At 44.9% G+C, this 72,089-nt stretch overlaps 1 protein-coding gene across 1 annotated transcript; it reads right to left on the bottom strand.

Moving 5' to 3' along the window:
- Nucleotides 1-18,304: 18,304 nt before the first annotated feature.
- On the bottom strand, nucleotides 18,305-61,345 carry SLC6A15 (solute carrier family 6 member 15). Its single transcript, XM_074984003.1, has 11 exons — nucleotides 61,057-61,345; nucleotides 53,283-53,440; nucleotides 52,527-52,653; nucleotides 49,387-49,568; nucleotides 45,861-45,971; nucleotides 35,763-36,004; nucleotides 35,472-35,664; nucleotides 34,168-34,360; nucleotides 31,722-31,881; nucleotides 19,888-20,050; nucleotides 18,305-19,125 (listed from the first exon to the last, which is right to left on the bottom strand). The coding sequence occupies exons 1-11, from the start codon at nucleotides 61,343-61,345 to the stop codon at nucleotides 18,754-18,756; spliced, it is 2,190 nt and encodes a 729-aa protein (XP_074840104.1). The 3' UTR covers nucleotides 18,305-18,753.
- Nucleotides 61,346-72,089: the final 10,744 nt, after the last annotated feature.

Genomic DNA, 72,089 nt, shown 5'->3' with positions numbered 1-72,089 from the left:
ACAGCATGAGGCCTGCAGAGCTGCTACCAGCCCCAGAGACACAGTGCCCACAGGACAGAATATGGACCAGTAGCAGCTGGAAACACTGCTGGCTGTCTCCAGCAGAGTGGGTGCCCTGCTGGTTACACCAGTGGTAGCTGCCCTGCAGCTCCCATTGGGGAAGGCCTCCCCTGAGGCAGGGGAGGATGCCCCAGACCTTTGGCTCCTTCAGCACTCCCCCGGGGTGCTTCGCTGCCTCTGGAGCTACACCACCAGCACCAAGTGGTGGGAGCACCTAGTCATGGGGGACTGGGATGATGACCAGTGGCTCCAGAATTTCCAGATGTAGCGTCAGACTTTTCTGGAGCTCTGCCACTAGCTGTCCCCCATGCTAAGACATCAGGACACCCAGATGCAGCACACCCTCCCCATGGAGAAGAGAAGTGCTATACCTGTATGGAAGATGGCCACTCCAGACAGCTACCACTCCATGGGACACCAATTTGGTGTGGGCAAGGCCACAGTCAGGGCTCTTGTGCTGGAGGTAAGGAGGCCCAGGCCATGCACCCACAGGGAGGGAGAGGCCCAGGACAGAGGGCCCAGGGTGGGGCTGGGGTGGGGCTGGGACAGGGTGTCCAGGACAGAAGGTCTGGCATGCCTTGCACACCCTCGTGGGTGTGCATGTCTCCCTCTCTACAGCTGGTGCATGCCCTCAACACAATGCTCCTCCAGAGTGTGATTCGCACCAGAGACCTGGCCCTGGCCATTGGGAATTTGCTACACTTGGGTTCCTGAATTGCTTCGGGGCCCTTGATGGGACCCATATACCCATCTGCACCCCAGAGCACAGCGAAGAACAATATATAAACCGAAAAGGCTACCACTCTGTGGTTCTGCAGGCCACGGTGGATAGCCAGGGCCAGTTTGAGGACATCTGTGTGGGCTGGCCCAGCTGCACCCACGACTCATGGGCATTCCACAATTCGGGACTGTGCCGCTGGCTGGAGACTGGGACCTACATCCTCCAGAGGGAGATCCCACTGGGGAACACAACAGTGCCCCTGTGCCTGGTGGCCGATGTGGCATATACCCTCCAGCCCTGGCTCACGTGCCCCTATTTGGGTCACCCCACCCCTAGCCAGGAGCCCTTCAACATCCAGTTCAACTATTCCTGCAATGTGATTGAGCTCACATTCGGGCACTTAAAGCTCCGGTGGCACTGTCTCCTGGCACTCCTGGAGGTGTGCATCCTCAGTGTCCCCCAGGTCATGGATGCCTGCTGCATGCTCCATAATATTGTGGAGAACAAGGGGAAGGCCTTTATACAGAAGTGGGCAGCTGAGTCCAGCACAGGCTACTCCCAGCTGGCTGCCGCCCCTAGCTGCCAGGCACACCATGAGTGGAGCAGTGTCCAGGAATCCCTGTTTGACGCTTTTCCTGGTGCCCCAGTGAGTGTCTCCATGGCCATACCCAGGGCGTTCACCACACACCATCCTCCTCTCTGTGCACCCTGACACCACCCCCTCACACTACCCCTCATCTCCTGCACACACCCACTCCACTTCATGCACACCGGCCCCTGAAGGTGCAAACAACATGCAGAGTTGTGGGAAAAATAAATGGTTGTATTCGGCACTAACAAAACGTGTGCTTAATGCCGTGTATGATTATCATAACCAAATTCACTATTTACAACAGGAGGGAGGCAAACTATTTACAGGGGGAGCGGGATCCAGGGGGCTGGCGGGTGAGGGGGCAGCGGAGGAGTTGCTGGGGAGGCAGTGGGGGAGCAGCAGGAGAGACAGCAGGAGGGGTAGTGGGGGGCAACAGAGGGGAGGTGAGAGGGGGCATCTGGGCCAGCAGCTCATGGAATGTGGACACCACATCCTGGAACGTCCCCGTAAATTCCCCCCTGGCTGCCCAGCACCAGGTGGCCTCCCCTCCTCAAGGCAGAGGCACCTGTCCACCAGCTCCACTTGCCGCCAGATAGAGGCAGTGATGTGGAGGTCCTCTGCTGCCCACCATTGGCCCCTCCAGAAGCGGGGTGCCGGGGGTGGTTCTGAATAGGCGCTGACCCTCACATCCAGGGAGCTGTCTGGGACAACGGATGGTGCGAGGGTTTCTGGGCCCTCAGATGGCACAGCTGTGGAAACAGGAGAGAAGAGAGGGACAGGCCATAAGTACTGACCCCTGCCCTGTGACCCACGCCCCCCATCCTCCCATGGGCAGTGGGCCCCCATTACCTGTCCGACAGCAGGTGACCCTGGAGGCCCAGGGTGGTGATGGAGGTACCCACCCCCCTGTGGGAAGCCTCCTTGCATGGTCCAGTCCTCCCAGTCCCTCCCCCAGAGCAGGGCACAGCATTGTCTCTAAGAGTGGGCCCTGGCAGATGTGTCACCATCTCAAGGGCTGCAGACCAGCTGGGCTGTGGCCAGCTGGGGTCTGCTGGGGGTGTGGGGGCCCTCAAGCAGATATGAAGCCCCCTGTCCTGTGATCCAGGGTGTGTGCCCTGTTGGACACATACCCAAGGTACCATGGTCAGGGTCAGTTGATGCCTGACTGGCGGAGGCCTGGCTGGAGGTGCAGGAGGGGTGGTCAATCACAAGGTCACCATCCTCACTCAACCACTCTCCGGCTGCTGCTGGCTCTGGCTCTGGCTCTGGTGTCGTGGGGTTGGCCGACAGACCCAGCTCCTCACCATCCCCAGGCTGGGGCTCCTCGGCAGATGTATCAAGGATGGCAGCAGGGGAAGAGGTGTTCCAGGGGCCAAGGAGGCTCCAGAGCTCCCAGTAGTATGGGCACGAAGAGGGGTCAGCCCCCGACCGGCTTGCTGAGTGCCAAGCCCAGACATAACCGTGCCACAACTCCTTGTCCTTGCTGCTCAGTTGGTCAGGAGTGTGGGCAGGGTGACCCTGGGTACTCAGGCCCTTGGCCAGCCAAGCAAAAGTGGCCACATTCCTCCACTTCATGTCCATGACCCAGAGGACCTCCTCCTCCTGCCAGAGGCTCAGCAGGTTCTGGAGCTCCTCTTCCATCCAGGAAGGGGCATGCTTTCCCCCCACTGGGTGGACCCCTGTAAACCCCGGCCATGCATGGAGCAGGAGTGCTGTGGCTTCTTGCTTGCCAGCTGGTCTGGGTCACGTTGAGGCTTGCAGGGGCAGCACATGTAAGCAGACACTGCCTGCACACTCTCAGTTTCCTGCAACAGTGTTTCAGGGTCTGTGAGGCTTTAAGGGCTGCAGCACGCACAGACCATAGAGCCCCACAGGCACTGGGCAGCACGTCTCTGCCTAACAGCTGACTGACGCCATAGCAGACCCTGCTTTTTGGAAAGAGTGGGGCATGGAGCATCTACACATGTCCTCTTTTGAAAAAGGCTTTTGAAAGGGAGGCCTCTTCCTACTTCTTGTTTGGAAGAGTGCTTTCGATTCCGGTGGTGTGTCCAATCCATTTTGTTTTCGAAAGAGCTCACAGTGTGCGTAGATGCGCCACACAACTCTTTTGAAATAGAGCCTGGGTTTTTGAAATAATTGCCTAGTGTAGACGCAGCTCAAATGTAGATGTACATGAGCTGCACTATTTCTCAAGGTATATGCCGCCTTCCCTGGCATCACACCTCATTGAGGCTATGTCTACACTACGGAGATCTTTCAAAAGTAGCTTTTCTGGAAGATCTCTTCTGAAATAACTTCTGTCAAAAGAGTGCATCCACACCTCGAAAGCGTGATCCGCTCTTTCAAAAGAGATCATCCACACAGCCCCCGCTCTTTAGAAACAGCAGGCTAGGGTTCAAAAATGAAGACTGTTCTTTCGAAAGAAGGACCCTGTGGAGTGTCTACACACGTTTTCTTTTGAAAGAACCTTTCGAAAGTGGGTACTCGTCCTGGAATGAAAAAGGAAGAGCGATTTCAAAGGGAGCGCCAGATTCTTTCTATTTACATTTGAAAGAATGCTTTTTGCGTGTAGAACGTGCCAGTGTAGACACAGCTTGCATGTTTCAGATTCTATGAAGGGAAGCGTTGAAAAGCAATATTGACGTTTTTCACAGAATTTAAAAGGTTGTTTCGCCTTTGCTGTTTAGCTTTCTGACTTCTGTCCTGTTGCTTTCAGATCTGACTTCTTGTCATCATGGTAACTTCAAAAAAATCAGAATATCAGGGTAAGAAGCTTGTTATCTACCTGGGTCTTACTGCACTTCAAATCTGAAGGAAGACCATTCGGGCACAGGAAAAATAATATTGCTTGTCCTTGTATTTATAAGCATTACGGGTTTGTTATCTATTTCTTTCTGAGACATAAAATACAAATACTAAAGAAAGCAGTTGAGAACACAGAATGAAAGTTTTAGTTGTTGTTTATTCCAGGTCTTGTTTTATAGAAAGCTTTTTTCATCCTTCAGTGCTTGCTGTTGCTGTCTGCTTAATAGGGAATGTGACTATAACAGTTTTTCCCAGGCAACAAGCTCACAGAACTTGCATCTCATCAAAACACTTCTGGAATGTCAGCACCCTCCAGTGGCACTAGGACTGACTCACACCTTATATGTTTGATTATTTTATATTTCCTTTCACACACCATGAAATCTAGTCTGGTGTTTTTGGAGTTACGTTTAATTTGGTGCATGTTTGTTAACTGGAATAGCTGAATATTTATTAGTCTTTCAAAGAGGGTATTAAGCATGGAGTAAACTTAAGTTTATACAGCTATACTGCATCTCAGATGATAATCATACAGTTATCTCAACATTTTTACTGGTAATTTATTCCATACACAACAAGGCTTTTTAGTGCAGGGCTGTGAAATAATTTTGCAAATACTTTCTTTCCTGGCACTGTCACAAACGTAACTCTTTTGTGTCTTCTGTGACTATATCACTACACACACAATCTGCCTGAGAATTCTATGCCCTTATCAACTTAAACCAAAACGCACCCTGAACCTCCTGAGCATAAGCTACCTGCTCTGTGGGCATATTAGACTAAAATGCCTCCTCTCCTGTTTACCCTGCACATCCCTGGGGTATCCACGGAAAAAAGTTTAGGGGGTCAGAGAAAGGATAGGAAGAGGGGCACAGATATAGTACCCTTTTTGGACTGTGACACATTGATCTCTGTGCCTGTTGCTCACTACCCAAGAATGTGGAAGAAAACTTGTGGCTCATGATTACATTATATTTAGACTTTTGATTTTAGATTTTATTAGCCAATGCCAGAAACTGTCAATTTCATCATACATACAGAAACCTATGAAAAAACATTTTCATTGATGATCATTCCAATTTACAAAGGCAATGTAAGAAAAATTCTTCATGAGTATTTATTAGTTTGATTTACGTATATTAGCTTTGTGTACTTTGATGTGACGTTGACAATCTGTGTTTCCCTAAAGCTTTATTTTTTGTCTGTGTGTCTAGTAAGTAGTTGTCTGACATTGCCAATGCCTGATCCATCCATAATTTCCTGTCACTATTTAAAATTAAAATGTATTAACATTAAATAGCTTAAAAATAAAAATTGGTATCATCCATCAAAATTATAAACAAATATTGAATTCTGCCAAGACTAATTATATTGACACAGGTCTTTGATAGCTTTCATTTGTGCAATCAAACCACGGAAAGCATATCCATTAAAAATACCTTGGAGTTTTACAACAAATTACGATGACAATATATGTTCAGGTTCCATATGGATGATTTGTCCTTGAGCCCCTTCTATTTGTAGTTAGCCATCTGAAGCCTTTCCTTTCTGTGTTGTTGCACTTTCTTTCTGCACTATGTTCCTCTTCCCTTTTACGCTTTTTTACCACTTCCGTCAGAGCAAACAGTGACTGAAAATACTGCAATCTAAAATGGAGGGATGTGAGAGCTGAACCAAGGCCACAGTACATCTAAAGTAATACTCACCCAGGGCTGTTTCTATACAGGCCACTTCCTTTAGAAGTGGCATGCTAATACATGGAGCCAAAGATGCTAATGAGGCATGGATGCAAATTCCCCACACTTCATTAGCCTAAAGTTATGTGATTTGGAGTCTGGAAGACTGTTCTTCCAGACTCCAAAATGCCATGTAGATGTGCAGCCCCGGGGGGTCTTCCGGAAGGAAGTCCTCCTTCCGGAGGCCCCTTCTTCCCAAAAATTTTTGGGAAGAAGGGGCCTCCGGAAGAAGGACTTCCTTCCGGAAGCCACCCCCAACCGGGGCTGCGCTTCTACACACCTCATTGGCATCTTTCACTCCGTGTATTAGCATGCCACTTCTGAAGGAAATGGCCTGTGTAGAAACGGCCCCACTGTGTTGTCATTTCTGGGTGGGTGGGTTTGAATAATAAAATGGTGCGTGCAAAATATTCAGAGGCTACATATCCAGAAAACCCAGTAATAATGATGTATTTCAACTATCCTCATACTGACAGTATATGGAACCTCAGGACAGTATTCAGAGATAGCGTTTCTACCTACACTTCATGACTGCTTCTTGGAGCAGTTAGTCCTGGAAACCACAAGGGGACAGGCAAATCTTGACTTGTGTCTAGGTGGCATACAGAATCAGGTTCAAGGAGTGAATATAGGTGAACTGCTTGATAATAATGATCATAGTTGAATTAAATTTAACTTCTTTGTAGAGGGAAAAATACCAGTGAAACCCACAATGGTACCATTTAATTTCAGAAAGTGGTACTACAGAGATACAAGGAAGTTACTTAAATGGCAATTAAGGGGAAGAGTTACAAGACTGAAATGCCTGCAAGCTGCATGGAAAATATTTAAAAAACACATGAAAAATCTCTCAATTCTTTCATCTGAGGAAGTAGATTTTACTCACGAAAGCTCATGACCTAATAAATTTGTTAGTCTATAACATGCCACAGGACTGCTTATTATTTGTGAAACCACAGACTAGCATGGCTACCCCTCTGAGACTATTATACATAATCGATGTTCAAAGTAAATGTATTCCCCAAATCAAAAAAAAAAAGCAAAACAACAACAAGAAACAAAACAAACTTGTGGCGTGATAATAAATGGCACCATGGCTAAACAGCAGAGTAAAAAGAAAGAATGGATAAAGGCAAAAAGGCACCCTTTCAGAAATGGAAGTCCCAGCCTAGTTCGGAATATAGAAAAGAGCATATATACTGATAAGTCAGGTGATGAAAGTATAATTAAGCAGGCCAGAAAGAATTTGAAGAGCAACTAGCAAAAGACATTAAAATGAACAGCAATATTTTTTTAAGTACATTGGAAACAGGAAGCCTGGCAATCATCAGTGGGGCTACGTCTAGACTAGAGGGTTTTGTCAACAAAATGACCATTTTGTCGACAAAACCCAGGGAGCGTCCAGGTACCAAGCATGTCCAGAATGAAGTGCTTTTGTCAACAGCCATACCCTGCTCTCCATGAGGAGGAACACCTCTGTCAACAAAGATCCATCAACAAAAAGCTGGTCTGGACCTTCCAAGGGGCTTTCTGTTGACAGAAAAGGCCTCCAGGGCGCCGCATGGGTGCCCTGGGGGACATCCTGTCCACAGCAATCAGCGCTCTATGGTCCCTGCCTCTGGCTCCTCTTAAAGCTGCAGAAAGCCTGGGAAACCCTGTGGCAGGACGCTGAGAGGTGAGACCAGCAGAGAAACACACGGCTGTATCCCATACCCTTGCAGCCATTCCTAAGCAGACAGTATGCCCTATGGCTGAGCAGCAGGCAGCCCGCAACCAACCAGAGCCCTCGAGCGACCAGCCTGAGGGGTCCCAGGAGCCACCCCATGACAGCAAGAGGAGACCCCAATCCTGGACTAGGGCAGAGGTCCAGACCCTGTTGAACCTGTGGGGGAAGGAGGAGACTCTCCAAGACCCCAAGGTGTAGCACTGCACCACCCTCATATGCACCTGGATAGCCACCGCCCTGGACAAATGGGGCCACTGTTACTGTACTTTGGAATAGGTGGCTGTGTCTACACGTGCCCCAAACTTCGAAATGGCCATGCAAATGGCCATTTCGAAGTTTACTAATGAAGCGCTGAATATGCATTTCAGCGCTTCATTAGTAAACTTCGAAATGGCCATTTGCATGGCCATTTCGAAGTTTGGGGCACGTGTAGACACAGCTGGTGTGTGCCAAGGTGAAGGAGCTCAGCCAGGGCTATGCGCAGGCCTGGGACACAGCCCAATGCCACCTGCCCCTATTACTAGGGGCTTTACATCATCCTATCAGTCCAGCCCTGGCAGCACTGCAAAGCCCCTGTGTGGGACGGCCCGTTACGCAGACCACATATGGCTTTGCAACTGGGACATTCCCATCCACTAGCCCAGAGGATGTTGGTCGCTGCTCCTGGCGTGGGGCAGTGCCCTAGGGGCAGAGTTGCATGAATAACTCACTGTCTCTCCTCCTTGTCTTCCTTACAGCTGCACTTACATTGCCTGAGGGCAGGGCCAGCCCCCCCACAGCCGGAGATGCTGTCGGCATGTCCAGGAGCACCTTCATGGGGCCCACAATGCTGCCCTGTGGAGGATATCTGATCTCATGGAGCACTCGGTGCAGGCTGAAACAAAATGGTAATCGCAGGCCTGGGACCAACTCATGTCCTGCTTTGGTGCTGCTACCAGTGTCTAGCAGGACATGATGCGCCAGCTGCCCATGGCTACCACCCTCGCCCCTCCAGGCCCCGCTGCCTGCCCCCACCAGCCATCCCCTGCAGGGAGTCTTGGACCTGTTCCAGTGGCTGAGGGCCATGCTTGCCCACTTCCCACACCACCCCAGACCACCCCTGAGCCCTGGCCCCCTGGCACCAACACAGCCCTGACCAGGGCCCCGCACCCATAGCAGAAAGGGATCGCAAGGCCAATGCCACTCAGGGTCCTGCTCTCCCTCAGTTTTGCAGCCCACACCCCCTCCTTGTATTGTGGACCCCCCCAACCCATATCCCAAGTCCCCCATCCAAGTTCTGCTGCCCTGCACCCCGTCTCATGTCCCCCTCTCACTGTATATAGTTCAAAGATTTGTACTGAAAATACTTTGTTATTACACGGTTTCTGTTTGACACATTTTTCTTTGGTTAAGTAAAATAATTATTTGGTCAGCACACCCGTGTCCCTCTTTATTGGAAAAAAGTGTGGGAGGAGAGAGGGGCAAAGGGAGGAATCGTGGTGGCGACAGTGTAAGGCTGGGGGCCTAAGGCCCCCAATGGGAGTGCCCTGGGGAAGGTTACTGGGGGCCATGGGAGAAGCTCTGCCTCAGGGCCTCGCAGATCTGCACCCCATCCTGACGGGCTTGGCAGATGGGAGCTGCACCTGGCTCCTCATATGCATGGCCCTCAAGACCAGCGTCCACACCCCACCCAAGGAAGATGGCCACCCCCTTCTCCTCCACAATGTTATGCAGGGCACAACATGCCGCACAACTTGGGTGACATTGTGCTCTCCCACATCAAGGTGGGTAGTAGTAGGCATCCTTCAGTCTGTATAGACTATGGGTCGCGCCCTTTATAGTTTCAATTGAGGGCTTCATTTACAGTGTCTACTGTGACCATGAAGACCCACATGAGAGTGACAGTCCTTGCTGCATCTCTTGCAGATGTGGTGGGTGTCTGGCAAGTCCTTATTGTGCTTTCTGTGCACTCGCTTCTCCTCTGCTAGCTGTCTGATCCTCATCTTGCCCTTCTGAAGGCCCTTGCGTAACCCCTGCCTCCATCTGCCACGGTCGTCTGCTAGTTCTTCCCAGTTGTCTAGCTTGATGTCTACCTCTTTGAGGTCTCGCTTGCAGACATCTTTGTAGCGCAACTGGGGGCGTCCGGGAGGTCTTTTGCCAGAGGCTAACTCACCATACAGGATGTCTTTTGGAATCCTTCCATCATTCATCCTGTGGACGTGGCCAAGCCAGCGGAGCCGACACTGCCTGAGGAGGGTGTGCATGGCTGGGATTCCAGCTTGCTCGAGGACGGTGGTGTTGGTCACTCTGTCCTTCCATGCTATTCCAAGGATGCGCTTTCCTGGTGGGCATACAGGGTCCACGTCTTGCTGCCATAAAGGAGGGTGGTAAGCAGGCACCTAAACCGTGTCTTGAGGCAGCTGAAGGTGTATTCTGCCTGCATCTTGGCCCAGTTGAGGTGGACGTTAAACAGTTCCTGCCTGGGGTCCTGCTGGTCAGTATAAGGTTTCATGGGCCCGGGCATGAAAGGGTAGGCCATGTATCCCTTGAGGAAGAGTGGCATGTGCACGTCCCTGACCAACAGCTCACAGTGGGGGACGAATGTACCCACCTCCATCCTCCAGCACAGGCTGAAGTTGCAGAACACAGGACTGTCATGTGCCTGGCCTGACCACCTGACATAAATGTCCATGAACTGTCCAGGGTGGTCTACCAGGACCTGCAGCACCATTGAAAAGTAGCCCTTGCAGCTGATATACCTGGTCACACTCTCTCTGGGGCACGGTTTAGGATATAGGTCCCATCGATGGCCCCAACACAGTTTGGGAAGCCCAGGACAACAAATCTGGTCCCAACTGCATCCACGTCTCCCATACAGATTACCCTCTGCAGCAGGATGGTGTCGATGGGCATCACAAACTGCAAAAGGAGGGAACTGAACATACACTTCACAAACTGAGGGAGTCTCTGGCCCTGGTGGGGGGGCCCGTCCACCCACCTGAGCTCGTCAGGACCCTCCCTGTGAGGCTGCCCCACTGGCAGCAGGGCTGTGTGAACATGGGATGCCATGGTCCCCCGTGGACAGAGCTATCCCCTACCCCACTCCTTGCACCACCAAACCCACCTCCTGAGGGTCCTCCTTGGGTAGGACACAACCCCCACCCTCCCATGCAGAGACTGCCATGAAGAGGGCCCTGAGCTCTGATGATGGACTTCCCCCAGCTGAACTGGTTGCCCACCGAGTGGTAACTGTTGGGGATGGAGGGCTTCCAGAGGGCGACTATGACCAGCTTCTCCCGGGAGTGGCAGGCCACAGCCAAGTGTTCAGTCTCTGGAAGACAGGGTCACGCCAGGCACAGAACTCCAGGAATGTAGCCTTCCACATTTGGAAGTTCTGGAGACACTGCTTGTCATCCCACTGCCCCGTAACTAGCCAGTCCTACCAGTCGGAACCGGTGCTGTGCCTCCTGATCTGCCTGTGCACCCCGGGGGATGGACACAGGTGTGACCATCCTGCAGTCATGGCGAGGTCCTCAAAGGCAGTCAGGAGAATCATCATCAGGAGGTGTAGCAGGTGCTGAAGTACCTCTGTGTGGGGCAGTGCAAGCCTGGGGGCTGCTCTGGCACTGTGGCTCACAGGAAAGAGCCATGTCTCCCATAAAGAGTTGAAGCCCTGCTCTGGTTGTGCTTTCCCTCTGACTGTGCTGTCCCTGTGGTTCCAGATGGCTGTTTTGCTGCTAGAGAGGCCGGGTAGTCTAGCCACCCTCTGTTGACAGTGCGGATTGCTCTTTCGATCCTCTTTGATGTCTGGACACGATCATTTGACAGAAGTTTTGTCGCGAAGTATCTTCTGACAAAAATGTCTATTGACAAATCACTCTAATCTAGACATAGCCTCGGTCCACTGGATAATCAAGGTGGACAAATATTATGGTAAAACTAAATGAATTCTTTGCATCAGTTTTCACTGTGGAGGATGTGCTGAAGATTCCCACATCTGAGCTATTCTTTTTTAGATGGCTAATCTGAGGACCTTTCACATACTGTGTTGTCATCAAGAGGCTTCGGAAAACGTTAAACTGAGTAATCATGCAGTGTAATTTAACAGCAACATCAATGGATTTTCACCAGGGAACAAATAAAGCAGTATGTACTTACGTTTGGCTCATCTCCTTGGAGAGGGGTGTTGCAGAGAATCATTTGCCTCTTTTATTTTAAAGTGACTTTTTGAACACCTTCACTCCTACTCAGACTTTTTGAACAGCACTTCTGTTTCTTGAAGGCCACAGATTCAACAGTGGAGGATATTTCGCAGTGGTAGGCATCAAGCATTTGAGTGGCAGTAAACAGGGTATATATTAGGGCACAGGGAATCCTGGAGCCCATGGCATTCCATTCATCCAGGATGGCAGGATAATCAAAGTATGATAGCTGATGTGCAACTAATCAATTGAACTGTTCTCATTCCCCTCCTGTAGTACACAATCATCCATTTTGCCAAGTGGAGGGAAGGAAAACTAGTGCATCAACAAATATTGCCAAATGCACAGAAATCTTTCCTCTATAACTGAACTGTTTTTTAAAACTGTAGCTATAACTGAATTATGTAAGATTTTATAAAAATCATCAAGTGTATGTCTTCTCAACTGGCCCTCCACCGACTCTGATTCTTTCCTTGATTACATCTGATTCCAGAAAATAATAGACAATAAAAAGCATGAAAAAAGAGTAGATAGTAAAGATTTGGAAAAAAGAGAGTTGCTGAGGGGAGGTTATTTGGTTTCCCATTTCACTATACAGCTGCTGTGCACAGTCTGTGTTCTCAGCTGGCCCTCCACTGACTGTCCCCCTTCCCTTGATTGCATCTGATCCCTGAATATAATATAGGGGCAATGAGAAGCATGAAAAAAGAGTTGATAGTAAGGATTTTGAAAAAAGACATTTGTCGAGGGGAGGATATTTGGCGTCCTAGTCCATTATACATCTTCTGTGAACAGTCTGTATTCTCAACTGGCCCTCCACCCACTCTTCCCTGTGTGAAGGGGTCCAAAGTTAGAAGAAAGAGGATAGAAAAGTCTAGGAAAAAGATTTTTGTCTTCCTTCTCCATTACACAGATGTTGCCAGCATGAGGGATGGAGCTCACCAAATTTCATTCCCATTGTGGGGCAGTTTGGTGTTTGGGAGGTTGAATGGCCAGTTGACATGGTCCCTGAAAATCTTTTTGGGCTGTGGGATGCGTGGTCCATGGCTCAAGGGACACTCAAACTGTTCGCTCCCCCCACCCCCGGTGTCAGACAAGCCCCAAAAATCTTAGACCCCCTAGTCCTTGTTGGAGCGGGTGATGTGGGGGTGTTTCAGTGGGGGACCAGTTGAAGTAGTCCTCCCAGGCAGTTGTAAGCCCCTGAAAATCTTAGCCGCTGGAGGAGACTTCCCCTGGTGGCAGAAAGGCCCAGAAAATATTTTTGGTGTGTAGCCAGTTGAAGCAGTCCCCCCGGACAAAATCTTTCTCGCCCTTGGAACCCTAACCGAACACAAGTCAGGCCATGGTGCTTCTGGCAGCAGGTCAGCACCCAACAGCAGGTACGTCCTTTTATTGGGTCTGGGGATAGCCACATGATGTGGTTGAGCACAGGAAAGACCCTGACTGTGTGGCGCCTGTGTGGCAGGAGGGGGGCGCGAACAAATGTAAACCACTGAGAAGAAGTTCCTCGGCTTCTTATATAAGCATGACCCCCACAATGGCCTTGCTGCAATGTGGTGTGGTGGGGCAGTGGCTGGTGCCAGGAAGCGCAGAAAAAAATACCAACTGTAGAGACAGAACCATGAACTCCCTTCTGGGACTACTGGTAAGGGGTGGATGCGCTCACAGCACTAATAGCAAAGGAAGAAAGACATTCCTCAGCCTCTCATAAAAACATGGCCTGACAGCCACAGACTTCCTGGTCCCAATTTGATATTCATGATCTTTCTGTTATCTAATTCCTGAGCACCTGAAGAGCAGCAGACAGAGCGGAGCACTGTGGGGCATTGTGGGTTACATACGGGACACATCTGGAGGATAACAAATTAGATTGAAAGACGTGGTGTTTCCACACTGGCCTTTATTTGAACTTTTAAATTCGAACTTGATGCTACACACAGCAGGTACCAATGATGTTAATATTAGTGCTCCCTAAATCTACCTAATGGTATTTACAGTGAAGAGAGTCACATGGTAATATTAAGCTAACTGCCTTCAATTTGAATTTATCTCACAGTGTAGATGTGGCCTCTGTCTGCAGTCTCTCTCTCACCCCACAAGCTGCTGCTGCCTCTTTGTAACTCAGCCCTCTGGAGAAGTTATCTGTGTTGTCCCCTTCCAGAGTATCAAGGTCTTACTTTAACAACTGTTTATTCTTCCTGTTCACTGCCACATAACACCACTTCTTCAGTGGCGGGCAGAGAAATCCAGATCCATTCTCTACTGCAGGTTCTGGCTCAGGGACTCTCTAGCCAAAAGTCAAGGCCAGTGCCATCTCAGACCTAGCTACCTTTCCCTGAGCTGTTTTGCCTTTTTTTCACCGCTCTCCGGAGATGATAATACACACTTGTGCTGTTTCCATGTCACAGGTTTGGACATATTTCTACATTCTGTACACGTTCTCCACGTCTCTTGGTATTCTGCTGTCATATACAAATACTAACACCATCTGCTGACCACAGAGATTGTTTATGAATGACACTTTTTCACTTATTTCATTTGCATTGTGTAAGTTCCAATGGGTAAGCTAGAGACACCCACAAACTACAATTTATACAGATAAGAGGTAGCACAATATTCCAAAAAGTTAAGCAACTGGATATGTTTAATCAACACCATTTTTCTCTGAGCAACCGCTAGGTAAGTTGAGAAGTTGTTCTTCATCATTATTAATGAAAATTATTTTAAAGTAGGGCCATGGGGTGGATCTATTCCCAGAGACAAATTAAACATTCACTGGCATGTTGCATTTGGTCAAAATGTTTTGCTGGTTATTTTTGTATGGCTTACTATGGTACTTCATTTTCACAATCAAACCTTTTATTTTGAATCACACACTGCTTTAGGAAGGCTTCAGGCTTAACTGTGAGACACTTTAGGCACTTACATAAATCCATGGGCCTGGACCTAATTCATCTTAGGGTTCTGAGGGAGTTGGCATATGTTGTTGACAAGCCCTTGGCTGTTATCTTTGAAAAGTTGTGGAGATCGGGAGAGATCCCGGATGATTGGAAAAATGCAAATGTAGTGCCCATCTTTAATGAAGGGAAGAAGGATGATCAAGGGAACTATAGGCCGGTCAGTCTTACATCAGTCCCTGGAAAAATCATGGAGAGGCTCCTCAAGGAACTCATTTTGAGGCACTTGGAGGAGGGGAGAGTGATCAGGAATAGTCAGCATGGATTCATGAAGGGCAAGTCATGCCTGACCAATCTGATTAGTTTCTACTGTGAGATAACTGGCTCTGTGGATAGGGGAAAATCAATGAATGTGATTTATTTTGACTTTAGCAAAGCTTTTGATATGGTCTCCCACAATATTCTTGTCGGCAAGTTAAAGGAATTTGGATTGAATAAATGGACGGTTAAATGGATAGAAAGCTGGCTAGAAGGTCGGGCCAAGCGGGTAGTGATCAACACCTCCATGTTGGGATGGTGGTCGGTTTCTAGTGGAGTATCCCAAGGATCGGTTCTGGGTCCTGTTCTGTTCAACATATTTATCAATGACCTAGATGAGGGTTGGATTGCACCCTCAGCAAGTTTGCGGATGACACGTAGCTAGGGGGAGAGGTAGATACGCTGGAGGGTAGGCACAGGGTCCAGGCTGACTTAGACAAATTGGACGACTGGGCTGCAAGAAATCTGATGAGGTTCAATAAGGAAAATTGGCCGGAAGAATCCCAATTGGCTCGATAGTAGTTCTGCAGAAAAGGACCTGGGAGTTGTAGTGGACGAGAAGCAGGACATGAGTCAACAGTGTGCCACTGTAGCCAAGAAAGCTAAAGGCGTATTAGGTTGCATCAAGAGGAACGTTGCCAGTAGATCCAGATAAGTGATTATTCCTTATTCGGCTTTGGTGAGACACCGCATCTGGAGTACTGTGTCCAGTTCTGGGCCCCCAATTACAGGATGTGGTTACACTGGAGAGGTTCCAGCAGAGGGCGACCAAAATAATTAGGGGGCTGGAGCATATGACTTATGAAGAAAGGTTGAGGGAATTGGGACTGTTCAGTTTGCTGAAGAGAAGACTGAGGGGGGACTTGATAACAGCCTTCAACTTACTGAAGGGAGGTTGCAAAGAGGCTGGAGAGAGACTGTTCACAGTAGTCAAGGTGGCCGAACACAGAACAACGGTCTCATGTTGGGGTTGGGAAGGTCCAGGTTGAACATTAGGAAAAATTTTTTCACTAGGAGGGTGGTGAAGCATTGGAATGGTCTACCCAGGGAAGTAGTGGAGTCTCCATCCCTGGAGGCATTTAAGTCTCGCCTCGACAAAGCCCCGGCTTGGCTGATCTGATGGGTTTGGTCCTGCTTAGAGCAGGGGGCTGGACGTGATGGCTTTTTTAGGTGTCTTCCAGCTCTATTGTTCTATGATTCTATGTGGACTACCAGCAGCACGGGCAGCAGCAGAAAATGAAAACTATCTTTGCAACTTCCTCTGCTATCTATGTAGACATGAAGGAGGGTCAGGAATAGGATGGGGATAGTTGCAAGTAACTCCCCGAGGAATGGAGGCAAGGGAAAGCAGATAGTAGTTCCAATTTTCTTGCATTTCCTTCTCAAAGACAGAAACTGGTTCCTTGTTTTGCTCCTGGATCAACATAACTACTTTGCTGAGGGCTTGTAGCAAAAGCAGAATTGAGTCTATAATTTATAATCTCCTCGGGGTGTATTATATATTTGGCTTTGTATAATGTAATGTAAATGTACATGGCTATATTAACTGTTATTCTTGATGCAGTAATATAATGAAACCATGATTTCCCACTTAAACTTTTTTTCTTCTTTTTGAGGTTTTGAGCACCTCTCTCCAGTTTGTGAACACCATTCTTCCAGCTAGTGCAGCTGACAGGCAAAAATATTGCACTATAAACACATACCAGGAAATAACAAAAATGCATCTTTTTTCACTCTTTATTTATAGTTTAAAATGTAATGCCATACATATTTTAACGATTATTGACTAAAAACAAACAAACAAACAGACAGACAAACAAACAAAAAACAAGAATTTATTTTTGCATAAACCAGAAGCAACACTGAAAGAGACTAATTAAAAAGCCATCTTGCTTCAAGTTTTGAAACCATTACATTCAGTATTAATATACATATTTACATTACAAGTATATTATATAAATATAATATATGTAATTTTATAACCACAATAAATATCAAGAAGGGTTTTTAGGCACACAGCATAGAAAAAAATGCAGAATCTGCACAATCCTTAAGAGTCTTTGAGTGACTCACTCTTACATAATTTTCACACTGAAAAAAAGCAACTATTTTACATAAATATACAGAAACAGCTTAAGTAGTCCCCAGTGAAACGGGAATCAGTCTTGTATTCCCACCCTAAGCCTCCTCCTTGGTTATCTAATACTTTTTTTCTATACAGCTATTACATAAGAAAATAGTTTGCAAGATTTCTGTACTCCACCAATAGCCTAAGTAATCATCAGTGCTAACAAAATAAGTACAGCGTATCTACACAATGTATATACAAATGTGTGCAGAAACCTGGGTTTGGTGAACTGTTTTGGAGCTCACTTCTAATACTTGGGAATTAACTTGGCAGGAATAAAAAGGGATTTTCAATTACTTTAAGTCAGAAATGACACCAATTGAAAAACTGCTGCAAACTGAGTTAATATCAGTTCTTTATAGACAGAAAGCTTCCAAATAGATTTTTTAAAAATATGTTAGCTACACTGACAGATCTAGCCCATCACTGATCTTGTTTGTGGTGCACACTCCCTCCAACACTTAAGATACCTGAAGTCCAAAGCAGACTGCAAAGAGGTACAATGGGATTTCACAAAAGTGGATGAAATTCTGTGTTGCTAAATGCAAAGTAATGCATATTGCAAAACATGATCCCAGTCACACCTACAAAATGATGGGGTCTAAATTAGCTGTTACCATTTAAGAAAGAGATCTTGACATCACTGTAGACAGTTCTCTGAAAACATCTACTCAGTGCACAGCAGCAATCAGAAAAGCAAACAGAATGTTAGGAATCATTAACAAAGAGATAGATAATAAGACAGACAATATCATATTGCCTCTATATAAATCCACAGTATGCCCACATCCTGAATACTGCATGCAGATACGGTTGCCCCATGTCAAAAAAGATATATTGGAATTGGAAAAAATTCAGAATGAGGCAACAAAAACTATTAGGGGCATAGAACAGCTTCTCCCAGGGAAAATATTAATCAGACAGGGACTCTTCATTTTGGGAAAAGATATATGACAGAGGTATATAAAATCATGACTGGTTTGGAGAAAGCAAATAAGGAAATGTATTTAATCATAATAGCCCAAGAACTAGGGTTCACTGAATGAAATTAACAGGTATCATGCTTAAAAGACACAAAATGAAGTATTTCTTCACTCAACACACAGTCAACCTGTGGAAATCTTTGGCAGATGTTTTGAAGGCCAAGTAACAGGGTTCAACACAGAACGAGATAAAATTCATGGAAGATACGTCCAGCCCTGACTATTAGCCAAGATAGGTAGACATGGTATCCCTGTCATCTATTGCCGGAGGCTAGTATTGGTGACAGGGTAGATGACTTGATGCTTACCTGTTCTGTTCATTCCCCCTGGGCAGCTGGCATAGGCCACTGTCTGAGGGCAGAATACTGGGATGGATGGGTCTTTGGTCTGACCCAGAATGGCCATTCTTATGTTCTAATGCAGTATTTAACCAGAAAATCAATCCAAATGGAATTTTCACACTGTATATACCATCATGATATTTTAAAGAATGCAGCTAGTGGACACCTGAGATTGCACTCTATGAACTGAAGCAGACCACTTCTCTTAGAGTGCCAATGTCCAGTGATACATTTTGAACAAAAAACAAGTGATTTTGTTCTCTAGCTACAAGTCAGACTCTGGCATATCTGGCATATCGGCCATTAGATAGCCAATACCATAGCGTCCATTGGGAGCGGTGTCCAGAGTTGGGGATCCAGTCTGTTTCCGGTATATGTTTTTACCAAAATTTGGAGACGGCACTTCACTTGGACTCTTCCCATGAATCAGACTCGCATCATCTCCCTCTAAATTAATGGTCTCCTTTATTATCCGTCCCCTTTTGTAGGATACAGCTGCCAAACTACCAGAGCTATCATCAATAAGGTTGCAGCGGCGGATTATGAAGACTATAGGGACAGGAAGTATGGCCAATATGATCAGAGAGATACAGACAATCATTCCCCATGGTGGATAGCTCAGGAATTCATCAGCAGCCTAGATGAGCCAAGAGAAGCACAAATAACACACTGTTACAAACAGACAAAGCTCCCAATCCTAATGCAGGCAAATCTATTGATATCCCACCTTAAGTTCTCCCAGAGTTTGCTTAAGAGTTAATGTTAGATTTGGCATTGCTACATCTGATGAAATAAGCACTAAGCACAATGCTACGGCTGCATAAAAACTACAAACCAGAACATTACCGATTCTTCGCTGAAAATCTATATAGCTAGATTTCCTAGAAACCAAATGTCCTTATTCTACTAAACTGATCAGTCACATACTATTCCTATAAAATAACTGTCCACTGATATGCTGTATCAGCTTCCAAGTGAAGGACAATGAAATGCCTACTCTAGATATTTGGTTCTATGGTAGCTAGTGAACAAAGTAATGAAACACATGATACTAGTTCATTGCTGCCATCGCATATTCAAACCAACCAATCAACCAATCAAATAACAAATAAACGTGTTTACCCTACCCCTCCTCCTTCTCTCGCACAAACACACCCCAACAAGTCAGCACTGACACAAAGGATAAAAGGGAAGTGTTGGCCAGTGACGATATTTTTTTTTAAATGAAAGGACAAATGCTATTAAAAACAATGAGGTTTTTGTATTAGTATTAGAAACAATAGTGGCCATGTTTATATATGTAATGCACAATATGAATTACCAAGTGATTTTCAAGGGCCAGCAAAAGCTCTTTAAATAATATTACATTATTCTGGCAATATTTTTTGTTATTACGTACCTTTTCTTCAATCCACGCACTGTAACCAGGAGGACTTAATCCCATTTGGACAATACTAGCTACCAGCAAAAATAACAACACTACAGGGGAAACATACTTCCACATGTAGTAGTAATATCGGTTTGGAGAAAAACCAAGCATATCCTTTAGATCCTCCATAAATCTGTGAGAAAATGGACATTATTAGTTCAGAAACTGAGGTTCTGAGAGTCTGTAATTGAGACATGTATGCTAATTTGCAACAGCACATTAACAAAGATTAGACATAGAAATGTCTGCATTTAGACCAACTGTACAGTTTGTAACAGTTACCCATGTTAATAGTGTATTGAACCAACTCAGATCAAGTTAATTTAGACTGCTAGAAAACTTAGGTCTGAATCCTGATTAAGCCACATGTAGAAATTAGTTTGAGGAGCATTTCCTAGTCTCTAACTAGGGGTGGAGAAAGAGAAGTTACTCACCTGTGTAGTAACGATGGTTCTTCGAGATGTGTCCCCATGGGTGCTCCACAGTAGGTGTCGGGCTCGCCCCGGCGCCGCAGCTCGGAAAATCTTCATCAGTCTCCGTCGGCTCTTCGCGCGCTTACGGTCACGTGCGCGATCCGGTCCCCGCCAGTTCCTGATCAACCGTTCCGGACGCCCCTGAAAACACACAAACAGAGCTCCGAAGTGGGGAGGAACGGGTGGGTAGTGGAGCACCCACGGGGACACATCTCGAAGAACCATCGTTACTACACAGGTGAGTAGCTTCTCTTTCTTCTTCGAGTGGTCCCCGTGGGTGCTCCACAGTAGGTGACTACCCAGCAGTAACCCCCCCGAAAAAGGAGGTGGGTACCCGATTTATGCGCGGCTTGCCCGTGAAAGGACTGCTGTCGACAGGCGTGTATCCTCATCAAGCATCCTGTGCATGGCGTAGTGCTTGGCGAAGGTGTCATAGGAAGACCACGTCGCCGCTCTGCAGATATCTCTCAGCGCGATGCCTTTGAAGAAGGCCGTTGACGCCACCATCGCCCTAGCAGAGTGGGCTCTTGGCGGAACTGGGAGAGGAGTCTTGCAAATCTCGTAACACAGTCTTATGCAAGACACAATGTGATTTGAAATCCCCTGTGAAGATAGCGCTTCTCCTTTTGACCTGGATGCAATGGACACCAGTAGTCTATCCGTTTTCCGGAAAGGTTTAGTTCTATCGATGTAGAAGGCCAGTGCCCTTCTTACGTCAAGTAAGTGCAACCGTGCCTCTTCATTTTAGTTGTGAGGCTTAGGATAGAACGAGGGCAGCACTATTGGTTCGTTGATATGAAAGTCTGAAGAGACCTTCGGAACGAAGGCTGGGTGTAATCGTAAGACCACCGCTTCTTTTGAGAAGATCGTGCAGGGTGGTGTGGACATTATGGCCGCAAGCTCACTCACTCTGCGAGGTGACGTGATTGCCAGGAGGACAGTCGTTTTAATAGTAAGTAGTCGGAGGGGGACCGTAGCCAATGGTTCAAAGGGCATCCCGAGAGGGTGTGTAGAACTAGGTCTAAACTCCGTGATGGCGGTATTGGTTTCCGAGGGGGGTACAGATTCACCAACCCCTTTAGGAAACGCGAGATAACAGGATGGGCAAATGTGGTTGATCCATCCTCTTCATGTCGAAATGCTGATATAGCCGCCAGATGCACCTTTATAGAGGATAGGGAAAGTCCATTTTGTTTGAGTTGTAGCAAATAATCCAGAATCGTAGGTATGGTGGCGTCCTGGGGTATTAGTTGCCTGGAGGAACACCATTCGGAAAAACGCAACCATTTGTGCTGATAAGTCTTTCTGGTGGAAGTTCTCCGACTACATTCAAGGACTTGTTGCACTCCCTCTGAGCATGTAGTCTCTAAGGCGCTTAGCCATGGATTAGCCATGCTTGTAGCCGAAGTCTCTTCAGGTGCGGGTGCAGTATTGACCCTCAAGCCTGAGTGAGAATGTCCGATACTGTTGGTAGGAGAAATGGCCGATGTTCAGCCACGCGCAAGAGCAATGGGAACCACCGTTGCCGGTCCCAGGTTGGGACTATGAGTATCATGCGTGCTTTCTCCCTTCTGGCCTTCTCCAAGACCTTGTGTATAAGTGTCGTGGGAGGGAACGCATAAAGTAGAGGGCCCTTCCATGGGATCATGAAGGCGTTCCCCAAAGACTCCTGTCCCATGCCCGCTCTGGAGCAGTATTGGGAACATTTCTTGTTTTCTCGGGTGGCGAACAAGTCGATTTGGGGAAAACCCCATCTGCGGAACACCTGGTGAAGTAGGTCTGAACGGATTTGCCACTTGTGAGTGGGCGCAAAGTGTCTGCTGAGTTGGTCCGCCTTGATGTTGTGGACCCCCGGTAGGTACGAAGCCTTTATGATTATATTGTTGGCGATGCACCAGTTCCAGAGTCGGACTGCCTCCGCACAAAGCGTACGAGACCTGGCTCCCCCCTGTCGGTTTATATAAAACGTGGTGGTGTTGTCGGTATTCACGCCAACTATTTTTCCACGCAGATAATTGTGAAAATACCTGCACGCATTGAACACTGCCCTGAGCTCTAGTATGTTTATGTGCAGTGTCTTCTCTGCGGGGGACCATAATCCTTGAGTTGGTTTTGTTGTCCATGTGAGCCCCCCATCCCATATGGGAGGCATCTGTTGTAATGAACACAGTAATCTGCGGTTGGCGGAAGGGCACCCGTTAGGAGATTCTTGGGGTTTCCCCACCATGTTAGCGAGCTTCGTGCCTCTGTTGTAAGTGACACCCTCTTGTGGACGGTGTGGATTGAGGGTTTGTATACGGTTGCCAACCAATGCTGCAATCCTCGCATATGCAGCCTGGCGTTTTGCACCACAAACGTGGTGGTTGCCACATGCCCCAACAGTTGTAAGCACGTGAGAACTGGAACAGTGGGGCTGTACGTTAGTAGTTGTACGAGAGATTCGATGGCACGAAAACGAGCCTCGGGTAAATACACCCTTGACGTGACTGAGTCTATCTGAGCCCCTATAAACTCTACATTTTGTGTGGGGTCGGTCTTTGACTATGAGAAATTGATGATGAGGCCCAGTGAGGTAAATGTTTTTGTGGTTATGTGTATCATCCGTAATACCTCCGCCCGGGAAGTTCCCTTTAGCAGGCAATCATCCAGGTACGGGAAAATGAAAACTCCCTGTCTGTGTAGGTATGCTGACACCACCGCTAAGGTCTTGGTGAAGACTCTGGGTGCTGAAGAGAGTCCGAATGGGAAGACTCTGTACTGGAAATGATCTGTGCCCACAAGGAACCGGAGGAAACGCCTGTGGGCTGGATGAATTGCGATATGAAAATACGCATCCTGTAAGTCGAGGGCTGCAAACCAATCGCCATGGTCTAGTGCCGTGATTATTGAAGCCATCGTAGTCATTTTGAAGCGCTGTTTGCGTAGGTACTGGTTCAGTGCGCGTAGTTCCAACATGGGTCTCCACCCTCCCGTCTTCTTTTCCGTCAGGAAATACCTGGAGTAGAACCCTTTGCCTTGAAATTGTTCCGGTACTCTCTCCACCGCTCCTATGAATAGGAGGTGGTCCACCTCCTGCCTTAATTCCAGTAAGTGAGAGGTGTCTCTGAGAAGGGGTGCAGTGGGAGGATTTGGTGGAGGTAAAGACTGGAAGGGGATCATGTATCCCGTGTTTACAATCTCCAATACCCACTTGTCCGACGTGATGCTTTTCCATTGTGGGTAAAATGGCTTGAGTCGGTGATGGAACATGTACTGAGATTGGCACTGAGGTATGGTCTTGGCTTCGTGGCCCTCGACATACCCGTCAAACTTGCTGTCTTGCACTTTGCCCTGCGGAGGCGTTGCCCTGCTGAGGCCGGCGCCTAGGGCCCTTATAATGTGTTTGCTGATGACGTCCCTGATCATACCCCCGTTGAAATTGGGTACGTTGCTGTTGGTAACCATAACGGCGTTGCTGAGGATAAAATTTCTTCCTTCTGAACGGTGGGGTATATTTCCCCAAAGTCCGAAGTGTCGCTCTGGAATCTTTGCTCGAGTGTAGGACTGAGTCGGTCGATTCAGCAAACAATTTTATTTTGTCGAAGGGAAGGTCTGCAATTTTGACCTGTAACTCCTTTGGAATGCCGGATGTGTGAAGCCATGACTCTCTCCGCATTACCACTGCAGTGGCCACGGCGCGGGCCGCTGTGTCCGCCACATCCAGTGCAATCTGCACGCCCGCTCGAGAAGCCGCGTAGCCCTCTCGCACAATTGCCTTAAGAATTGGCCTTTTATCCTCCGGAAGGAAGTCCATGAGGGCAGTAAGCTTGGAATAGTTGTCGAAATTGTGATTCGACAAATGAGCGGCATAGCTGGCCATGTGGAGCAACAGAGTAGAGCAGGAGTAGGCTTTTCTACCCAGAAGATCTAGCTTCTTTATGTCCTTGTCCAATCCCCCAGATTTGTACTGGGACGATTTGGACCTGTGTTGGGACGATTCAACCACTAGCAAGTTTGGCTGTGGATGACTAAATAGAAACTCCATACCTTTCGCAGGGACGAAGTACTTTTTGTCCGCTCTTTTGTTGGTAGAAGGAGCAGATGCTGGAGTCTGCCATATATTAGTGGCTGCCTCCATGACTGCATCATCCAGAGGAATAGCAATTTTAGAAGAAGATGGAGGCCTGAGGTTTTTAAGGAGTCTGTGGTGTTTCTCCTGCACCTCTGCCACTTGAATATCTTGGGATTGAGCTACTCGTTTGAACAGCTCCTGGAACTGTTTCAGGTCATCTGGGGGAGAAACGTCTCCAGGGACCACGGCCTCGTCTGGCGAGGATGAGGAGGCATCACAATGGTATCTCTCCTCCAATTCCTCTGGATCCTGGCTGTATTGATGTGATTGCCTTTGTGGAATTTCGAGGTGGGGTTCAACGTCTTTAGGCCCAGCCTCTGATTGGGGAACTCGTGGTGTTCCCCCCGGTGGAAGCAGAACACTGTGGCGTTGAGGGGTGGTCGACGGGGATCCATAGTGAGACGTCGACCTCCTATGCTGACGCCCTGCATAATGATGGCGGTCGTAGCAACAGGGACAGGGGCCTGGCGATGGAGGCTTGGACCATGACCCAAGGATGTAAGGGTGGTGCCTGGAATGTCGAGACCGCCAACAGGATACCGATGTACGAGGAGAGCCTCTGTAAGAAGACTCGTAGGGATCTCTGCTAGATGATGGAGAAAAGCGTGCAGACCCCTGGGATGGACTCCGAAGAAAAGGAGAAGGACGTCTGTGGCAGGCTAAAGGTGTTGCTGCCCATCGAATCTCTGGTGGTGATCGTGGTGACAGAGGCAGCGCAATTACCTCAGGAGAGGGGCTGCGGTGCCTGGTCTTCGTTTTAGCCTTTACCCTCTCGGGTGGTCTTGTCGGTGAACTTGGTACCGGAGCAGGTGTCATGCTGATTGCCACTGCTCCCGGTGCCGTTGTTGCCGGTGCCGTCGTCGCCAGTGCCGTTGTCCTCGGTGCCGTGGATCCCGGTGCCTCTGGGGAAGTCTCGATCGGTGCCGCAGTAGCCGGTGCCAGACTGACTAGTGCCCGCACAACTCTCGGTGCCGTCTCCCCGGTAGCTGCAGGGTCTTGAGTGGTTGCATGCACAGCGGCTTTACCAGTGGAGGAAGCCAGCGTGTGCGGGCCCTTTGTTACACTCGTCCCACTCCCAACAGTAAGGGGCAGGGATCGAGTAGGCGAGGCTCTTCTTTTCTTCTGCGCAGAGGAGGTCAAAGAGGCAGCCTTCCTTTTGTGCGGTCCTGAAGAGCCCTCCGCATGCGTTGCCTCCAATGAGGCAGGCTGAAGAGCTTTGTCAACTAACAGCATCTTCAGCCTCATTTCTCTATCTTTTCTAGCTCTATTAGTCAACTTGGAACAATGGGAGCACTTCTGGGGAACGTACATCTCCCCAAGGCACCATATGCATCTGCTATGGCCATCTGAAGCAGGCATGGCCTCCCGGCAAGATTCACACTTCATAAAGCCGGGGAATGGCATTGTTAAAACTTAACTCTGAGTCCTTAGGTGCTAATAGCACACTTAACACTCTGTTAGGTGATGTTAATAACCGTTGGCCTTTGAAGGCTGACAAACAAAAACAGTGGGCCCACCCGGAGGCGGCCGCTGTGGTTTTAAGATAGTCTTTAGCTTTTAACAACTTTTAACAGAGTAACTAACTATAATAACTATAGAACTGCTAACTATGAACTGTTAAAAACTATTAACATGAGAAAAAAATAAGATTTATCTGTCTCAGGCGTTGGAGCCGGAGAGGATTCCGTCTGCAGCCGTTAGCGGTTGAGAAGGAACTGGCGGGGACCGGATTGCGCACATGACCATAAGCGCGTGAAGAGCCAACGCGCATCGGCGCATGCGTGACCCAACGGAGACTGCTGAAGATTTTCTGAGCTGCAGCGCCGGGGTGAGCCCGACACCTACTGTGGAGCACCCACGGGGACCACTCGAAGAAGAACCTCTGATGTGCTAGACATGCATGATTAGACAGTACTTGGTCCTGCCATTGGGGCAGGGGCTGGACTCGATGGCCTCTCGAGGTCCCTTCCAGTCCTAGTGTTCTGTGATTCTATAATTAGTCAGGATTAGCTGCTGATGAGCTGCAAGATGTTTATCGATCTGCTGGCATAGCCGCTTGCAGCTCCCTCCAGCCATGATTCAGCAGTCCTGGCCAATGGGAGCTTTGGAAAGGACTGGCCTGGTCCACACCACTTTCCCCAGCTCCAGTTGGCTGGGAACAGCAAACAGTGGCCATGGGCTGCTGGGGGGCTCCAAACCTGCAGATGATCAGGTAAACAAATCATCTGGCAGCCCTCCATCAACTAACCCTAATGGACTACATCAAGTTCAGGCCAGAGGTTTCCTGCGCCTGTCCTAATTGATGCTAGGCCGATGTTTAGTTCCTGGGGTATTATAAATATGACCCAGGTATCCCTAAGATTATCCAGTGTTCAGCTCAGAAAGATTTGACACTGGTTTGCAGCTATGATACATTGGGGAAAAAATCCCACTGTTAAAATCTTTTCAAACCCACCCTTGCAACTGTGTGTTAGTTCAGAGATACTACCCTAAATGAGTATAAGAAGAAACACGGTCCTCCATCCACCTCAAAGGTAACTGAAGGGTTTTATAATGTACTGCATTATCTATTTAGGCACGTCATTGCTTTTGAATTCACATATATGCAGAACACTAGAAAGGACACAATGGCTACAGTGACACTAGCAAGGTTTGCCAACAAAACCCCGGTTGTCGACAAAACTGAGCACTTTTGCTGGCAGCGTTCTACATCTCAGCCATGCAGAATCTGTTGACAAAACCCTGCATGGACACTCTGAGGGGGCTTCTCTCAAAAGACAGGGCATTCAGACCAATGGGCAGCTCTGTCTGCTGTGCTTCTGGGTGCCTGTTTTGTTGAGAGAGCAGCCTGGCAGTCCGGCTTCTCTGTCGACAGAGCAGAGCACTCTCACGACTGGCTTTTGTGTTGGCAACTCTCTGTCAACAGAAGTTTTGTTGGGAAATCACTTCCAACAGTGACTTCTGTCAACAGAGTGCTGTAGTGTAACTGTAGCCAATATGTTTTACAAAACCAGTTTTGAATGCAAGTGTACTGTATATGATAATAAATTACATTAACACCAAACAATCATTTTGCACCTTAGTAGTTGCTGGATGACTATGTTAAGTCTTGACTCTGCCACCATGCTTTGGAACTACAACATATATTTTGAACAAACCCTATTGTTTTAGGGCTTCCTGATGAAAGAATATATGCAGAAAATGAGAACGTTAACTTCCTTTGTGAGTTTTGTTAGCAAACTCTGATGGCAGTTTAACTCCTTTGCTATTTCATTTCCCTTTTTGAATGTTAATGGTACAAAATGTTTCCACTGTAACTGGCATAATGGAATGTCCCGCACAAGGTTACTATAACATAAAATCTCATCTAATTTCTGGAAACATACCAGAAAAAATAGCTCATTGTAGACAAAGGACAGAGATAGCACATAATTAAAACTAGTGAAAGTAACTGATTTCAAAGATGGCTTCGGCCCTTATCGTATAGTTCCCCCTTCTTCACCACAAGAAACATAAGCTACTTGTCTTCACTTTTAAGATTTTTCATGACCTATCCCTACTTTGCCTGTCATTTCTCATATGCCGTTAAGATGTAATCTCCTGCCACCCACTTGTTACATTTTCAAACACTTTCTTACTTTCTCCTGTGCTTCCCCTCATGCTTGCCAATGGCTACCCACAAACATCCATAAAGTTACTTCTCTCAAACTCCTCTTTGCTGTGATGCTTACAAAAAACTAAGAATAATGTGGTGTGCTGAGACCACTGCCTATCACAGTGATCAATACTGTCTCAGGTCGCCTTGAGTTCCCCTGTCTGTCCGTATCCTCCTGTTGTCTTTTTTCTTACAGTTACATTATTAGCTCTACATAACCTTTTTGCCCTGTTTGTCCAACACCTAGCACAATGTAGTCCTTACCTTTGACTGAGACACCTAAATATAATAATTTATAGATACTTGTCAGTGGCAGTTTGAGTGCTTCAGATTCAAGAGATCTCTGCAAATAATTCGGGGTTCCTTACAAATACTAGCGTGGCAAAATATACATCATCAGTGAGGTACAAAGCTTAACAATGAGTTCCAAGATCAAGTTTGAACACTGGACTGCCTCACATGCCATGACTCACAGGCACTTTCAGTTGAATCACTGACAAATTAGGACTGTGGTGGGCAATAAGCGGCCTGTGAGCTGGACCAGGTTCACCAGGACTGGCCCCTGGTGGGCCTCCAGACACTTTGTTTATACCTCAGTGTCCACAAGTACAGCTGCTCACAAGACCCACTGGCCGTGGTTCACCATTCCTGGCCAATGGGAGCTGTAGGAAGTGGTAGCCTGGCCCATGCTGCTTTCCAGAAGCTCCCACTGATGGGGAACAGTGAACCATGGCCAATGGGAACTGCAAGTGGCTGTACCTGTGGACGCTCAGCTCAATAAAGCATCTGGCTTCCCAGTAGGGTGAACCATCGTGAACTGCATCTAGTCCACAGGCCATTTATTACTCACCCCTTCTTAGGGCTGATGAGACAGGAAACATATGAAGGGCCAATGCTCTCTGAATATTAAATTTGAGACTAGATTTACAATAAACCATATTATTTTCATCATCTGCACCTGACTAATAGATGGAAATGGCTTCCTTTGAATTTGGACATGGCTACCCAATCTATGCTTGTGTCACCTCAGGATTAGATTAATGCAGTGCATTCTGTATGCGACCTTATCTTGAGTCAACCTTGAAATCTTAGCCGGTGTACTAAGTAATGGCCAGTCTAGTAAGTAGCACACCTTGATGAAAGTGTATGAGATCAGAATTCCAGTATCTGCATTGGCTGACTGTTGGTTTCGGTACTGGCACTAAGTAGTATGTTAATTATGACCTAAAAAGAAATGGTGTTGTGCCTTCCTACTCAAGAGACCACCTCTCTCCTTACATCATATGACCAGAGCTGCATATAGCAGATATGCTCAAGATGCACTGCCCTTCAGTTAAAAGGAGGCAGGAAGCTGGTGGTAACTCATTCTCCATGAGGGATCCTCAGCTCTGGAGTGCTGGATTCCTGGGTCTGAAGTAGGTTAGCTAACATTGAGGGCACACAGCAAGACGTGTGTTAGTTGCAGATGTTGCAGACTGAAGGCTTTGATGGAACTGGGATTTTAAAGGGAAGTCTGTAGGGGCTGAGTTTTGTTGGTTATGGTGGGGTTTGCTGCTGACTGATGACACTGTTATTGTAATTTGCCAGAGGCACCTTTTCAACGCCTTACGGAACTTAATTTGGACTTAAGTAAAGTTTGGGGACAGTCATGCACTGTGACTCAGAATCAATGCATGGAGCTGCGATAGCCATGGGACTATGTGTGTGTTCTTTTACGAGCACCCGCCACTCCCATGGGGTTTTGGCTAATGAATGTGCATAAGTACAGAAGGACTTGGCAACTCATACACTTCTGTCTGGAATGTGCCATCCTGAACCACCGTTCTTCACTGTACAGAGAGTGGCAGCATTTCTGGTCTCCCCATCTCTCTTCATGGCAGACCTAATGATTTTGGGGCTTTGTAAATGACCATATGGAAGCAGCATGATCTAGCCTTAGGCGAACTCTTCAAGTGCAACCTCAAGTTGATTCTTGGAGCCTTTTTTTCTTCCCCTTGTCTGCATTTTAAGGAAATATTACCCTGTATTTGCATGGCTATGCATTCTCAACAACAGAATTATATTTAGTTGATGGATGGGATTTTGTCCTTCTTGAGCAAGTAGTTCAAGCAATATTTATATGGTCTTGGAATAACTGCTGAGAATCACAAAATAAACCTGCTGATTGTCATCTGCCTCACTGTGATTGGGGGCTAGCTGATGACTGAGATCCAGGTGATAAGAACTCAAAGGAAACATTCCTTTTATGCTATTGTTTATTCTCAGAGCACAGAAATCAAGTCCTCAAGATATTTCAATATCTCACTATAATGGATTAGTCAGAACTGTTCTACCTGATTTGGATTACATTTGGATTATTAACTCCTTATGCTTGGGACCATTTCACCATTTATAATTGTACAGGGCCAAACACACTGATCTCAGTCTGAATACACATCGAGAACCTTTGTCGTGTGATCTAGTAAACAGCTGAGGAAGAACAAATTGATTGTCTTTCCTCTTAAATGCTGCTTTCCCCTCACTGACAACTCTACCATCAGGCTTGCAGCCTCAGTGTAAGTTTTGATCCCCAGGATATCTTTTTCTCTCTGAAGATTAATGCTAACAACATCCTACCACCTCTTTCTCTACATTTCTCCGTTCCTGTGCATCCATACCATCAAAACCATTCAAAAATTCCAAGGCAAAAGGGAATATGCTGATCATTTGGGCTGACCTCCTGTATTACACGGGCCATAGAACTTCCCCAAACTAATTTCTGAAGTAGAACTTTTAGAGAAACATCCAGTTTTGTTTTAAAAATTGCCAGGAATGGAGAATCTACCATGACCCTTGGTGCATTATTCCAATGGTTAATTACTCTCACTGTTAAAAATATACACCTTTTTTCCAGTCTGAATTTGTTTAGCTTCAGCTTCCAGCCACAGGATCTCATTAAACCTTTCTCTGCTAGGCTAAAGAGCCCATTTTCAAATATTTGTTCCTCACCTGTAGGTCCCTATGGCCTGTAACCAAGTAACTCCCTAATCTTCTCTTTGCTAAGCTAAATAGGTTGAATGCCTTGAGTCTATCAGTGCAAGGCTCCAGACTGATTTCCAATACTTTCAGCATTCAAATGCCTCTTCTCAGAACCTTCTCCCATCAACCTTCTCCTTGAACTATGGACACCAGAACTGGATCCAGTATTCTAGCAGCAGTTGCACTGCCAAATACAGATATAAAATAACTTCTGTACTTCCACTTGATATTCCCGTTTATGCATCCAAGGACTGCATTAACTCATTTTGGCCACAACATTGCACTAGGAGCTTATGTTTGGCTGGGTATCTACCACAACCCCAAATCTTCTTCTATCTCCCAAGATAAGCACTTCCATCCATAATTATAGCCTACATCCTATATATACCTGCACACTTAGCTGCATTGAAATGCACATAATTTGCTTGAAACCAACTTACCAAATGATCCAGGTCACTTTGTACCACAGTGAACTCTTCCACACTTATGTTCCCGCATCAATATATTAACCATGACATGAAAAAGCAACTCCATTTCCTGAACTTACTTGTCTATCCCATAAACGTGAGAAATGGCAACATTCTCCAAAATGACCACGATAAGTAGAGGCAGAGTAGCAGAGTAATCATCAAACATTGTGACAAAATAATTTCCAGAGCGCTGCACAAAAATCAGGCCAATTAAAAATGCTACCAGGCAGCAGATGACTGGAACAAAGGACAGAAATGAGAAATGTCACCATAATCATGCATCACAGAAAGCGAGGAAGACAGAAAGAATTACCAAACATCGAATAATAATTACTGTTTTGCTTTATTCTAGATTGACACTATTTTTCTCTTTGTCCTATCCCAGCATTGCAGAGGCTCAATATGGCCACATAGGACTTAACCCATTCCTTAGCCAGAAGACAACAGCAAAAATTAGAAGTAATTACTAGATTGTAAGGCAGCCCTGATTCAGCAGCGTAAATTTATCATTGCCACTTAACGTGAATTTAAGGGTAGAATCCAGGAAAACAGTACACCTAAAAAAGTATACGCTGTGAAATGGTCCTTGGTTCTTTCTTTGCATCAACTCAAGTTTATTGGGTCAAAATATTAAATCATACTTTAAACCATAATTTTCAAACCAAATAGCTATATAGGTTTACTAGCTACAATCATTCACTGCCACTGCTATCTGCAACTACTTGCTTTTAGAGCAACAGCATCACACCCTTTTCTTATTCTAAAGGCCAGCTGGAAATGTGCATCTCAAAGTCAAGGAAATTTAGTTATGACAGTCAACGAGACTTCTGCCATTGGCCTTAGTGGGAACAGGACTGGGCCCCATAATAATAATAAAGTGAGATAAATTGTTGAAAAATTTGAACTTAGTTGTATTCTAAACAAAGACTTGTAGGATTAGCCCCGAAGTGTAGCACTACCCCTAAGAACCACTGGTTATACTTCAGCCAACATATGTATTGACTTAAGTACAGTAAGGGAAGAGAACAATTATTTTGTAAACACAAACATCAAAAAATAAACTCTTTTTTATCATGTAGTGACTGTTGTTCACTTTAATGTCTTTTGGAGAAAAAGTTTTCAATTAAAGCACTGCAGAAGAAAAATCTATTAAAATAAAAATAGATGTTAACCATAACATTTAGGACCCAAAACAAACTGACAGAAGGAAAGTTAAAGTGGAATCTTCAGAATTGCTGAGCCTAACTGTTCCCACTAAAGTCAAGAGGAGTTATTCCAGAAACTTTGGTAAAACAGATTTAGATAATACTGTGCACTTTTGAAAATTCCACCGTCAGAGTTTAGATTATTCATCATTAACTCTCCCCACTGTGCCTTAATGTTGTATGTAGCCAGCGCATGCAACAATATGTATATACAGATTCCGATAACTGAATACATAGGCTGCATCTACACGGGCAGCTTCTGTCGACAAAACTGGGCTTTTCTTGACAAAACTTGCTGAGCCGTTACACGGTTAACGCGCTCTATCAAGTGACTGCCGACAAAACTCAGCTGTTTAGCTGGCAGCGTCAGGCCTCTTCCCAATCAGGTATAGCGCCTCTGTCGACAGTGTTTTTATAACAGAGAGGGCTTCTGGTTCCCCGGTCAGCCATTCTGCTGAGAGAGGGCCAGGCAATCTGGCTGCTCTCTGTCGACAGACTGTTTTGCTTTTTTGATCTGCTTTTGTGTGTAGACACTATGGCTGTGTCTACACATGGCCAAAATTTTGAAAGGGCCATGCTATAAAGGCCAAATCACAGAATACTAATGAGGTGCTGAAATGAATATTCAGAGCCTCATTAGCATGCTGCCAGCTATGGAACTTCAAAAGTGCCATATTTTGAGCGTGCACGGCTCGTCTACATGGGGCCCTTTTCGAAAGGACCCTGCAAACGTCGAAATCCCCTTATTGCTATCAGCTGATAGCATCTTACTTTTTTTTCATTCTTCTTTATTTACATCGTTATGTATTTACATCAGCTGATAGAAATTACTATAAAGGAGCTCACAATGGACATTGTTATACAGCTTGAATTATAATGGGTGCTACCATTTCCACTATAGGGACATTAGAAAAACTTCCTGATTGTCAGCATTAATAAAGTGCCTAGGTAGGTTGTGCAATCTCTATTACTGGAGATTTTCAAAAGCAAGTTCCTGTCAGGGTTGGTCTAAACTAGTTGGTGTTGGTCCTGCTATTAGTACAGCCGACTGGTCTTGATGATCTCTCTTCAGTCCTGTCAGTTCTACGATTCGATAATAAGACACATGAAAAGATCTTTAAGGAGATGTGTAGATGAGGGAGGTTGGTAGAGAGTACAGACTGGACTGCAGTTAAACAGGATTATACTATATTGTGCACTGCAACTCCTCATGCGAACAAAAAGGTGAAACACCTCTTATTCTTCTCCACAGCTTTTTCCATCTGCAAAGACGAGACATTTTGGGGGCTAAAGAGGGATGAAAACTTGTAAAACTCACCAGTAAGAATTTCTTTCCTCACTTTGAAGGTGTCAACAATGGGTGTGATGATTCCTTCAATGGTTCCAAACATACTGCCAAGTCCCAGATTTACCAGCATGAGGAAGAACATCACAGACCAGAAAGGAGAAGCAGGGAAGTGGGTCATTGCTTCCGTAAAGGCAATAAAAGCTAAACCGGTGCCTTGAACAGCCTGTCAATAAGAAATCCATGTGAGATGATTAATGGAGATGGCGAAGCCAATCATAAGTTGAAATAACAGTGGGTCAGCATTAATATATTTTTGTAAGATTGTGTACACTAATTCTGCCTCCCACCAGTAACATCGCATGCTCAAAAATTGTGAAAATCAGCTCATTCTGTTTTAAGATTTCAGCATAAGTATATCTTGACTTCAGCATACAGTAGCTCAATTCAGATACAGGTTGGAGGTCCCAGGGCTCCAGCCCTAGATGCAGCCCCACTGCCCAGGGTTCTGCTGCCACCAACAAGGGCTCGTCCCCTGGCCACAGCTCTGTGGCTCCGGTGCCGCTGCCGAGTGCTCCAGCCACAGCTCTGATGCTGCTGCAAGGGCTCCAGCGCAGGATTCTCTGGTTGGGGAACATCTACAGCCAGGGAATCCTAGTTTTTAGAGTTACAACATGTACATTGATTCGAGGACCTGATCCATAAAACCCGACAGGAATCAAGCTCATGTGTTCATAATGAGGCTGTTCAGAAGATAAAGCTACTTGTAGGTACACCATATTACGGTCTTTATATTTCACAATGGCTATGTCTACACTATCCCAAAACTTCGAAATGGCCATTTCTAAGTTTACTAATGAAACGCTGAAATACATATTCAGCACCTCATTAGAATGCTGGCGGCTGCGGCACTTCGCAATTGCCGTGGCTCGCCGCCGCGCGGCTTGTCAGACAGAGCTCCTTTTCGAAAGGACCCCACCAACTTCGAAATCCCCTTATTCCTCTCTGCTGATATAAAGGAGTTCACTGCTCACTGCTGATAGAAATAAGGAAATTTTGAAGTTGGTGGGGTCCTTTTGAAAAGGAGCCCCGTCTGGACGAGTCACGTGGCAGTGAGCCGCGGCAATTTCAAAGTGCCGCAGCCGCCGGCATTCTAATGAGGTGTTGATTATGTATTTCAGCGCTTCATTAGTAACCTTCGAAATGGCCATTTGCATAGCCATTTGCATGGCCATTTCGAAGTTTTGGAACAGTGTAGACACAGCCAATAAGAGCTAGGTAATAAAACATTCGGTCATTCAAAATCTTTGCCCTGAAGACCCAAACACCATTCTTACCTTATCAAGTTCATCTTCAATCTGACAAGATTTCAGGCCAAGAGCAGGAAATTCTTCTTCCTTAACTTTCTGAATAATGTCATAAACTAAATTGTAATCATTTGCTGAAATGCTTGATAAATTGATATGATGCGGGATCATATCCTGGCTCAAACTGCCTATTTTTAAAAGTTTTAAAATGGTCTTTGAATTTCTGTAAAACACAATGAAATGGTGATAATAAATCAGAGAGCATCTTGTGTGAATTTGAAATATAACATAAAAATGAAGAAAAGAAATGAATGTTCATACTCAGAAATGCATTTCTCATTTATGATATTTGCTTTGAAGCCCAGAACAGCAAACACCACCAAAGTTGCCAGCACAGAAGTGAAAAAATTGATGAAGGACACCAGAACAGCATCAAAATGGCAGTTGTTGTCTTTCTTGTTGTAGCTTGAAAAGGCAATAACTCCACCAAATCCAAGCCCTAAGGCAAAGAACACCTGAGTAGCAGCTTCTCTCCAGACCTTGGGCTCCAGCATTATTTCAAGCTGTTTGAAATTAGACACAATATACATCAGCTCCAAAATAAAGTACTTCTTTTGCATGGATAGAAAACATACAATCCTGGAAGATAACCCTCACCAACTGAAATGCTAAAGCTCAAATATAAAGTAATTTATAAAGTAGTAGAATAAAAGCTGAATATTAATTACACCATTAGAAGAATATGTTGGCCAAGATTTCCACTGGATTTGTACCCAGTGCAAGAGGAATGTAATACGGCACTGCTGGCTAGTTAAGAGCCATATATAAATTCCAGCTATTTTATATCTTTATCTTGGTATTGGAGACCACACTGTAGCACATTTTCAGTTTAGCTGTGGACTAGTTTATTTGTATTGCAATTGTTAAGATATTTTGGAGATACTTTATTTTATAAAGGAAATGTAATGTAAGCTGAAGATTGTTTGAAGAGAAAAAATAAATTCCATGAAGCATCTCCTGTGATTGTGTTGTCTAACAACAGAGCGCTCTGGGGTTAATTGTTCTGGCAATGTATTTAACCATTAGTCTGTGCAGTAAGATTCAATAGGTAGGATAAACTCTAGAAAATATTAAAAAATACTGATATATGTGGGTCAAGGGCTGTCTTCAAATATACATATAAACCTCTTGCTGACTTAAATGGATCACATATGCAAGTAAAAATTTGGCCCTGCACTGAAAACCAACTGCAAATTCCATTTGCACTACTTCTTCAGCTAATCCAATTTCAATGAACACCTTTGGTGAGACTAGATCATTTAGAATCCATCACCAGTTTATCTTGGATCTACCCAATTAGTAGATCACAACAGGATAATATCATTATGTAGTTCTTATATGTTGTTTTTCTTCCATAGATCTCAAAGAAAGGCAGAAATTGTTGGTTAAGTTGGACATATTAGATTCAACTACTGAGATTAAACAACCATAACAACATACATTTTATGAAATTATGTATAATATTAGAGGACCTTAATTTTGATACCATACTTTGTATTTAAATGTCATTAGTTTTATAAAAAATAAAATCATCAAAATAGTTACATGAATGTATGTTTTTCATTACTTTAATTAAAATATGCTTTAAGTTATGTTAATAAAATTTTAGAAAAGTTTCCAAGTTCCTGAAAAAGCTTAAAGATAATATATAATAATGGTTAGGTAAATTGTAGAGGATCTGTTTTCATAAATATAATCTGGTCCTGAAAGTTCACACAAATGGATCTTTACTGTGCAGATAGAAATATATATGTATTTGGAAAGATGCACTGTACCGTAATTAGAAATGGTATGAACAAATATGCTCTACCAATACCAATTTTTTGTCATGTAGCACATAAGCATTTCCAGAGCTTGCCCACCAGATGGAGCTAAATATACAATCTTAATTCCCATCAGCATTTCAGAACAGCAACAAAGGGTCCTGTGGCACCTTACAGACTAACAGAAAAGTTTTGAGCATGAGCTTTCGTGAGCACAGACTCACTTCATCAGAGGCATCATCATTCATCAGAGAAGTGAGTCTGTGCTCACGAAAGCTCATGCTCAAAACTTTTCCGTTAGTCTATAAGGTGCCACAAGACCCTTCGTTGCTGTTACAGATCCAGACTAACACAGCTACTCCTCCGATACATTTCAGAACACTTTTCCACATTTTTGTTCTCTCTGTTAATACATTTCAGTTTAGTTTTTGTGCAGTACAAGGAAACATTTCTTCACATAATGTGATATTCTACTCTTTGACTTCAGTGGGCTTTGAATCAGGTCTGTATACATTTTGTTTGCTGGTCTAGCTATATTGAGTCAATGTTCAAGTGCCAATATGGTTATATACATTGCAAATATCCTCTCCTGTGCTCAAACAATCACTTGGTAATAGTGAAAATCAGGTTTTGAGACATATTTCTAGACCCACATAAAATGCTAAGCATACAATTTTTCTTTAAACATTTATTAATTTGAACAGTTGAAACAATGATATTACTAAACTCTTAGTTAAAAAAATCAACATTATTTAAAATGTTATTTCTAATGTACACATTACCACATTTAAACCATGATGGGCCAAATACTAGGAGATGCTAAGTCCATTTTACTCAACAGGAGCTGTTGAGCTTAGATTCCTTCAGGATCTGTCCCAAAGTCCTTTCTGACTGTTTTATTTTGATTAAAATAGTCTCATGTTTGCAGCATTGATCTCCAGCTCAGGAGCTCTCAACTCAATTCCTGCTTCAGCCACAGGCTTCTTGTGTGCTTGTGGGCAAGTCATTTAATCTTTCTGATCCTTGGTTTTCCATTTGTCCAGACTGGATCCCCATAACTTGTCTTATCTATTTAGATGGTAAACTAATTTAGGACAGGGGCTGTCTCTCACTATGTTTTTTTCTACAGAGCCTAGAATGATGAGCCTGGATCTCAGTCAGAGACTCTAGGCATTACTATCATGCAAGTAAAAAGAAATAGTATGATTGCTAACAGGACATTTTAACCTACTGATGGTGCTCCAGACATTCAAAAAAAAAGGATAATATTCTTGGAGCATAAGCTTTTGTGGGCAAAGACACGCTTCATCAGATGCATGAGTGGGGGGTGTGATTCAGAGGGGTATTTAAAGAGTGAGGTCCCAGTAAAAGGGAGGGCCAGAGCTGACAAGGTCTATTCAGCAAGGTGGAAATGGCCCAGTATCAACAGTACTTATCAAAGAAGGAAAAAACAAGTGAGATTAGCCAGGGGGATGTGAGCCTTTGTTAGCGTCCAATGGGGAGATATTAACACCTAGAGCAGAGAACCTGTCTTTGTAAGCCAGCAAAGCCCCACTGCAATTTACACTGGCCAAACTGGACAGCCTCTCTGTAAAAGAATAAAAGGACATAAATCAGATATCATGAATGGTAATGTACAGAAACCTGTGGGAGAACATTTCAATCTCCCTGGACACTCAGTGGCAGATTTAAGGGTGGCAGCCCTGAAACAAAAAAATTCCAAAAATCAAATGGAGAGAGAAATCTCTGAGCTGCAATTCATTTGCAAATTTGACTCCATTAACCATGGATTAAACAGAGACTGGGAGTGGCTTGCAGCTTACAAAGACAGCTTCTCTGCTCTGGGTGCTAATATCTCCCCATTAGATGCTGACAAAGGCTCACATCCCCCTGTCTGATCTGATTTGTTTTTTCCTTCTTTGGTAAGTACTGTTGATCCTGGGCCATTTCCACCTTGCTGAATAGACCTTGTCAGTTCTGGCCCTCGCTCTTACTGGGACCCCACTCTTTAAAACCACCTTTGAAACCACCCCTCCACTCATGCATCTGATGAAGCGAGTTTTTGCCCACGAAAGCTTATGCTCCAAAAAGACAGGTTACTCACCGTAGTAACGGTGGTTCTTCAAGATGTGTCCCCGTGGGTGCTCCACATTAGGTGTCGGGCTCGCCCGGCGCCGCAGATCGGATCTTCCAAGCAGTTTCTGCCGGACCGCGCATGCGCCAATGCGCGCCGCTCCCTTGCGCGCTCCTGGCCACGTGCGCAATCCGGTCCCCGCCAGTTCCTTGACCAACCGCCTCGGATGCTCCTGCAAAACACTAAACAGAGATCTGGAGCGGGGAGGATGGGCGGGTAGTGGAGCACCCACGGGGACACATCTCGAAGAACCACCGTTACTACGGTGAGTAACCTTTCTTTCTTCTTCGAGTGTCCCCGTGGGTGCTCCACATTAGGTGACTACCCAGCAGTAACCCAAGATAGGAGGTGGGTAATCGGATTATGTGCAGCTTGTCCCCGAGAGGACCGCTGTCGAGAGACGGGTATCCTCTTGGAATACCCTGTGAGGGCGTAATGTTTGGCGAAGGTGTCATAGGATGACCAGGTCGCCGCTCTGCAAATGTCTTTTAGCGCAACGCCCTTGAAAAAGGCTGTTGATGCCGCCACCGCCCTAGTGGAATGAGCCCTGGGCGTGGCCAGTAAAGGAGTCTTTTTTGAGTTCGTAGCACATTTTTATGCAAGATACGATGTGCTTCGAGATTCTCTGCGAAGAGAGACATTCTCCTTTTGATTTGGGAGCGATAGAGACTAGGAGTCTATCCGTTTTCCGGAAGGACTTGGTCCTGTCTATATAGAAAGCTAGCGCCCTCCTCACGTCCGGGAGGTGTAGGCGCGCCTCTTTGCTAGAGTTATGAGGCTTTGGATAAAACGAGGGTAAATGATAGGTTCGTTAATATGAAACTCAGCAGAAACTTTAGGAACAAAGGCTGGATGCAGCCGTATGGTTACCGCCTCCTTGGAAAAACAGCGCAGGGTGGCGTTGCCATAACTGCTGCAAGCTCGCTCACCCTGTGAGCTGGCGTGATTGCGAGAAGAAAGGTCGTCTTTATCGTAAGGAGGCGGAGGGAAACCGTGGCCAAAGGCTCGAACGGTGGTCCCGTTTTCGCATTAAGCACCAGGTCCAAGTTCCACAAAGGTGGAAGCGGTTTCCGAGGGGGGTATAGGTTTACCAGCCCTTTGAGGAACCTGGTAACCATGGGATGGGCGAACACCGTGTGCCCTTCCTCTTTGTGTCTGAACGCCGAAATGGCGGCAAGGTGGACCTTTGACGAGGATAGTGAGAGTCCTCCTCTCTTGAGGTCCAGTAAATACTCTAATATCACAGGTATAGGCACCGAAAGGGGGGGCTAGCTGTTTGGTAGAACACCATGCCGTGAAGCGAGTCCATTTCTGCTTGTAGGTCTTCCTGGTGGAAGTCCTCCTGCTACTTTCTAGGACTTGCTGCACTTCCTCCGTACATGTGCTCTCTAGGGAGCTGAGCCGTGGATTAACCACGCTTGTAGTCGCAGGCCTTAGGGGTGCGGATGCACTATGGACCCCTGGGCTTGTGTGAGCAGATCCGGTGCCACCGGCAGGGGCATCAGTGGCTGGTCCGACATGCGCAGGAGTAGGGGGAACCATTGCTGTCAATCCCACTTTGGGACTATCAGGATCATTCAGGCTCCTTCCCTCCTGGCTTTCTGCAACACTTTGTGGATGAGCACTGTGGGAGGGAAAGCGTAAAGCAGGGGGCCCCTCCAGGAGATCGCGACCCCCAGGGACCCCCGTCCCAGTCCTGCCCTGGAGCAGAATCGTGGGCACTTCTTGTTGTGTTGAGTAGCAAACAGGTCTACCTGGGGAAAAACTCCATGCGTGAAAAATCGGTCGCAGCAGATCGGGACGGATCTGCCACTCGTGCGTGAGTGCGAAACGCCTGCTCAGCTGGTCTGCCTTCACATTGTGAGCGCCTGGTAAGTACGAGGCTTTCAAGGTTATATTGTTGGCGATGCAGCAGTTCCACAACCGGACTGCTTCCGCACATAAGGCACGGGACCGAGCTCCTCCTTGCCGATTTATATAATACATGGTGGAGGTATTGTCTGTACTGATCCCGACTACTTTGCCTTGTATATGGTCTCGAAAGTGTCTGCAGGCGTTGAACACCGCTCTGAGCTCCAGTGTATTTATGTGCAGTGACTGCTCCGTGGAGGACCACAGCCCTTGCATCACCTCTTCGCCCATGTGTGCTCCCCACCCTATGAGGGAGGCATCTGTAGTAAGAAAAACCAATATGTGTGGTTGGTGGAAGGGTACCCCTGTTAGCAGGTTCTTGGGGTTTACCCACCATTGCAGGGATTTGCGCACCTCTGTTGTGGGTGACGCCACCCTGTGAATGGTGTATGCTGCCGGTTTGTATATGCTCGCCAGCCAGCGCTGCATGCTGCGCATGTGTAACCTGGCGTTCTGTACTACGAACGTCGCTGCTGCCATGTGGCCCAGCAGCTGTAAGCACGACAGAACCAGCACCGTAGGGCTGAAGGTGATGACTTGCACGAGGGAGCCGATGGCCCGAAAGCAAGTCTCTGGTAGATACACTCTCGCTGTAATAGAATTTATGCGTGCCCCTATGAACTCTATGTCCTGTGTGGGGTCTATCTTTGATTTTGTCAGATTGATAACCAGGCCGAGCGAAGAGAACGTGCCTGCTGTGACGCGTATCATGCGTAGTACCTCCTCCTTCGAGGCCCCTTGAGTAGGCAGTCGTCCAGATACTGGAATATAAATACCCCCTGTCTGTGCAGGTAGGCTGACACCACTGCCAAGGTCTCGGTGAAGACTCTGGGGGCCAAGGAGAGGCCAAACGGTAGGACCTTGTATTGAAAATGTTATTTGCCTACCATGAAACCGGAGGAATCGTTGGTGATCCGGGTGGATAGTTATGTGAAAATACGCGTCTTGTAAGTCGAGGGCTGCGAACCAATCTCCATCGTCTAGTGCCGTAAGGATGGAGGCGATTGTGATCATCCGAAAGCATTGCTTGCGCAGGTACCGGTTGAGGCCTCGAAGATCTAAGATGGGCCTCCAGCCTCCTGTCTTTTTCTCCGTGAGGAGGTACCTCGAGTAGAACCCTCTCCCTTGCAGTTGCTCCGGCACTCTTTCCACTGCCCCTATGAGCATGAGATGGTCTACGTCCTGCTTGAGCCTCGCTACGTGGCAGGCCTCCTGGAGGTGGGGCCTGGGTGGAGGTCGTGGCGGTGGGAGCGACTGGAAGGGGATGGCGTACCCCATGGCTATGATCTCCAGCACCCATTTGTCTGTGGTGATCCTTTGCCACTGGTTATAGAATGGTCGGAGGCGATGGTGGAATAACCGCTTTGGATGACCTTGTGCGATGGTAGTGATGGCACAGCCCTGGATCTGCGTGTCCAACTTGTGGCCTTTGGCCCTGCCCCAAGGACGCACGGCTCTGTTGGGAACGTCGCCTGGGAGTTCTGTACTGTTGGTGCTGTTGATGTCGCCCTTGCTCGTAACCCCTGTGATACTGGGGACTCTGTTGCTGGTACTGGTACCATCTTTGTTGAGGGTAGTACTTTTTCTTTCTGTATGGAGGGGTGTAAATCCCCAGGGTCCTAAGTGTGGCTCTTGAATCTTTACTGGAATGAAGGACCGAGTCAGTTGATTCGGCAAACAGCTTCTGCGACTTGAAGGGAAGATCGACTATCTTTGTCTGCAGGTCCCTCGGTATACCCGAAGTCTGGAGCCAGGACTCCCTTCGCATCACCACTGCCGTAGCTGTGGAGCGTGCTGCTGTGTCCGCAACCTCCAGGGCGATCTGAACTCCCGTCCTCGAGGCCGCGTAGCCTTCTTGCACGATGGCCTTGAGCACCGGTTTCTTGCCCTCTGGAAGCGAGTCCATGAGGGAGGTTAACCTCGTGTGGTTGTCGAAATTATGGTTCGCTAGATGCGCTGCGTAATTTGCCATTCGCAACAGTAGAGGGCAGGAGGAGTAGACCTTTCTGTCGAACAGCTCTAGCTTCTTGGCATCTTTGTCTGTTCCCCCGTGTTGCGACGACTCCACCACCAAGGAATTTGGTTGTGGGTGGCTGAACAGGAACTCCATGCCCTTCGCCGGCACGAAGTATTTTTTTTTTTTTTTTAATCCGCTCTCTTGTGGACAGGCGGAATAGTCGCAGGGGTCTGCCATATCATAGTGGCGGACTCCAAGATTGCATAATCAAGTGGTATTGCTATTTTGGAGGAGGCCGGAGGTCTCAGATTTTTGAGGAGCTTATGGTGTTTCTCTTGCACCTCTGCTGTCTGGATGCCTTGCGTGAAGGCCACCCTCTTAAAACAGCTCTTGGAACTGTTTGAGATCGTCCGGAGGATGGACGTCCCCCGGGGCCGTAGCCGCGTCCGGGGAGGAGAGCGAGGAACCACTAGGGTACGCCTCTCTGGACCTTTCCACTTCCTGTTGGTGATGGTACATCCGCTCGCTGGAAGCTTGCAAGGGAAAAATCTCGGGGTTCCATAACCAGTTCCCCCTGAGATACTTGAGTCTCTGTCCCCGTTCGCGATTGCCCTCGGGGATACGGGACCGTCTGTGGGGATCTTTCCCTGGTAGACTGCCGGTGGTGTCTATGCCCCGCATGATAGGGGCGACCATGGCAGCATGGGCACTGCTCTTGGGAAGGTGACCTGGACCACTCCCTTGGTGCATATCCTCTGCGTCCGGGGGAGCGAGATCGTCGAGAGACCTGGTACACTGGAGAGAGCGATTTGTGATACTACTCCAGCGGCTCAAACCCCAGGAAGGGTGAAGGTGGTCCCAGCCAGGGCGAGGCTGGTTGTAAAAATGGAGACGGGGGCTCCGGGTAGGCTAGGGGGGACCCCTGCCTCCTAGTTGGAGTCTGCAGCATGAGAGGAGGGCTGAGAGAAAGCAACTCTGCAGCCCTGTCTGGAGAGGGGCTGCGGTGCCTTGTTTTGTGTGCAGCCTTCCCCCTCCCTTGAGGGGGTAGCTCCGCCCCCTGACGTGTAGGGGATCTCGGCCCCGTCCGCACCGTGCTCAGCACGCTTATGGGCGGTGCCGCACGGGCGGTGTCCTCCGTGCCTGCAGGCTGCGTGCCTGCGCGCTCTGCACCGCCGGTTCCCCGGGGTCGGTGCCGCTGCTTGCGGTGCCGCCGGTACCGGCGCTTGTTTAGCCACCGCCCTGCCTGCGGTGCGGGGCGGCTGTTTGATTATCGGAGGCTGAGCCGCCTCCACGTGGCTCTCCGTGCCGCCGCCGATCAGCTGTTGCTGCGGCTGGGGGCTGTGCGCTCCTCCCGTCCCGCTCGGTGTTGCTGCCGGCAGGGATCGGGCTGGGGAGACTTTCCTCCGTTTTTGCGCTGATGGGGTGAGGGAGGCGGCTTTCCTTTTATGGGCCCCAGAGGGTCCCTCCTGCTGCAGCCGCTCCGGCACGTCTGGCTAGAGGGCCTTGTCGAAGAGCAGCATTTCAAGCCGCATCTCCCTGTCCTTCCTTGCGCTGGCTGTTAAGTTTGCACAGAAGGAGCATTTCTGCGTGACATGGGACTTCCCCAGGCACCTTATGCAGTGACTATGCCCATCAGACACTGGCATTGCCTCTCGGCAAGACTCACATTCCTTGAATCCTGAATAGGACATTGTTGGTGAGTCTTTCAGTTGTTAATGGGGTACTTAGCACCTTCTCTGTGCTGTTCTCCCCCTCTCCGACAGCCTGCCGCAGCAGGAGGGCTAATGGCCCTAGGCTCCTGGCCTCCAGTGCTCCGCTTGTTACTAGGACTGGACTGAATGCCGTCCCACTTGTTGTTGTTTTTTTTTTTTTTAAATAACAACTGGCTAACTTAACAGTAGCCTAGGAACTTGAAAACTTTAAAGAAAAAACAGTTAAAACCCTTGAATACGCTAACTTGGCCATAGCCTAGTCGGATTCCGTCTGCAGCCGACGGCGGTTTAGAGGAACTGGCGGGGACCGGATCGCACACGTGGCCAGGAGCGCGCAAGGGAGCGGCGCGCACTGGCGCATGCGCGGTCCGGCAGAAACTGCTTGAAAGATCCGATCTGCGGCGCCGGGCGAGCCCGACACCTAATGTGGAGCACCCACGGGGACACTCGAAGAAGAATATCTGTTAGTCTATAAGGTGCCACAAGACTTCTTGTTGTTCTCGAAACTACAGACTAACATGGCTACCTCTCTGATAATATTCTTGTTATTCTTCTCTGGCCCCTATGGCACCTTCAGTTATACCATACATTATTTAACGTTCATCTGTGAGGGCCAGTCCTGCTTCCACTTAATTGCAGAAATGACTTTCTACAGAAACAGGAACAGATCCAATGTGTTTTTTTGAGCAGCTAGCCATGGTGGGCCTGATGCTGGGCCACTGAAATGAATGGAAAATTTCCCATACATTACAATAGGAGCCAGACCTGAAAGAAAGCTGCTGAGCCCAGTTTTATTATACAAATGAACAATTATATATTATAAAAATGATCAATTTGCCATTGCAGCCACAAATGCACATGAAATGGAAAATATGTACATACCTTAGGTGTAAACATGTGATGAATTCCATCCATGGAACCATTTAAGAGCAGTCCTCTGACTAGAAAGCATATAAGTACCACATAAGGGAAAAGAGAACTGAAATACATGATCTGAAAAACATTAGAAGAGCATTAAAAAGTCACTCTTAGCCCTCATTTTCTCAGAGTTTCATTTTCCATATTCGACGCCTTTTCACAGTACAATTGCATGACCACAATTAAATTGCAAGACAGACGCTTTGTTCCCAGCTATTGTGCAGAAAGGAGCAAAAGCAAAGTACCATTGCTCAAAGGCTTCCCCAAATCCAGCAACAGTTAAAGTATCAGGTGTGGCTGGTTGAACAACACAGATTTGGGATCCCCTGGAAATGCAATGGGTATGTCAGATCTGATGGGAGGGAGTGGGGAGTAGCCACTTTAAGCATGTTGCTTCCACTTCTTAATGGACTCTGTTTCAAGAAGAAATAATGATGAAGAACGTGGCTGCTACATGCAGCAATGTTGTTACAACCTTCAATTTGGACTCCCTTTGGAAGGGAGATCACAGGTAGACAGTAGGTATACTCCAACAAATAATTTGTGCTGTCAAGAAGGAAGAGGAACCCAAAACAACATGCAAATAAGACAAGATCAATGGCGTTATTCATGTTCCCTAGGGATTGGACCATTCCCTGTCACCTGAAAACCACACCTCCTTATGCTGGATGGCCCAGAAGTTAGTACAGATCAGAGCCCTAGAATGCAATCCTGTCCAACTTTCTGAGCAAGGAGAACCATACGCCCACCTACACTCTGCAGCATCCATTCGGCTAAGGACCAGGTTTTTCTTTATACTTAAGGCCTGACTTCACTTGATTCTGCAACCATAAAGCTTAATTTTCTGAGATAACTGCAACCCTCTTGTGATAAATATCTTTTTGACTTATTGTTAACTGGTTTGATCACATATTGGAAAGAAAACAATATCCAGCAGTGAAACACTATCATTTATTCTGTACCTGTTCTTGAAAAAGGCCAGTACATGAAAGACCAAACATGGGTTTGATGCATGAAAAGCTCAATCATTTGATCATGTGCCACACTTACATCTTTTCTCTTAATGGAATAAGCTAAACAGGCATATGACAATGTCTCATGATCTGAGGTAACATCTCATCCTAAGATTTTCTCATCTCTTAGAACTGGGAAAATGATGCTGGCAACAATAAGGTGCCATAACCAGCCAGTGTTAAGGAAAATTATTTTTCTTATGAAGGAAAGATGAATTCCCTTAAGTTTGGCTGGTATTTTATAGTACAGCATATAGTACTGTGCCTCTTGCCCTCAGGGCAGGAATTATGAGTGGATTATAGGTGAGTAGTTGCAGCAAGTTAAATGCAAATTTTACTGCCACGCTTAGGATCAGAAATAATGTAAGAATGAATGTGAAGAGAAGATTATTGCCATTGCCACTTTCTAGGTCCATCCCACAATGCCCATACCCAAGTTCTCTTGGGTGAAAGGGCCATCAGCCTCCCTGCAGCATTCCTCAGGTATCTCCTTTCTAAATGCTAGATGCTTCAGTTGCACTTACAAGCAAGCCCTCTGAGCCACTTATGTATATATTTACTCACAGCTCCAGTTTTAGGATTAACTTTGGTAAACAAAACTTTTGCTGAACCCCATATGTGCCCAAACTCACTCAGCACCCAAGATTTTGCTGTAAAATTTCTCTAGGCACCTCATGCTGCCTCTGAGAATGTGAACTGCTGCCACACTCCAGGAACTTGCATGTCTACCACGTGCCTACAGGGTGGCCGACAGACACCCTGGACTCAGAGGCAAGGCGGGAAGGGCAGCTCCGTGCCCCTGGAAGGAGCGAAGCCGAAGGCAGCGGGGTGGGACTGGGACTAGTTTCCCCCAGGCAGCCTCAGTGCCACCTGGACTGCACCATGCCTATCTCAGAAAGTCCTCAGCACTGCCCAGAGCATGCTATGCAGGGCTCCAGTGGGGATTTAAAAGGCCAACTGTGGTGCAAACAGGAGCTCCCTTCCCCTTTGAATGGCCATGCACCAGGGCAATCACCCTGTTTCCCTCCCTGATCCCCACCACTGGCAGGCCTACCTGCCTAATTCCCAAACAGATTTACACATCGGGGAAGATTGGTTTTCTGTCACCTCAATAATATACAGGGCCTGCTGGTGGATAGACCCATAACACAGCTAAAAGATTAGATCCTCAGGTGACTTTACACAGAACAGATAGGAGAAGGAGGAAGAAGCTCACTTCCCTCGTAACATTTAGCCCAGTGGTTGGGGTATTCTCTTGGAATATGGGAGACGCACAGTTCAAGACCCACTCTCCCTGAGAATGAGAAGGGATCTACCACTAGCCTATGGCATATTCTGATGTGGGTGTCAGAAATGGAAAAAGAACCCAAAAAGTTACTTGAGTAAAAGTGCAGCTGCTTGGCAAAATGGGGGGTGTACTTGAGTACATGTTGTTGTTGTTGTTGTCCCTCTGGAAAATTACTTGAGTAAAAGCATGTGTGCCTGCATGTATACATCTAGATTGTACTCAAGCATCCAGAAATGAAAGCAGCTGCACTTTTACCCAAGTAACTTTTTGGGTACTTTTTCCACCTGTGGTGGCAATTCTCTCCTGCTAAAGATGTGCACTGTGAATAATTAGTCATTGTCACAGCAGAGCTGGATCCAATGCTCGCTGTAACTGAGCACTTGGGAGGCTACCCATAAAAGGTTCAAATTAACAGACCAATCAAAGCTGGCAGCAAATGCTTCTACTGATGGTGCACTGGTGGTGTGTTTTGCTCACAGATGTTCAAACTAGAGGGAACATTGGCTGGATCCTCTGTCTCCCACTTCCCAGTGCTCTGATTGCTGGACTATAGAGTCATTTTCATGTCTGTGCTCTCTCTCACTCTCTTGCTGGCCCAAATGATTCTTTGACACAAAGAGTGCACAAGAGAGAACCCAAGCACAAGCATGAGACTTTTTCTGTAGCCTCTATCACTCCTCCCCTCTACCAGCCTTCTTCTCTTCAACAGCAGCAAAAGGGGATGGCTAATCCAAAATAGACAGTGAAGGCTCCCAAAAGGAGCTGTACCTGTCCCTTCTTGTAAAGGCTGTTGCAGCAGCATAGATCCCTGAGACAAGGCATCAAAATGATGAGGGGTCATAAGAACCCAACCTATCATGCTGTAAATGGGCCTGCATATTGTATTTATGCACACACATCAGTGATGCCAAAAAAAGAGGTAAAATGACCAAAATTATTTATGTCAAATGAAAACAAAAAGTGTTCTAAGATTACAGTACTCCCTCACTCTTTATAACCAAATATTGGATCTACAGTTTTAATGTTTAGCTGCCAATAGTTCTCTACTTGGGAGTATAAAGATGGCAGATGAATCACACCTTTAGTTGCAAATGATGCTATGATTTTATGAGAGGATAGGTGAAGGAAGTCGCAAGTAAGAATGTATAGAAAAGTAAAACACTGTAATTAAGATAAAGAATATACTCACTTTTCCTGAAGACTGAATGCCTTTGATCATTGCCAGGCAAACCAGAACCCAGGCAGACAGCAAGCACAGAGTCATTTTCCAGTTCAGACCCCCACTCTCTGAGAGAGAGTTGGAAATATTCAGTGCTTCTCTGTACCAGTAATAGGTGGTAGCAGAACTTTTTTCACATTCAGGCTCCACAACTGGCAAAAAAGTCAACAAATCATTATTGATCTTTGGATGTTGTTTAGAATGTAATTTCATAATATTACAGCAAAGCATTACAACAACCTTGAATTAGTTCTTATATATTTTATTACCATGGTGGCATCATTTTATTGAAAAAGTAAATCCACAGACATAGAGTTCAAAGTCTTTTAATAAGAAAATATTATCATAGATGGAATTTGAAGAACTGAATAGAAAGTTTTGAATACGGCCCTTGAATAAATACCCAAGTGTACGCCCTGAAAGTGAAATTAATTTGCTTGCAGAACACCAACCCAAAGACTATGAATCCATTTAAATCCCAGGAAATCCCTCAAAATAGGGCTTTGAGTAGTGCACAGCCCTTTCACATAGTTTTCTGCACAATGGTTAATTTAATCAATTGTGCAAACTTTCTGCATTATGAAGCTGTGACTCAAGTACCAGGTCCTCCATTATCATTATGGAAATTAACTTACTATCAACTATCAAGTTACTCTGAAATGTGGATGTTGTTAATGTTGTAATAAATATGCTGAAGCTGTTTTCAAGTAAAGGTGTGCGATGCGATGTTCTAGGCCTTCATATACGTGCTGGAGGGTGCACTGTTCTGTTACGCTCTGCCCCAGGAAGCAACAAGGTGGGAAGAAAAGGCAGCAAAGATGAGTCTTCCAGGCCTGGTCTGAGAGGCCTCACTATGGAGACCATCTTGGAAGGTCGAAAGGCTTATACAAGTCTAGAAGGGCAAGCAACAGCCAATCAGAGCTCAGCAGGCTCAGCTGTAAGAAGCTGTAGTGCCTGAGAGGATCAGTTTTTGCCTAACAGGAGTGCACTTATTCTGAGGTTTTAGACACAGGCCCTGAGATGGAACTGGAAATAAAAGGGCCCAAGTCAAAGAGGCCCAGGGAAACAGAGGACTGAAATAACCAGTATGTGGCTGCTGTTATAGGTTCCTTACTTGGGCTCCCAGAGGAAGGGATATTCCTGTATTCCCCGCTCTGGGGCTACTTATAAAGTGGCATAAATGCCAGGAAGAGAATAGGCCTTATTTCAGACGCCAAACAATGCACCAAATTTAAAGGGCCTAAAGCCAGGGCTGAAGACCCTACTGAAGGCAAATATACCTTTTAGTTATTGAACTCTTTCGTAACTGGAAGGAATTCTTTTGGACTGGGCCACATAGCCAAGCCATGGAAGATACAGCAAGGTTGACTGGCAGCCACTGGAAAGTGTTTACGAGGTGAGTGCCCTTTTACAGGGCACCTCAACATAATAGGCAAATTTTATGTACACACACTCACTCTGGTAGGTAAGCACATAAATTATTATTTTACATGTCAAAATAATTATTTAAAATGTTAAAACTTACAAACCAGGGCCCTGTATTATTACGATGTCCAACTGAAAGTGGTTATGTGTATTACAGCAGCAATATTTTATAGTACTGTAATGCTACTTTGAGTTTTTCAGTAATCATACTACTCAAACAAAATAATTAAAATGCATTTTAAAGGACTTTTTTAAAAGAAAGACTCATAAAATTCACTCACATTTTTAACTGATTGCATTTCTAAATCTAGCTCTTGAATCACAATAGCTTATGGGGGAAAAGAGGTTTGTTTTAAAGTCTAATTAATCCAAACAGCAGAGCTTCAGGTGGTATAAATTATCCTAGTTCCATTAGGGCTAGTACATATTTGTCTGGCAATTATGGAGCATTGACAATTTATACTAGTTGAGGATCTGCCTCCAAGTATTGAAGAAGCAATCAAAACTAGGAAAAGACTTCTTAAAACAACTTAGTTGCAACATTTCAAATTACCCTGTTCATCTTCTTCATGCAGAGAGGGAAAACAGCACACTCTAAATATTTAAGAACAAAAATAAAACAGAAAAACCCTTATCAAAAGAAGTATTTCCTACTTCTAGATGTGTGGTCAGGTCATCATGTGATAATCAAATCCTAGATATAAGAAACAATTAGTTGTGTTTCATGATATGCCAGGGTAGTATTACTGCATTATGACTACAAGCCAATGGCTAATTCTCTGACTACTGCTTATGTATGAGGCAGACATAATGCTGTTTAATTCACAAGTACTTTACTGACCTTTTTGGGCTTTCTGTTGTCATTAGAACATTGAATAAACATGCCATAGAACTCACTGATGGAAAATATAATCCAAATCTTATCAATGTACAACTATGTCTCCAATGAAAACATTTTATTGAAGCCACAGGAGCTTTGAGATACAGTACTAAATAAAGAAATTATCCTCTCAAATTACCTCTTCCACTTCAACCAAAATAAATCTAAATCCCACAATTAAAATTAGAAATGTTTATTTTTAGCTCAGCCTATAACTTTTCTCACCAAAATATTTCCTAAGAGGATAGCATTCATCCAACCCAGTTACCATTCAAATCACCTTTTTAAAATTATTAGGCCTCTTCCAAATTCTGACTTATTTGTCTTGACACAAGGTGTTTTTTCTTTTTTTTTTTTAAATTCATCAGAATGCCACGTGTGCCTTATTTTAGGTCTAAAATCGAGCCAGTATTTATTGTCAATGAGGCAGAGGTAATCTCTACCACAGGTACTGATGCTCGAATGGACCAGACACCTGCCCGGAATCCTCCTCCTATTTGTAGTTTGAAACGTTTGTTTCAAATGTCTCCCCTTTTGCTGTGTGAAAACCTCAAATCATGTAAAGTGATAACTGAAGCATTATGGAGGGGAAAGAGAAAATGGGCTATACATGGCATGCTGTCACATATGCAAAATAAAGTAACTAGAAAATACTTAGGAAATATATTTTTTCTAGTCCCATTTAGTAATGTAATCTTAGGCATTAAAGAATAGTACGTTAAAAAGTATTTTTAAATTGACAATACCCACATAAAGGGTCTGACACAGTGAATTCACAAAAAAGTGAATATATAAAAAAACTTACAGGAACTAGATGTATTTTTTACCAAAGGACACTGATCCCATGGCAAGGGGTGCTGAAAAGACTGAGAAAAGTAAAACAAGCTCCATCCAATTATGACATTGTAGTAGAGGGCCACAAAGAAACATACCTGAAGTATAAAAAAGGCATGTTAAAAGTTTTATTGAACTGTGTGACTTAAGTTAAAGCAAATAAAACAATGAGTTATATCCCATACTACATAAAGTTGCTAATGAAATTAATGAGAATTTTATCTAAGTAAAGGAATGAACAAAAACTCCATGATTTGACCCTTGTGGATATACTTAAAATCTACTATTTTCAAAGTCTTGTTTTTCTGTGTTTATCATGCATTTTAGTACCAGAGAGGTAGCCGTGTTAGTCTGTAGCTTCGAGAACAACAAGAAGTCCTGTGGCACCTTACAGACTAAAAGATATTTTGGAGCATAAGCTTTCGTGGGCAAAGACCCGCTTCATCAGATGCATGAGTGCGAGTCTTTGACCATGAAAGCTCATGTTCCAAAATATCTGTGAGTCTATAAGATGCCACAAGACTTCTTGTTCTCAATGCATTTTAGTAGACTTTTTTCCTTCCTAAAAACTAATATTAGTATAAATCAGAAGATGAGTTATACAGATTCTGTAAACATTGTAAACTGATCCTGGAGACAGGACATAAATTATTGAACTTAGGTTAAAACTGAGCAGAAAGTATTTAAGCGTTTGGATTCCATCAAACTATATAAATTACAAACTTACTACACAGCTTGCAAATCCAATTCCACCAAGCATAGGGCTGATATAATTCCATACACCAATGCTTCCTCGTCGGATCCTTTGGCCCACAGAAAGCTCCAGGAAAAAAAGGGGAATCCCTATTACCATCAGCAAAATTAAGTACGGCACAAGATATGCACCTATGAAAAAAAGGAGAAATCAAACAACCTTAGGATGAGGAAGTGTAAATTTCTGAAAAGAGAGCAAATAACGGATCACACAAATAGCTGAAGTGTGCAGTGTACAGTGTGTGGGGGTTTTTTCTTCAGTTTCCACTAAAAGATTAATTGTGACAAGATGTTTAACATAATATTAGCAAATGAAAAAAGATTACAGACCAGAATAGGAAAAAGAAACTGAATATTTAGGTAAGTTAGATATCTTCAAATCACAGGATCAGATTAAGTTTACCCAACTTGAACAAAGCTGAATCATTAGTAATTATCCTAAAGAACTTTCAGAGGACAGATGAGGTCCTGGAGATGAATAAACATTACTACCTGCCTTTTAAAAGGAAGAATAAAAAGGTCCTGGGGAATTACACACCAGTTTCCCAAACTTTGGTATCCAAAAAGATACTGGAACAAAACACTTTAGTAAGGCTTTTGGCACAGTCCCACATGACAAGCTCATAAGCAAATTATGGAAATAAGGTCTAGATGAAATTATTATAAGAAGGGTGTCCAAAAGCTGAAAAAATGTGTTCAAAGAGTAGTTATTTGGGGAAGACATGGTAATGGGGTCTCGCAGCAATCAATCCTGGGTCTGATGTTTTTACACATTATTATTAATGACTTGAATGTAAAGGCCAAGCCTGGATTATATGCAAGAACTTTGGAATGTAAGATTGGAATTTTAAATAATCCTGATAAACTGGAGAATTGGTCTGAAATCCATAAAATGAAATTCAACATAGACAAGCACAAAGTATTAGAAAGGAAGAATCAAATGCACAACAGCAAAAAGGGAAATAAATGGCTCAGCAGTAATACACTTGAACCTCTGTAATCTGGATGTCCCTGATCTGGAAACATCTGTGGTTTGGACCCAGGCAGGAGGTGGAATCAACTGTGTATACTGCTGCTCCCTCCCCTCCCAGGGGGATGGCTGTGCAGCAAAATGCTGATCTCCTGGCTTTGGAGGAGGAATAGCTCAGTGGTTAGTGCACTGGCAGTGTAAACCAGCAATTGTGAGTTTGCTCCTTGCTAGAGCCTCAACACCTAGTCCATGATGATAATTCAGATTCAATGACTTCTTAAGGTCCTTTCCAGTTGCACAGTTCTATTCTATTCCCCCACAGCAGCCAGTGCCTGGGAATGGCAGGATGCATGGAGTCTCGTGCACCTCTCAGATCCTGAACATCACATACCATCCCTCTCAGATGCTGTACGTCCACCCTCAGCACTTCTGCACCCTCCCCATCCCTGACCCCCCATGCGCTTCACCATGGTGAATTCCCATGATCTGGAAAATTTCATCATCCAGCACAGCCTATTTCCAAAGGCTGCTGGATTAAAGAGGTTCAACTGTACTGCAAAAAAAGAGCAGAGGATAATAGTGGATCACAAACTGATATATTATTTCCTTTCTCTTATGTCTTGGGCTCTACTAAATTCACAGTCCATATTCGTTACAGGATTTTACAAATAATAAATTTAATGATTTCAGCTATTTAAATCTGAAATTTCAGTGTTGTAATTGTAAGCATCATGACCCAAAAAGGAGTTGTGGTGGATGGTCACAAGGTTATTATGAGGGAAGGGGTTATGGCCCTGCTACCCTTACTTCTGCTCTGTTACTGGCCATGGCAGAAAAATAAGGATGGCAATACTGCAATCCACCTAAAATAATCTTGCAGCCCTCCTGAAACTCCATTTTGGATCAGGATACCCAGTTTGAGAAATGCTGGTCTTCCCTAGGAAATCTGTACTGTATAGGAAATAAGTACACAAAAGATCACATTTCATTGTCTGTGATATGTTTTCATGGCCGTGAATATGATAGGCTCTGAGGCATGCTAATAAAAACCTATCTGCTCTAGTGTGTTATAACCATACAATTATGTTGGTTTTAACAAACCCTTCTTTCTGTCACTCACTGCTGGTATGTGCTGATAAATCTAAAAAGTATATTTTCAATGTTATTTAAATTATTGCTGTTGACATTTTTTCCTGTATATATTAAGTATGTTCAGCATGGCAGCTAGAAATGTGAGTCAACACATCTATCTAAAAACTAAGTTATGTGAGTTACCAAAAGGTGAGACAGACTATTAAATATTGCAATTTGGTGTCCTACTGGATTATATAGTGTAAATTTATTTTTTTCACTTTGACAAGAATACTAATTTTGCATATACACACACATACACACACAGCATACACAGGTACTAAAAACTTCTAGATGTTTCACTCAACTGATCTTTCTGTCTTAATTTGTTCATATGCAGTCATTACTTCAGTAAAGCAATATTCAGCGTTGAAAACAATAATGAATGTTTAAGGTCGAAGCCTTGAGCAATTACCTTTAATGAAGTCAGAATTAACTTTGCAATATACTTCAAAAGTTCACTACAGCACACTTGTAAGCTCAAACTCTCAATAATATAATTTGAACTAAAATTTGTAAAATTGAACTTGGACAAGCCTCTGAGAATCACATGTGGTATCTTGGACACATCTGTGGTAAGTTATTGATACAGAATTCTAATGAATCCATTTGTACTCAGACTTGGAATATTCAAGTGTCTGATTTGTACTTAATTTTAGTAAGATGATTCAGCAGCATTTGGTCTTAAATTACTGATCGCTAAAATTTCAGCATGTATTTATTTTGTTATTCATATATATTTTGCTGGACTAGGGGAGATTAAATGCCCCTGTCCCTGGTCACACCCCACTGTCCCTCCGTCCATGGCTCCCCAGCTGCAGCTCCTCACCACAGCCAGGTCCTGGCCCCAATCCCAGTAGTCCAGCCCCTTGTGGAGCTGCTGGAGGACACCAGAGCTCTGACCACAGCCCCATGTGGGGCTGCCAGGAGACATTAGCACTCCAGCCCCAGTGCAGTGCCCACAGCAGTGGGGGATGCCGCCTCCAGCCTGGACTTACTCTCCTGCTTCAGGGCTGCCAGCTGGTTGCCCTCTTGCCCCTGATCTCTGGTCCAGGACAAGGGATGTTACCAAATGAGAGGATGAATCACAGAATCACAGGGCTGGAAGGGACCTCAGGAGGTCATCTAGTCCAGCCCCCTGCTTCAAGCAGGATCAACCCCCATTAAGTCATCCCAGCCAGGACCTTGTCCAGACAGGACTTAAAAGCCTCAAGGGATGGAGAATCCACCACCTCTCTAGGCAATGCATTCCAATGCTTCACCACCTGCCTGGTGAAGTAATTTCTCCTAGTATCTAACCTACACCTCTCTCTCTTCAACTTCAGACCATTACTCCTTGTTCTGCCATCTGACACCACTGAGAACAGTTTCTCACCCTCCTTTTTAGAGCTCTCCTTCAGGAAGTTGAAGGCTGCTATTAAATTTACCCCTAAGTCTTCTCTTCTGTAAACTAAACAAGTCCAAATCCCTCAGCCTATCCTCACAGGTCTTGTGCTCCAGACCCTTAATCATTTTTGTTGCCCTTCGCTGAATCTGCTCCAGCAAATCCACATCCAGTTTTTAGTGGTGTAATCTGCAGTAAGTAAGAATCAAAATACTGACAAGCTTCTGTATCAGAGCACAAGGAGAGAGCAAGCAAAGAATGGTCTCAAACCTCAAGGAATAGATCTCAGAAAGAGAACTAGAAAACTAGGGAGTCAAAGTGGACAAGGAGATCTGAGATCAGAGGAGGGAAGAGTGTCTGGAGATGTTCAAGTCCCATCACCAGTCTAGCCAAAACCCATTAGGGAAACGGTACAAGACCTATATTTTCCCTAGAGAAATTATCTGTAACCAGTTCAGCTTCATGCCTGCAATTAGGGTTGCCAACTAGGAATTAAAAATGAAACTTTAATTAAACTATGTCATGAGATGAAATCTCCAGGAATATATCCAACCCCAATTGGGAACCTATTACAATTCTTTTCTATAGTTATTTGTATTTTTAAAGTCTCAAGTGTCAAAGATTAAAATGATTAAGGTCACTCGATCGTAAATGCTTATGTACTGCTTTAATGATTTTAAAACACTGGGCTCGTCTGCACTAGCCCCCTCCTTTGATGAGCCGGGATCGGTGAATAGCAATGAGATGGGTGCTGCATATGCAGCACCTCATTAGCATAATTCTTGCTGCGTGAACTTCGAAGTTGTTAATGTTGACATGATGGCAGTGTAGCCAGGGGTACATGGAAAACATGTTGGGAGTAAGGGAATTTCAGAGTTGCATGGGTACTTCTAACTGCCTGTGTCTACACTGCTTGCCCCTGCTTCAAAGTTAGCAACTTCAAAGTTTGCGCAGTGAGAAGTATGTTAATAAGGTGCTGCATATGCAGTGCAGCACCTCATTGCTATTTACCAATCTGGCTCATTTACATTCCCCCTTTGAAGGAGGGGTCTAGTGTAGAGAGCCCATTATGTAGAAGCAAATATGGTAAATTTACTGTTGTAATGGGAAGCTTGTTAATCAACAACCATATTAATTTTGGTAGCTGGAAATTGATTAGTTTACTTCTAAAAAGTATGCATGAAGAATCTTTCTTGTCTGCAGTTATTTGTCACGAATAAGTACTTTACAGCTGAAGAACAAACGTATGGATGAGACTAGAGTTTGCTTTTCTAACAGAAGCTCCACCTGAAGATGCTTTGCAATATAATCAGGACTTATGCACATACTTTTTTCAAGTGATATCAATGCAAGATTGTAGAGCAGTTCTGACAAAGACAGTTTGAACATGCTTTGTGAAATTGCTGCAAAAGCACACTAACTGCAACGCAAAATAGACTGAAACCTCTTAAAACGGAGACTGTGCAAAAAGAGAAAAATCAAAACTAATGTTTGAGCTTCCATTTATATCGAAGTCTCTCCGTCTTGCTTTATTCTTATCTTAGATCTGTGGATCAACACATTTCTTTCTTCTCTACCAATCAGAAGCTGGACTTGTCCCCAAAATGATACAAAATAGGTAATGAAAGTAGGCAATGTTAGCCATGTGTCATTGGCCCAGACCCCAACAATAAGCATAGCATCCATCTATATTTATAATAAGAGCATCACCTAGGAAGTCCCAATATTGAACCTTCAATGGCAACCCCATAGATTTATTTTGCTAGACCATAACACAATCCCATATTTATACTGATAATTTCATTACATATACATTATTTTATTAATAATTTTTATTTCACCCGGATTAATTTGGCAACCACAAGCTGGCACAGTACTAGTAAACATGCATGACCATATCAAAACAATTGTTCCTTGATCTAAGGAAAGCAACTGATAGACAGAATCACAGCATCAAGCAATGAGTTTGCAAAATTCACAATTGATTAGCACTAAACTACGGACTGCATAAAATAACTATCCTTTGACGAAAAAACTACTGTGAAGCATTCTACATACTTTACCTCAATACCCTTTGGAAAATGAAATGGGTGCAGAATGCAGTCTATTAGGTTAATTTGTTTTAGCCAGCCAATGAGGATACACGATCAATCCCACTCCAACTTTATACAAACTACAAACAGCCCTTAAACAGAAATAACACATGGTTTTCCCTAATGCTACACCCAACTCCTATTTTATCCAACTTCCTATTTTGCACATAGACAAGAAAGATTCTATAAGGACCCAACAAAGTACAGTAAACCCTTGATTTAACGGACTAATAGGTAAGGAAGGGTGTCCGCTATTCACAAAAGTCCATTAAATGAGAGGGTTTACTGTCCATCCACCTGTCCCACACTCGCCCAGCCCCAATCCCTGTCCCCACCCCGCCAAAAGAAAAATAAAAAAATAAAAAAAAAAAACCTGCCACTGGACCCCGTTGCATGGCTGGGACCTCACCAGTGAGGCTGGAGCCACCTCACCACACACGGCTGGAGGGGCCATTGCGTTGCCTGGAGGAGCCACCACCAGACCCACCACATGCACCTCCCACCAGGGATAGGGCATATACACAAGTACCAGTCTGCCAGTCTGCCCGTGTATGCACCCCACCCCTGGTTGGAGGAGTATGTGACAGCTGCAACAGAGGAGCTGGTGGCTCCTCCAGCCTGCAGCAGCAAGTCTCTTTTTTTTTTTTTGGAGTGGGGACACCAGCAGACTTCAGGAACAATGGGCAGGAGGCTTCCTTTGTTCCTGAAGTCCACTAAATCGAGGTCCATAAAATCGAGGGTTTACTGTAATGGCTCTAGCTCCAGAACAAAGGTACAAATTAAACTTAAATGAAGAGTAGAAACCCTTCATTATTTGAAATGAATGAGAACTGTGCAGCTATGGAATTGGGCCATTGTGATTATAGGCTGGAATTCAAATAACTATTTTAGACATGATTCTGTAGCCTTTAATGATATCTGTTGTCCCACTCTGTACATTTTGAAATATTTCCCCTGTAATGTCCACCATGAATAAATGTTCTTCCTTGTTTGAATTCTCTAGAGCAGTGGTCAGCAGAGGCCAGCAACCCTCAGCATGTGTGCCAAGAGTGGCATGTGAGTTGATTTTTATCAGCAGGCGAGGCAAAACTCAGCTGCACCCCTCATCCCCCATGCAGCTCAAAGCCATGCCACCTGTGGATTAACAGAAGACCAGCTAATGCTACCAATCACCACCTAAATGGTAAAACTCTGCATCTTAATATATTTATTAATGAAGCTGTTTCATATAGAACTATTAGTGACTTCGAAAAGTATCAAAAGTCAAATTTCGGCACTCCACTTTGGAAAGGTTGCTGACCCCTGCTCTAGAGCCTTCTCATCTTTTGTTCAGCAGCTATGGACAGATTCTTTCTCAACTCAGCTAAGCAGTGAGCCACACAAGGGTGTGGATTAATAGGCTGTGCACATTTTGAAGATAGGCCCCAGTCTCATACTTCCCAATGTATCTCAGACATGTATCAATAGACACATAGCTTGTAGCTGGATGTGGGGTTTTTTTATGTGAAAGATGCTAAGACAAACTGAAGTAATTATATATCCTACCTAATATATTCTACTAACACGTACATTACCTCCTTTTTTGTCTCATGTCTTATACTGTATGATTAAAAGTATTCATTACCTAGAGAAACTCCATTAGACTCCCGTAATATTTTGTTCTGGCAAAGAACTAATCATAATCACTCTCTGCAGGAAGTAGCAATATAATTAAAAAGGACCTGATGATCAGTTATGCTGAATCTCCATTAAACTCCTTCGGTCCTTAAAGAGAGTGTACATTCAACTTACTCCACTTTACTGTGCCTGTATACCTCCTGAATGAAGTAAAGAGGCCTTAATCTAACTGAGAATCGGGCCCTAACTATTTCACATACCACAGCCTGCCAACAAAAATGGCAACGGAGAGGACCTTGCTTTGCAAAATTTTAAGTTAATATAAAACAATCACATGTACAGAGAAATTCTACCACAAAACACAAGGCCAAAGAGGCTTACCAAAATAATGAACTGCTCCCTTCAGCAGCTTAGTCTCTCTAAAATAAAAATGAAGTGCTTTCTTCTCATAAACACTTTGTCAAAATTAAAAGACAAATTTTAGACACTGAAGAAGCTTATTTAGTTTTTACAAAGAAATTGGAAAAGCAAGTTACTAAACACTGACTCTTACCTCCACCATTTTTCTGACACAGATATGGGAATCGCCATACGTTTCCCAACCCCACAGAAAATCCAACTTGTGCCAGAATATACTGAAGTTTGCTGTTCCAGGCAGGTCTTTCATCTTCTACATCTGATCCCTCTTCAACATCTACATCTTTATGCTCTTGATCATCGACCAGCAGTTCACTTTTCTTAAAGGTATCATCTGCAGAGTCTTCATTAGAGAGAAGATCCTTAACTGACTCGATGACATCATCATCTAGTTCTCTTTTTACCACCTTGCTGTTCTTAGGCATTTGCAATAAGGAAATTGAACAGGTGGGTCAGGTTCAATTCAGGCAGGCTGACGAGCCTCAAAGAAATCTTTCTGCTAAACCAAAAATGTTGGTAAATCGCAGCTAGATTGAAGAGGATGTCAGATTAGCCCTTCATACTGAGTGTGTTCAAGAGAAAGAAGACTTCTGGTTCCAAATATTCTAACAGTATACACCTGTCAAATTAAAAAAAAAAGATATAGCATTGAATTATACAAGAAAATCTACTTTGGAAAGTTATTTATTCAGTTATCTTCATATATGTTAACAAGAAAACTCCTAACTCATCTACTAGATTGTTTAAATTTTCCTGTAGACTACAGCGATAATTCCCTTCCTCTCATTATAAATAAAATAACAGAGATACATCCTCAATATATTGCAGTCCAAATTTTGATTTGCATTAAAACTATGTTTAGATTGCAGGATTCTCTCAGGTGCCTTCTGTCCACATCCAATCTTCCTCTTTCCACAAGGAAGAAAAGATGTGTTGGCAGAAGGGGTTTTCCCAACATTTTGCCCCCTATATGGGCCAAATGTTGGGAAAGCCTCTCCCAACAGAACTGTGGGTAGAAGATACAGAAATGTGCTCAGCAATTTTCATTATCTTTTGCCAACAATTCTTTGCAACCTAGACATAGCCTTGGTGACGATAATCCACTTCATTCTACCTTGCAGATTTCAAACATTTATTTAAAACTGTCTTTACTCAACTACTAAGAAATCTTTGAAGACTAACATGCCAAATGCTAGTATTCTGATGTACTCATATCTAGATACACTGCAGCATCAGGTATATATGTAAAATAAAATTTAAAATCTCTGTTCAGAAGTTGTATTTGGCTTGCAGCTAAGAACTTGAATTTGGTCTTTTAACTTATTCTGGAATTTGTTTATTTAGAATCCTTAAAGGGGTCAGTCTAAATTTGCTGAAATTGTTTCCTGAAATTCAGACATCAGAAAATTTTTCAAATTTAACATATAGTATGTGTCTACACTAGCCAGCTACTTCGAAGTAGCTGGCACAACATCGAAATAGCAAGCGTCACGTCTACACACGCCATGCGCTATTTCGATGTTGAACTCTATGTTAGGCGGCAAGATGTCAAAATCGCTATTCCTATTCGAAGATGGGAATAGCGCCCTACTTCGACGTTCAACGTCGGAGTAGGGTCTCAGTAGACGATCCGCATCCCGCTATGTCGAAATAGCGGGGTCCTCCATGGCGGCCATCAGCTGACAGGTTGAGAGACACTCTGTCCAGCAGGGCTCTATGATCGCCACATGCAGCAGCCCTTAGCCCGGGGCTTCTGGCTGCTGCTGCTGCTGCAGCTGGAGGTCCATGCTGTGTGCACAGGGTCTGCAACCGGTTGTCAGCTCTGCAGACCTCATGCTGTGCAGGCCGAGAGTGTCTGGGAGGGGCCTTTTAAGGGAGTGGCTTGCTCTTGCCCCAGAAGGGCTAGTCCGGCCTGTGACCCCATCCACAGGCTTTGCTGGCACCTTATTTCGACATAGAGCACTTGTGCGTGTGGAGGCTCAGCATTTCTGGGGTGGCTCCTTCCAACGTTCCCCGTCACTATTTCGACATTGAACATCGACAGCACCAGCCCCGGAGGATGTGTAGATGATACATGTACAAGAAGCCTATTTCGATGTTCTTACTTCAAAATAGGCTACTTCGACATAGTGTGCTAGTGTCGACGTAGCCACAGAGTAGTACTGTTGCTTGAAGAGTGTGGAAAACCTATATTATGTGCGCGTGTATGGCTACATGTCACGGTGAGAGGTAAGAGCCCTTAAACACATCTTCAATTATGTAATTTTCAAAGTAGGAATTTCCATTTCTTCAGAATGAATTGACATGGTGCTTTAGATACAATTATTTTGGAAAAAGATGGCATCTAAACATAGACTGAAACGTCTGACACCCTGTTTTTAAAACACCCTTCCCTTTTGAACATATATATTTCAGCACAGACACTAAACCCTGTATTTAATTATGTTTTCCTTTAACACAATATGGCCGTGTCTACACGTGCCCCAAGCTTCGAAATGGCCATGCAAATGGCCATTTCTAAGTTTACTAATGAAGCGCTGAAATGTATATTCAGCGCTTCATTAGCACGTGGGCGCCAGCGGCGCTTCGAAATTGACACGCCTTGCCGCCGCGCAGCGTGTCCAGGCGGGGCTCCTTTTCGAAAGGGCCCCACCTACTTCGAAGTCCCCTTATTCCCATGAAGTCCCCTTATTCCCTTATTCCCTACTTCGAAGTCCCCTTATTCCTTATTCGAAGAAGGTGGCGTCCTTTCGAAAAGGAGCCCCGTCTGGACGCGCCACGCAGCGGCAAGGCGCGTCAATTTCGAAGCACCGCTGCCGCCCGCATGCTAATGAAGCGCTGAATATGCATTTCAGCGCTTCATCAGTAAACTTCGAAATGGCCATTTGCATGGCCATTTCGAAGTTTGGGGCACGTGTAGACGTAGCACATATCATTTAAAAAGACACTGTGTTTGTTTGCAACTACTCATAATATGAGTGGATCTCTGACTTCTGGGGAAGTGCTTTGCAAGGAATTTTTCACTATTCTGTGAACGTGTGAAAAGCTCTGAACAAACCTAAGATGAGGATGCACAGCATCTTACAGGAACCTTGCAGAAGTCAACACAAATTCAGATCAAGATCCATCAATATCTGCTAATGTGGCAGACTGAAGAAAGTATAGTGGAAGGAACTGATATCAGGAGAAGGAAAGAAAAACAGCTGAAGCGGAGAGCCTTGTTGATCTGAGCAGAAATGGACTAGTGCTGCTGACTGGACTTGGGGAAAGATCTAAAGGACATCTATTCTGCCTGAGAAATAGGAACAGGAGTCAGAAAATAGCAGGAATGATCCAAGCTTTGGAAGCAGACTGTGACTGTGAAGATTGGTTAAATTTGAAGACCTGTTTTCAGTCAGATCTTCAGTCAGAGGAAGAGCCTACACACTATGTTAAAGTCCTCTGTTTAATATATGCAGAACTACAGCTGCAATGCAGCAGTATACTCCTCACAGATATCCAGAGCCTGAACTGTCTTCTTCTTGACTGTTTAAGCCTTTTGTTACTTTTCTACATCCTACAAGGTGGAAAAGTATAGGAGCAGCCATTATACTGCTCCTCAGTAGGATCTGCATGCAACAGTATTTGCCCTCGTTAATTAATGCAGTTATGAGTACCAAAAAGTTAATTTAAGTTTCCCATCATAAAAATGTTATATAAATTTACATTAAGAACTTTAAATCTGTTAGGGAAACATGGTGTTCTCAGTTTCATCCATATTGTATCTAAGGCTAGATAGACTTCAAAAAATTAACAAGTGATGTAGAAATAGCTGAGGAGTTAAGCTTCATCTGACTTCATCCTTCCCTTATGACAATGCTTAACTCATTCATTTAAAGAGTGACACAGCTATGCACATTCCCTTGTGATTCTATCAGAGATGTACAGGAATATACAGCAAATAAAACATTACATTCTTGCTTATAGGCTCAGAAATGGATCTTTGGACTTTTGGTTTGGAGGCACGAGGAAAAATGAGTATCTTCCCCTGAAATGCCCTTAGCCCTAATAAATATTTTGTCCTTGGAAAAATGAAGACTCAGGACCTAATTTACTTCTCATACAAGTAGGTACATATCTACTGACTTCAGTGAAGTTATCCTTGTGTATTTTAAAAGGCAATATAGCCCTGAATTCCTAATAAATGTTCTTCCTGGGATCTCTCTTAAAACAGAGACTTTTTTTACAATCTCAAAAACAGGCCAAATAAGTCCTTCATATCTCCCTCTTATTTTCTGGTCCCAAATCTCAGATCCATGGGAGGATTTTTTCTGTAATTATTATGCAAAAAATATGGCATAACTAGTGGTTCAAACTATTCTTCATCAAGTTGACGGACTTCAGGAAAAATGTATTGACAGTTGGTACATTAATTCAATAAAAACTTTCTCCTTGCAAATCAGTGGCATGATGGGGATGTATACTTGGGGATCTCCAATTGTCCATCTGGGGAATATGTTAGATTATTTTATTTTGGAATTCTTGATTACCAGTTTTGTTCTGCATCTGTAGGTTGTCATTAATAATTATGTCAATTGTGGCCTGAACAAATCTTTATTTTATTTCTTGTGGTTCTAATCTTCTCAGAAGATTCTACTCAACATTTTTCACAGTGACAAACAGACATGCTCTGTAGTGCCCACTTAAGGACCTCTCCTTACATTAGTCTGCAAAATTCTTAATTAGCTTGTTGCTTCCTAATTAGTCAATATTTTCTCCTGGCCATTGGAGGACTGGCTTGATCACCTGCTCTGAGATTCTCCTTGGACTAGGAATTTTGGTTACAAATGCCTCCCATGGGGAAGGAATTGGCAGAGGAGGCCTAACGGACCCCATCATAAATCTCCTCCCTGCAGAATGGGCCTATGGCTCAACCTCACCCATCTGCAATAATGCCACCCTCACAGAAAAATAAATCTGCATTCTGATGCTGTGAACTTGGCTGGTTTTATGTACAAAAGGCACAGGATTCTAACCCCAGATACACCAGGTAATGTGGATATATGTGTCTTTCACTGACTGCCACCATTTAAGGCACGCTTATTCTGAAACTAGATTGAACAGAGACCCAAAAAGAGAGCAGCATAATTACCCCATAGCCAATTTGACGGTCAGGCATTCATTTTTGATGGTGGAGTATATGGTCTCTTGAGGCTGAAGCTTCTGCCTTCGGTATAGTTTTGGATGTTCCACCCCCTGAAAGTTTGGTGGCACTCTAACAAGGATGAACAAAAGCTCAGCACTTCCTTATGTACTCCTGGCCACTAGGATCTTACTAGCACCCTTTTTAGAGTTTTCTCTCTGTCCATGTGACCCAACAAAGGGGATGCTGCATACTCCTCAAATACTTCCATTTGAATACTTCAGGGGACTAGGAGCTGGTGATGTTTCTCAATAGTCTGTGGGGAGTTCTGCACATGGGTTGTGTCTACACTAGCACACCTGCGTGGCCATTTTGAAGATTTGTACTAGTGTAGACATAGCCACAGTAAATTAAACCATTCTGTATTTCTAAGTGGAAAAATTATGACACATGAACCCGTTGCATGATGTTTCCTTTAACTTCTATGAACTGAGTATTCAATTCTCAGAGAGTATCCTCTCCTCACTGTTCCTGAAACAAATAAAACATCCTAGCCCTAGCCCGTGGGTTGGTGTCAGCAAGAGGCTGTGCTGAGGTGGTTCTGTGGAGCTGCCAGCTGGCTCATCAGTTACAAAGGCTGTTTGCAGCAAGGTTTATTCTGGGGTTGTGATGGGCAATCTCAAAGGTCAGCTACCACAATCAGAAACATGTCAGACTATTGGACCAGAACATCATTTGGATCTTCCTAGCAATAAAGTAGTAGCAAGGGGACATGCTGCCAAATCCTTAACAAACTGGGGATTATACCAATTAAGAGTGTTGCTTTGCTCCTTATATACATGGTGCAGGTCTGAGTGTCCATATGCAGGTACTGCTCAAGTCCTTGGATTCAGTAGTGTACAGGAAAACCCAGAGTCTATTAAGCTTGTTACCCTTCTGCCCCTAAGTACTACTGGAGCTACAAATACCTGGAAACAGCTATCACCTGTCTGGACCAGAGAAACCACACTGTTCTACAGAGCCACATTCTCTGCAGTTGCATTCTGGAAGAGCACGAGAAGCTGACTTGCTCACTCCAGAACCAATCACTGGTCGATTAGGGGAGACTTGTGGGCTGGGTGTGCTCTATGTCATTCTCATCTGATTCTTCTTGTGGTGATACAGGGTCCCATCTGGGTTCCACTGGAAGGGAATCCTCATTTTGGGACTTTTCTGGGAGCCACCTAGGCCTTTCCTAGCACCTCGAGTTGACTTCTCAGGAGGCTGGAGCCATGATTCACTAGGCAAGGGCTATTCACTCTGGCTGGACCAACCTGCTGCCATAAAATCCTCTGTGAGTTGAACTGCCAATGTACTGGTATTTTGTCAGCACACCGAGGTTTAGCTGGCAGTTGGCAGAATATCTGCATACTATTTCGGCACTAACATCACCAGAAACTTGTCCGGAAAGGGATGCCAGCTGCAGCTTGCAGGCAGCTCAGTCCTGCAGACACCAAGTCACAGCCGGGGGTTCTGCCTCCAGGGGGTAATGTTCTGTCTCAAATCATCTTAGGCAACACCTCCAGTTGATCGAGAAGGGTAGCTTATAGGATATCAGAATCTTTTGTAGCTTCATCATCTAGGGCCTGGTAGGCCACCTAGGATCCTCAAGTAGGAAAATGGTCTGGTTGTGTGGTGCAAATGGCCTTCTCTCATTGTGGGGTGTGGCCTAACAGGTCAGACGTAACGAGATATGCCTCAGGGTCAGCAGCAGATCCCAATCTGGAAAGGGCAATACCTGGAGCTGGCTGAGCCACTTCAGAGTGGGAGCAGCTGGTGCTCAATTCCAGTATTGCCTCCTAAAACTGCTGCTGCTATAATTGCTTACTGGCATGTATTTGGGTAGCTCACCAAGTCTCCTCCTGCACTTTAAGAAAAGCTGCTGAGCATCTGCCTGGACCTGGTGCTGATGAGCTAGGATCTTTTTTATTGTCTCCATGATTCCTTTTTATAAAAAGGCAGCCCCTCGTCTAGTATCAAGTTGTGGCAGGCAAGACTGCTCTGTAATGCCACGTCAGGGCCACACGTGGTACTGCTGCTGCTCCCTACCTTTGTGTGGCTGTAAGCAAGACAAGCTAATGAAAAGCAGCAGCTGGTGACCTGGCTGTCTGCACCTTTAAATGACGGGGGATGGGACGTACCTTTCAAATGCAAATGTTTAGTTGCAGCGATTAAGGACCCAGTTAGCCATGATGACACTCCTCCTCTGTCCCAGTTTCACCCAGCCCTCCCCCTGATCAGAGGCAGGCAAGCCTTCTTAACTGGACTGCTGGTTCCTGATTGGTTGATATTTCCTTTTAGGCCGCTGAAGAGCTGCCTTGTTAGTTACCCAGTCTAAGTAGATTCTCCCTGGGAAGAGGACATTAGGGCTACATCTACATGTGAAGCCAACATCGAAATAGCTTATTTCGATGTAGCAACATCGAAATAGGCTATTTCGATGAATAACGTCTACACGTCCTCCAGGGCTGGCAACGTCGATGTTCAACTTCGACGTTGCTCAGCCCAACATCGAAATAGGCACAGCGAGGGAACGTCTACACGGCAAAGTAGCACACATCGAAATAAGGGAGCCAGGCACAGCTGCAGACAGGGTCACGGGGCGGACTCAACAGCAAGTCGCTCCCTTAAAGGGCCCCTCCCAGACACACTTTCATTAAACAGTGCAAGATACACAGAGCCAACAACTAGTTGCAGACCCTGTATATGCAGCACGGACCCCCAGCTGCAGCAGCAGCAGCCAGAAGCCCTGGGCTAAGGGCTGCTGCCCACGGTGACCACAGAGCCCCGCAAGGGCTGGAGAGAGAGTATCTCTCAACCCCCCAGCTGATGGCCGCCATGGAGGACCCCGCTATTTCGATGTTGCGGGACGCGGATCGTCTACACGTCCCTACTTCGATGTTGAACGTCGAAGTAGGGCGCTATTCCCATCCGCTCATGGGGTTAGCGACTTCGACGTCTCGCCGCCTAACGTCGATTTCAACTTCGAAATAGCGCCCAACACGTGTAGACGTGACGGGCGCTATTTCGAAGTTACTGCCGCTACTTCGAAGTAGCGTGCACGTGTAGACGCAGCCTAGGAGAGGAGGGAGAGGAGACCTGATAGACCCCAACCAGTGACCCACAACTTAGTTATTGAATGAAGTCTTCATCATGTCCACTTTTTCAGGGCAGAATTTTTCACGTTTACATGGGAATGGCTACAGAAATTTCCATGTTAACTGCAGTGAAGACTTTACTTATGTTACGATTATTTTCTATGGGTTTCTCACACATGGTCAGTAATTTAGTATTGTAAGTTCACAGATGCTGGAATCAGGGCTACTGGCAGGCGCGTCCACCCTCCTGCTTCCCCCATTTAATGAGGTTTCCATCAAATATTGGATGTACTGTTTGGTTCAGTGACTTTAGCACTTCACTACATAAATTGTTCCAGCATTTCTGCTTAAGTCCCGACACCTCCAGTTGCACTTGGGAAGAGGGCAATGGACATGCAGTTCTGAAAACAACCAGGGAGACAACACAAACATAAAAGTAAACAAATTCACATATATTTTCCTTTTTCTGCCCTAATAATGAGTTTGCCTTTACATTACAATCAAGAATTTAGCAAAAGCCCCTACTCCTTACTTAAGGTAGGAGAGGAGATAAAGATATTATAAATATTACCAAGGGCCAGATTTACAAAGGGAATTCGCTTCCTAGCTGCCACTTTTGGCACCTAAATCCACCATTCCTATACAGAAACCCATTGTTCGGCTACCATCTAACCTCACTTGTCACCTACATTTTTGCAGCAAAAATTTCCCAAGAACCTATATCCCTGCCTTTCAGCATGTGCATGGCTGCCTCTTTCTAGACATCCAGATCCGTAAGCCCCAACGTAATTCACTGACTGAGGGAAGGCATGCATTCTTCATCTTACCCATCTGGGGACCCAACCCTGTAGACATGTAGTTCAACACAAGGTGACTTCCCACATAAATTTTAGTCCCAAATTTAGGGTACTCACCTGAGATGCGTGACAACAAGTGCAGCGTATTCTGCTCCTATTCGGTAGAGTAGGCCCAGGTCTTTAGATTGGTGGTGTTCAGTTATAAGCACAGAAGGCTGCTAAATTTTCCTGAAGAGTAAAAGTGTAAAAAGGAAAAGGAGTTAAATTTGTATAAAATTTCAGAGGACAAAAGAAATAAGTACTTTGCTTGTCTGGGTGTTTCTCTGTACAAACTTCAAAGGCCTGCTGCAAACAATAGGGCAGTGTTTACACTAGCCAAAAACTTCGAAATGGCCATGCAAATGGCCATTTTGAAGTTTACTAATGAAGCACTGAAATACATATTCAGCACCTCATTAGCATGAGGGTGGCCGTGGCACTTCGAAATTGACGTGGCTCGCCGCCGCACGGCTCATCCAGATGGGGGCTCCTTTTCGAAAGGACCCCGCCTACTTCGAAGTCCCCTTATTCCCATCTGCTCATAGGAATAAAGGGACTTCGAAGTAGCCTGGGTCCTTTTGAAAAGGAGCCCCTGTCTGGATGTGCTGCGCGGCGGCGAGCCGCATCAATTTCGAAGCGCCGCAGCCGCCTGCATGTTAATGAGGCACTGAATATGTATTTCAGCACTTCATTAGTAAACTTCGAAATGGCCATTTGCATGGCCATTTCGAAGTTTTTGGCTAGTGTAGACGTAGCCTAGATGTGTTAGCATTTACAAAAAAAGTCACACAAAACTTTTATAATAGCAAATATTAGGAAAATGTAAATCCAGGGATTGTTACCTACTCTGCCCATAAGGATCAAAAGTGCTAAAAGGCTGCATTGAGTAAAGCTGTTTTGTCGCACATCTGAATTCAGTCAACTGTATGTAACTTCATAGTATAGTTTATAGAACTTAACTGGGACAAGTTTTGCTGCTATTTTGAATTAAAGGGAATCAAAATGAGAATTGTGGCAAGGAAGTATAAAGCTATCTGCGTAACTAACAAAAAATAATGTAACATCATGACAGCCCCTTCAGGAAAATATGTGGTTGCCAAATCACTTGCCTAAAAAACTGCTCCTGATAGTTATGTCACAAGACAGTTACCAAAGCAGAAGATGACAAAGATATATCTGTTAGGAAGGGCCATTAAGGCAAATACTTTAACATTAACAGATAACAACACTTTTAAATAATTTAAAATACAAAGAACACAAATTCAGACAGGAAATAAGTTTAACAGCAAAAGTATTAACCATTTGATCAATTTACCAAGGGACGTGGTGGATTTTCCGTCACCTACAATTTTCAAATCAATTCTGGCTGGGTTTTTTTTCTAAAATATATACAATTATATTGGGGAAGTCCTATGATGTGTTATACAGGTCAGAATGGATGGTCACAGTGGTCACATCTGGCCTCTGAGGCTATGAATTAATAAATCGGCTGTATTCTGTAAATACAACTTAGGATTGCATCAGCAACATCTCAATTTCACTGTTGGTGGCATAGCCGCACCTATATGAAAAGACCCAATTCTGAATTCTAAGATCAAAATCAACAGAAAGAATCCCTCTCCCCTAGTATTTGGGAGTGTAGCATTGCACTCCCAAAGAGCTTTCTGTGTGTAAGGAGCTGTTGTCTTAACAGCTTGTATATATAAATTCAAGTCTTCTAAAATGGCAAAGACATCCAAATTGGAGAAATTCAGATTTGGGTATTCTAACATTTAGTTAACTATATTTTCTTTTTAATGTAAAAATGATCAATAGAAATGATTATCTGGAAAGTAAGTTGCAACACAAGAATTGTGGGGAATTTCTGTCATTCAAGGGGAGAAAGTTGAGGAACATATCTGAGTGCACAAGCTTAAGATGATGTAACACCTGACTCTCATGAAATCACCAGTGTTTAGCATGGTAATGTATGCCTTTTTTGACAGTAAGAGAAATCAAGAGAAACCAGCATATTTATCCTCTATTAAAAGTAATGACTGCTTCCTAAAAGGAAGACTGTTTTGCCAATGTTAGG

Source organism: Carettochelys insculpta, chromosome 1, assembly GCF_033958435.1.
Source record: "Carettochelys insculpta isolate YL-2023 chromosome 1, ASM3395843v1, whole genome shotgun sequence".
Lineage (NCBI taxonomy): Eukaryota > Metazoa > Chordata > Testudines > Carettochelyidae > Carettochelys > Carettochelys insculpta.
Note: the sequence above shows the minus strand (reverse complement) of the source record. Positions and strands in the feature narration are given on the sequence as shown.

What these genes read in the sequence shown, in the direction of transcription:
- SLC6A15 (XM_074984003.1), bottom strand. Translation starts at nt 61,345, where the DNA reads ATGCCTAAGAACAGCAAGGTGGTAAAAAGAGAACTAGATGATGATGTC. An exon ending in GCATTCAGTCTTCAGGAAAA is followed by an intron (nt 45,972 to 49,386) that starts GTGAGTATATTC and finishes AATGTTTTTCAG; the next exon opens with ATCATGTATTTCAGTTCTCT. An exon ending in AATGAGAAATGCATTTCTGA is followed by an intron (nt 35,665 to 35,762) that starts GTATGAACATTC and finishes TGTGTTTTACAG; the next exon opens with AAATTCAAAGACCATTTTAA.